At 41.3% G+C, this 72,089-nt stretch overlaps 3 protein-coding genes across 4 annotated transcripts; 1 reads left to right on the top strand and 2 right to left on the bottom strand.

Moving 5' to 3' along the window:
* Window positions 1-20,865: 20,865 nt before the first annotated feature.
* niban1a (niban apoptosis regulator 1a) lies at window positions 20,866-43,080 on the bottom strand. The gene is made up of 14 exons (XM_044044629.1): window positions 42,910-43,080; window positions 31,813-31,943; window positions 31,011-31,139; window positions 30,688-30,802; window positions 30,433-30,597; window positions 29,770-29,885; window positions 27,176-27,280; window positions 26,923-27,085; window positions 26,453-26,637; window positions 26,229-26,375; window positions 25,861-25,971; window positions 25,155-25,262; window positions 23,743-23,854; window positions 20,866-23,668 (listed from the first exon to the last, which is right to left on the bottom strand). Exons 1-14 carry the CDS (start codon window positions 42,962-42,964, stop codon window positions 22,437-22,439), a joined length of 2,874 nt encoding a protein of 957 aa, XP_043900564.1. The 5' UTR covers window positions 42,965-43,080; the 3' UTR covers window positions 20,866-22,436.
* Window positions 43,081-43,279: 199 nt separating this feature from the next.
* trmt1l (tRNA methyltransferase 1-like) lies at window positions 43,280-64,120 on the bottom strand. 2 transcript variants are annotated; one of them, XM_044044169.1, is made up of 16 exons: window positions 64,054-64,120; window positions 62,628-62,735; window positions 61,456-61,518; window positions 60,448-60,561; window positions 60,015-60,079; window positions 53,339-53,495; window positions 52,249-52,369; window positions 51,321-51,400; window positions 50,098-50,350; window positions 47,999-48,211; window positions 47,714-47,904; window positions 46,703-46,769; window positions 45,663-45,826; window positions 45,506-45,568; window positions 44,994-45,120; window positions 43,280-43,763 (listed from the first exon to the last, which is right to left on the bottom strand). In XM_044044169.1, exons 1-16 carry the CDS (start codon window positions 64,112-64,114, stop codon window positions 43,571-43,573), a joined length of 2,040 nt encoding a protein of 679 aa, XP_043900104.1. In that variant the 5' UTR covers window positions 64,115-64,120; the 3' UTR covers window positions 43,280-43,570. The 2 variants fall into 2 exon arrangements, with proteins under 2 accessions (XP_043900104.1, XP_043900105.1); XM_044044170.1 differs by having other exon boundaries at window positions 60,448-60,558.
* Window positions 64,121-67,515: 3,395 nt separating this feature from the next.
* Window positions 67,516-70,978, top strand: LOC122780832 (interferon-induced protein with tetratricopeptide repeats 1-like). Its single transcript, XM_044044171.1, has 2 exons — window positions 67,516-67,611; window positions 69,147-70,978. Exons 1-2 carry the CDS (start codon window positions 67,607-67,609, stop codon window positions 70,483-70,485), a joined length of 1,344 nt encoding a protein of 447 aa, XP_043900106.1. The 5' UTR covers window positions 67,516-67,606; the 3' UTR covers window positions 70,486-70,978.
* The last annotated feature ends 1,111 nt before the right edge of the window (window positions 70,979-72,089 follow it).

The following is a 72,089-nucleotide window of genomic DNA, read 5'->3' as shown; positions in this document are numbered from 1 at the left end:
CCGTGCGCTGAAGTGCCATTAATCATCTGCTCCTGCTGCCAAACTGTTCCTCCTTTCAACTCACACACACACTCTGCATGAGGACTGGGCTCTTATCTCCAAAGAGAGTCAACAGGGAGCCGGACTGTCAGACACCACTCTCCCCATCCAGCCCTGACCCCGTGTCACGACCCCCAGAGATAAGATGAAAGTGGACAGCAAGGCTTCACCTGTCATCATCACTGACCACTCCATCCATCCAAGCACCACCTGGATGAGAGGATTCTTCCCTCTCAGCTGCCTGCTCATCTTCCTTTCATTCCAAATGTGCATATAATCACTTTGTGCGTCCCTGACCTGACCCTGACCACACAGGACTTCAAAATGACCACAAGAAATGGCCACTTTTTAGTGTCTGATGCGACACCAAAATCACAATCTTCAGTAACTAACAACAATGATATCAGACCAAAAAACAATCATCAATTCATTTCTTTTGTTGTACACAACCCATATTTTGTACTGTTGCAATAACCACCTAGCCATGGCAGCCATTTAAAATCATAATGCTTCAATTCGTTCACAAATATTCTGTTCCTGTAATGAAATAATAGCCAAGTATAATAATGAGTTTAAGTATGCACAAATGTAGTAATGTAAAAATGCACTGACTTTTCTTAAATTAACTTTTTTTTAATGTAGAGTTAGTGTAATTAGTGCTGTCAAGAGATTAAAATAATTGAGGGATGAATTAATTATGATCGGTATTTGATCTAATCAATTTCTTTTTTAATCTCGCCTAAAAATTACTTAGAAAAGCCCTCAACTTGAGGTATTTCATTAAATTTAAATTCATTATTACATTATTGTGGCAGTTCAAAAGATTGATATATAACAAAAAAGTGGCTTCATAAAGTCATTTGTTTGTGTTTGTTAGAGCCCATGTCACAAACATTAAAACCACATTTCATAAAAAGCCCCTCACATACAGAAACAGTAAAGCTAGAGATTAAAACTGAGATTAACGTGATTAATAAAACAGAACGCGCTAAACATGACTGTAATTAATTCATCAATCCCAATTAATGCGATCATTTGACACCCCTAAATGTTCTACTTAGGGTATTTGGATTGTATCATTGATGTGTCCAGGGTGGGATTGGCACAGCACCCTCGTGACCCCCCGTGTGGAGGATAAAGCGTTAGAAGATGGACGGACGATCAGTGATGTTGAAAAGTATCTGTTGTATCAATGTTATTACTTATTATCGTATCAGCTGTAAATTAGGACACAGATTTATTTACAGGCACCAGCTGCTGGAGGACATTATTTGTGATCTCATGAAAAGTGACAAACACAGTTGTTAGAATAACGTGCCGTGCTGGCTTTGACCTTAAATATCAGTGACATGCTGTTTTGCACTACATTAGACTCCCGTTGGGTCAACACTGTTATCCACAATGCAGTATGAATGTTCAAATGTATTTTATCGTTTTCATTTCATCCTCAGGAACACCAAACTTCCTCCAGACTGTTTGTTTTTTACAGAAGAAAATGACTCGTCACAGAAGTTGTGATTGTGAGTCATTTTTACTAGTTTCTAAACTTTTTGCAGACATTATGGATCATAAAAAAGTAAAGCAACAACACTGTGCAACACAATGCAGCACTGTGGACTGTTGTTACACTGCAAAATCAAATTAGGGGGGGTGGGCAAGTCTTTAAAGGCCTTTTTTGTCTTGTTATGTGGTGTGTGATGTCTGTGCAGACCCAACCCAGCTTGCTTATTTACCCAGAAAATGCAATAACAATGGAGCAACACTGTCCATAAGCCCAGCACAGACGCCTCTTAATGTGTGCGGGGGTAATTTTACAATGGTTAAGCGGTTTTAAATCGGGCTGGGGTGTAATTGGAGTGTAGCTCTCCCACTAACTGCCCCTGAACAGTCTAGTTAATTCTTAACAACTCCCCCCCTCACCCTTTTTTCATCCTCTATGCTGCACCAACCCTGCAAGTGTTTTGAACATTTAATGGCATCTCTCTCTTCAGCCATAAAGGATCCTCCAAGTTCCTACTCGCAGTGTGTGTGTGTGTGTGTGTGTGTGTTTTCACTTGCATGTTAAAGGTATGGGTTGAGGTAAAGGACTCCTAATGAGAAGCACATGTTCTGGTCAGTGGCTGGCTGTGCTGGAAGGGCCAGAGCAGCGAGCAGTGTAGCTTTGACTTATTAAAAGCAGTAAAATTGATGCTTCCTCCTGTTTTCCCAATTAAAGCTTTCGAAGCCATCTCTGCTTGACCCCCTCTCCCTCCTGTGATTCCAGGGGTTCACTGAGCACATCTGGATGTAATAGTCAGTCGATAAGCCCCGCCCCCACACACACACACACGGCCGGTGACCAAACACAGCTGGGACCAGCTTTAACTGGACCAGAGTCAGGGTTTTGTGGCTGGTGGGCATGACAGGAGGTCTGTCGTTGGTTTTGGTCCAGCAAAAAATATCTCTTAACACTTCTCTTAATGAAAAGTCCCGCGGGTCAAACTCTATTAATTTTCCCTGACTGGCTCCTCCCACACACCTCCAGCTCTAGACAGAGGTCAAACTCATAAAGGTCCTGGGCTCAGTGACAGTCTAACACTCTATCTCCTTCATGCTGCTGCACACACTTGATAACGCTCTGATAAAGTCTCTGATAAACACTTGATAAAGTCTCATGACTCAGTCAGTTCACCAAATGTACTCATATATACACAGTAGGTCCAATGTACACTGCGAAAAAAAAGATTTTCAACAAAGTAAAATCAACTTAATTTCTAGAAAATAAAGTTTTTTTATCTTGGCAAACACTAACAAAAAAATCTAATAAAAATTCATAAAAAATGTCCTTCATTATTAAGATATCGCAGCTTCATTTAAGCTTAAATTACCAGTAACATGCAAAAACAATTTGCATGAAATCCCAACTGTTCCTGTTTTATGTGTTCTCTACTTTTTTTTATTTATCTTGTTTTTACTCTGTGGCACTTTGAGATTTGTTGTTCGAATGTAAAGTGCAATACAAATAAAATCTATTATTATTATTACTGGTTGTATTATTAATAATGAGTTAAATACAGAAGTCAAATTCACACAATTCAAAGATATCATTTCAGCTAAATCAAGACAGAATTTTTTGCTTTTGACAAGTACAGTGTTCTTACATTTTGGCCAGTTTTAGTTTGTCTTAAGGAGCATCATGGTCTGAAAGTGGCTGCAGATTTACAAGCTAGTTTTAAATATACTACCCAAGCAAAAGTGCTTTTCCCATTGGCCGACTGTTTTGCTTAAAACAAGAAAATTGAAATGATTGTATTAGCAGAAATTGTAAAGGTCACGCATACGTATATTGTGAGTGTTTAAACACTTAAAGATAAAATGGTTTTCATAGACTTAGAATTCATTCGCGGGAAGGGTCTTGCTTTACAGAGGTTGCTATCTGCAAATTTTCAAGGACATGTCAGTATGTGGACTCAAAAACACAACCTGTGTGAGCTTAAGTCCAACCCTCTCTTTACATTATATACCCTGCCCTCTCTTTACATTATATACCCTGCCCTCTCTTTACATTAAACCAAATCAGAGCTTAGAAAATGCGACTCCAGTGGGATGATCATGCCGCTTTTGTCTGCCACATGCCAAACTGAGGTTTTCAGCTTGTTCCGCAGCTCCCAGGTGATTAAAAAAAGCCTGAAGCTTACAGAAATGAACTGAAATGTGTCCTTGCACAAACAATATACCTTCTGGATAATCAACAGGCCTTGCTGGGACTGTCACTGGGAACAGTGGATTAGGTCCAGTGTGTAACATTTAGGAAAGTTGATTGGCAGAAACTAAATATCCTTGTTTTGACAGGAAGTTGTCACACTTTGCACATGTGCAGAACAAATCAGGTGTTCGGTTCAAATCAGGTAGTGAAAATAGCAATGATTCCACAGAGAGGAGCTGTATGCAGGGAGCAAACAAGAGAACTGTCCTGTCATTGGTCAAATCCTCTTTTGACGACACATATTTAGTTGTGAGGCTGCTTACAGAGCCCGCCCAGAGGAGGAGCACAGTGTCCTCCTCTCTCTCTGATCACAGGATTAATATAATGCTGAACAGTTATTAGAAAGTTATAGAGCAGGAATGCGTGAGAGACTGCGGATTCGGCACCAAATGCCAATTCACCCTCCGATGGGAAGTGCCGTTTAAAAAAGAGCATTTAGCCTATTAATATGTTCAAAAAACACAGCTCTCCTAGATGTGGTCACTGGCATCCCACGTAGCATTACAGCACAGCCAGTCATTCATGCGTCGACTTCCCTCCTCCTCCTCTGTTTACGTTGCAGCTGACGAGGGCCAGAGACAGCTGAGCATGTGCATTCTGTACCACATCAGCATGGACGACAGATTCAAGTCCATGTTTGCTGACACAGACTGCATACCACAGGTAAGGCTGGCTAATGTTCACCGCCAGCAGACCAAGGCAGACACGTTAGCATCAGCAGCTAACGGCATCCGGGAATGAATGCATGAGAAACAGAGCGAGAGAGAGGGGGACGCTCACCACATCTGGACTCGAAGAGAGGACGGCGTCTCGGCCGTCTCCCCTTGCTACCACGACAACTGTTTTCTTTCCACTGACTTCTTTTCCCCGTTTCATTTAAGCTCATATTAAAACAGTAGTGCATCATTTCTTAAGTATAAACAAACGTCTGTTACATTCAAACGATTAAATCTGTCAACTCCACACAACTCTCTCTCTGTGTTTCTCGGTGAAGTAGATCTCATGTCGCCCGGTGGCACGCAGGAAGTGATTTGTGTTAAGACAGACGGAGGCAACAACAACAACATTGAGCTAGTGAAGTGTGACGATTGCAAGCAGGTTGGAGTCTGAAAACACAAATAAACACCCATGAAAAGATGAAGTGAATTCTACTGTTCAAAAAAGCCCAGTCATACATGTTCCTGCTGTATACACTGTATACACACTTGCTTAATGTTGCATCAGTTCTGTCAGGAAGACAGAATCAACAACAAATATTACCAAAGACGCATCATCAGCACAGAAACAGAAAGTCCGGCTTCAGGATCATGAACGAGAAAGTTGCTCTCGGTGCACAGCTGAAACTCAAACCGCCCTGCTCAGATTTCCCTTCAACTTTCACTCGTAGCATTTTTGTGCGCAGTTGTGTTGAGCTCCCTCTTGATTGAGCTGACCCGGTCACTCGCTCCTCTCATCATCAGCGATTAGCTACATGTACATTGTGTTTGCTTGTTGAGATTGGGTGTCAATTCTGGCCAGATGTGGTGAGAAGAGTGGGCTGTTTGTTTGGGAGGGTCATGTCAGCAGCACATCTGAACCCTCGGGTTCCCCGTGGCAGAAGCAACGCTCTGGCTAGCAGCGTGACCAGGATGTGACCTCTGACCCTGCCCCGCGGCTCTCATCCACCGCCCTTTCTCTAATCTTGCAAGGAAGAACTTCTGGCTAAGTTAAATATGAAGCGACACATATTTTCCCTTCTTTCCACAGTAAACCAGCACTTTCCATTATAAAAACTAGCACTGAATGATTATGGGAAAATATCGACGGCGAGTTTTATGACAGATATTGCCACTGCGATTGTTTTTCTTTTCCCATTTATCCCTGCTGGCAGCCATGTTTTCTGTGAGAGCTGTTTGGCCGTCAGTACCTCATACAAACCTTAACAAAAACAAGCTGAAACACTTTAATAGAGGATTCAATTGACTAAAATGAGAGGGGACACTAGTGTGTATTCCCTGTCTCGGTGACTCTCTTTTCGGGCACAGTCCACACGGAAACGGAATGAAAACATAAATTATCTCCCTGTTTTGTTATTTTGAAATGTTTTCCATGAACACAGAAGAAACTCCACAAAACGAGTCTTCAGACTGTAGTGCACATGCCAGGCCTGTATGTGGCACTATAGCGCTGTTACAAAACTACACCAAAACCTGAGAGGAAGACTGTGAGCATGCACATACAGCGTTATGCACTATCCGCTGACTTTTTATATGAATATGTATGCAATTACAATGTATACAATCACAGAAACAGAGACAGAATGAAGACTAAGGAAAGAATCAAACAAGCACAAGAGAGAGGTGGGACTATGACATCATCATTTTCCCAAAGTAGCGTATTGGTTGTCGACACCAAAACACAGTTTCCGTGTGGATAAAATTCCGATAAGATGAAAAAACTGAAGCAGAGTTCTCGTCTGAAAGCGTTCTCTAACCCCTGTTTGTAAAAAATGCTCTTGCACCTATTTTGCCTTTTTAAGACTTTTCTTTTATCAGTTTCCCAGGCCAGTGACTGACCCCGCCCCTTTCCCCTTTGGTTTTTAATGGGGTCACTGTTTGGTGTTGGAACTGGGACTTCCAGAGCATGGATGTCAGGAGTGAAGAAGAAGTGGTTGCAGAGGTGGAGGTGTGGGCGGGGGGTGGAGGTGAATGTGTCACTCTGACTGCAGTGTGCACGGCACTGCGTCTCTGACGGGGCCTCCGGTGGCTGTCTGCGGTAAATAAGCAGAGGCAGGTGCCAGAGAGTCTAGACGGGGCTGATTTGGGGTCCAGGGCCCCTGGTATGTGATACCTAACCCAGGCCCAGCCAAGCCTTTCTCTCTCTCTCTCTGTCCCTCTGATTCTTTCCTCCTCTTAAGGAAGTAGTGCACCTCTGCCTCTATCCCCTGCCACCACTACCCCCATCTCAAAGCTTTTCCTGTTTAATGTTAAATCAGCACAGAGGAGACAGACCAACAGATGGTGTGTGTGTGTGTGTGTGTTTATGGGGTGGGAGGGTGTTTTGCAGGTTGATGCTTTGCCTTCTATTTTCTCTTTTTTAATTTGGAAAACTCCTTTTAGAACAATTTCTCTTTTAGATCAGAATATATAACAGTGCATTATCCTAAAGAAAGGGCTGCGCCGTCTGATACACGTTATGTATCTTCAAGTTCTTTTCATGAGTATACTGAGTAGTTCAGAGTAGATATTCCCCATCACATTTAAACATCTTTCAAATCACAATTGTAACTGCAGTGTTCCTTTAAGCTGCAGAGTGTAAAAGTCAATGTAAGTTTTGTTGTTGATGTTATTGATCTTCATTAACAGAGATGATGTCACTTTATTTGTATGCTGAAAACAGGAGCATGTAGGAGTATACAGCAGCAGTGCAGGGACGGGTGGGGATGTGGAGCATTTACCCAGTCAAACTTCTGCACAGGCAGTTTTTCTTAGAAGTAGAACTCACTTATTTTTGTTTTTTATGTTTTTAATAAGACTCCAACCTGTTTGCAGTCGACTCACTTTACTAACTCAATGTTGACAAAACAAATCACTTCCATTTCTTGTTTTGTTTTCTTTTATCTGGCTGACCTGTTATATCGGCTTTCGGCTTCTCCCTTTTATAAAGAAAATATTAAAATCAGGAATAAAAAAACAAAACAAGTCACTTCCTGTGTGCAGCAGTGGAATGTTGTCAATATCGACACACTGCTGAGAAACACACTGGACATCATCGCTGTGAGTGTCTCCATACTATGTTGCTTAAATAGTGAGATGTCTGTCTTGTAGTAGATATGAGGGTGATGTTTGTGCTACATTCTGATGTCTCCTCCTTTTCACAGTGAGCATACTTACAAAAACATTGTCACTCTAATGACATATGACCTAGGTTTTGTGGCATTCGCTTTTATCGCCTCTTCTGTTGCTATTCTTTTTCCCCCCATCTTCAGCTCTGGTGAACCAGTCGTTGGAATTACTGCCAAAAACACCATATTTAAAGTAGCCTGGTACGTAGCGTGTTGCATTGTGAATGTACATGGATATTCATCTATAAGTTAAAGGTCCAACACTACAGAAGTGGTTTACTGAAAGGGTCCCAGTTAGTCATCACAGCTGAGCATGCACATTGGCCCTAAAGAAAAGCAACAGTGACAGCTAATACCAGCTAATAATGCCTATTCCAACCAGACATGTAACATCATGTGTGCATCAAGTTACTCATGAGCCCAGGAGGAGAAGAACTAGCCCTGAGACCGGAAACCAGGAAACAATGCACTCAAAGAAACACTGCTAGAGATGTATTTTCAGTGTTTAATGAAATATACTGTTTATTTTTAGAATCGATTAATCTGTCGATTATTTTCTCGATTAATCAAGCATTATTTTTGTCCATAAAATGTAGTTAAAATGATGAAAAATGTCGATCAGTGTGTAACAAACCTGGAAATCATGATGTTCTCAAACGTCTTTTCAGTTTTAAAGATTTTTTTTGTCAAATGAAGCAAAGAAAACAGAACATATTCACATTTAAAAATCAGAAAGCTTGTATTGTTAGATATAATGCAATATGCAGATTTGATGCCAAGTATTGATTGGTTTATTACTAAATCTAGGAATAGTGTCCATATATATACACACAACATATGCTAAAATAATTCACATCTTAAAACAAGACTAGCATATAATAAAAGAAATTAATAATTTCTGAAAAATATAAAAATAGATTTATGGAACAGGGGGTCTGTTTTTCCAAGTTAATATTACCGTTTTGAATAAGTCTGGTTCACACTTTTAAAAATCTAAATTTCTTATTTAAATACCATCACACAAGAGATTCAAAAAAATGAGCGCTATTCTCTTACAGTTCATTCTCATTCCATTCAAACATTTACGGCTTGACTCACGTTTCAACACAGTGCACTCAGTCAATACAGTCAAAGGCCTTCACCTCACGCTGATCTGACTCGAGTCATTAACTAACCAATGAATTGCTGTATCTGCCCGTGTGACTGACAGGTGTGGTCAGCTCACAGTCACACTGTGATCGCTGCCAGACCTCAGATCTGCGTAATTTGTTGTAATTTATAGTCGAGCAGAGTGGCGGGGGCAAAGGAAGTGTTTCATTGAAATTATCAGTGAGACCTATTAAACTGTGAACCACATGAAAGGCCGCCAGTGAGCTCTGGAGTGCGTCAGCAGCTGGACAGCCGAGGTGAGAGAGAAAGCAGAGCTGCAAACACACACACACACACACACACACACACACACACACACACTGCAATGTACACCTCCATAACTGTGCAGTCCTGAAATGTCAGCCTTTGATCACTGTGGCCCGCTCATGTACAAACACACGCAAACACAATTGAGGAGCTTTATAGCTGCTTCAGACGCACACAGGCCTACTTCACTGTGAGGATATTAGCATGGCCACATTTCCAGTGGAATATAATATTTACTTCCTCACCTCACTGCGATGAGCTCACCGTGTCATGAGCTCAGCTGCTAGTAACTGATTAGTCATATTGAACTCATTTTGGAGCCTAATTGCAAAGTCAAATGCTGATTCAGGATGCCAGCTGCTGTTTGTCCGATTTAAAGCAGCCTTTTACAATACATGTAAACATCCTAGTCCGACTAAAACTGCACTCAATTGAATCAAAGTCGGATTAATGGTGTGTTCCATTTGTAATCACAACTCCGAATTTACAAATTCAAGGGGCTTTCCTCTTGAAACTTGGATTTCTCTAGTCTACATGCCGATGTGTTCCTGGGCAAGACACTTAACCTCACGTTGCTCCGGTTTGAAAGATGAATGACAGCACATAGATGTGCTGTATGAAATTGTGCGTGAACGGCAAAACTGTAGTGTAAAGCAGCTTTGAGTGGGCATCAATACTAGAAAGGTGCTGTATTTATACAAACCATTATCATTTCTAATTCAGAAACGTGCCCTGCGTATCCTAAATAAAAAAAAAAAGCACTTCTGTCTTGTTTGTTAGGCCCGAGCCCGACATTACATTCTGATTGACAGCTTTTTTTAAAAGCCCGAACTCATTTAAAGGTCGACATTACTCAAAGAATGAGCCATTTATACATTTACATAGGACATTTGGAAGTTGGAACAAAGAAATATAATAAGTCCTCTGTTAACATGGTAACATCTCAGCACTCTAAATAGGCCTAGGAGGAGAGGGGGCGGGGTTTGACTCCGGAGAGCTCCGGGTCTCCACTCTCCTAATCTGGCCAGAGGAATGTTGCCCTCTTGTGGAGGTCCTGTATTATCACTTTATGCACGAGCCAGTCTTTGGGCCGTTTAGAGTCCAGGGTTCACGCTGTGCTTCACAGAACGGCTTCGGTAAAGTCTATCCAAAAGCCCCGTGTGTCCGGGGCCTCCTCTGCATCCACTTTCGCATCTTTCTTGCGCTAATCGAAACGCGTCACCTGACTGCACAAGCCGGAGCCCGTGTAAATTAAAAGAAATTAAGCCTGAAACCGGCAAAGATCTTCAGCTCTACTGTGGAAATGTTGGTTGTGGGTGTAAAAAAAGTGTTGAACAGCAATAAGTATCAACAACTAGCCCACAACTGTTGTTTTGGTCTGTCACGTAAGTCTACCAGACATGGCATATCGCCACCTAGTGTAGTGGAGGCAGGTAGACTTTATTCAATACATGTATTTTCCACTAATGCTTGTATCCTGGGACAAGGACAGTAAACCAACTAAATGGTTTGACTGTTCATGGAAACACACTACACGCTACACTCCAGTCAGGAAAAGGCAATAGAGGGTAGAGGTGTCTGTGTGATGATGGTCAATAGGCCTGTTTGAGTCCAGGGCCTTGGGTGGTTGTCAGAGTCCATGGGTCTCTGCTTTGCATCTGAATGATTAATCTCTCAGGCCAGGGCGTCTCAGGCCTCAAAGGCCACCTTTATCACGCCCCCCTCCAGCCCCTGTGGTGAAAAGAAAACACAGCGTTGTGCAGCAGCAGCTGATGCGGCATGGCCTGCAGTGAAGAGGATGGAGACGAAACACAGCCATGCACTCATGTACCTGCACACACAGTTCCCTTCTCTTTCTTTCTGTTTGATTTTACTGTTCTCTCTTTCTGCCATGAAACTTACTGGGGCAACGGTGGCTCGGTGGTAGAGCAAGTCGTGAGTGGATGGGTGTGAATGGGTGAATGGCAAAAACTTTGCCGTTACAGAAGCACTGGTGTTATTCCACTTCAATCTGAATTCTCACGAGGTTTAAGAGTTGTTGCAGGAACAGCATTATTCTGCATAATCTGATCATTCCTATTCATACATGTAGAGGTCCGGTAGCTGATGTCAAGGTAACGCAATTCCGGCATGAAACTAAGCTGTTCACCTCTTATGTGGACATGTGTCCACATAAATGCTGGACACCTGTAAATCAGCCAATATGTCTGACCACTCGTCTCTTTGTCTGCTGTTTTCATCATTAAAGTGAAGATGGTGGACAGATGCTGTGCCAGAACTGTCGGAGACAGGCTAACGGGCTAACGGGAGAGCATTTTACTGGATCCCCACAGATCCAGAGAGACAGCAGAGGTGAATTACTGCTATGAAAGTTGCTCACAGCGAGCAGAGGAAGACAGAGTGACAGTAACCCCAGTGGTACGGCGAGTCGTCTTTCAACCTGAAAGTTGCACGTTCGATTCCCGGCCCTGCTAATCTACATGGTGACGTGTCCTTGGGCATGACGCTTGTCAGCAGCATGTGAATGGGTATGAAAAACGTGTGATAGATGTGCTGTATGCATGTGCGAGTGGTCAGGACACTGCAGATCTGGAATAATGTCCTTTCCGGCTGTTTCCAAACTCGTAAAAAGCTTTAGAAAGTAAGTTTTGCGATATATCAGTCGATCTCTGTGGATTTAAAGTGTGCAGTGAACTCAATGACAGGTCTGAATCCAGCACGAGCCCCAGTAAAGGTGTCTTCTAGAAAAAAAACGGACTATAACAACACAACGCAGCATCACCCCTTCAAGTGGGGACTGTGATGGTTGGGGCTGGATGTCCTTGTCTACACACACACACACACACACACACACACAGGGTTAGTGTGTCCTTCGTGTCACAGTGGAAAGACTAAACTGTAAGAATGTTTCCCTTCAACTTCAACTGTCTTGATGACTTACTGTTGTTCTGCATCACTTTTCACTGATCCGTGTTAATGAACCAGGCCAAGTGTGTGACATGACTCCACGTTCAACAACAATAATCCAGCTTTGAGAACAAACTCCTCCTGCTGTCTCTGTCTTCATGTCTCTCTCTTGTGTCTCATTCCTCTGCTGCTCCAATATATCAACTCCATAACTCCCAGTATGACCTTCCACACCGAAACATTTAACTGAAGCCAGGGAATTAAAAATCAGTCAATGTTATCATTAAAATAAACGGTGATTTTCTTTTGTTTCCGTTTTTTTAGTCTCAGTATCAAGCGGCAGCTGATTCCTTACACTGTGAAGAGATGATAAATAGGTGGGGAAATAAAGAGCTAATATTTATTATCAAAACTCTGTGTCACTGGATTCTTTTTTCTATCTACTGCACACCGCACCAGCAAGAATGTTTAGCTTGGCTGCTGTTGAGAGGCTGACCGTGATGGACTTAATGTATGACACAGTCAGTCCAAAGAGAGGAAAGCAGCTTGGAAAGAACCAGAGAGAGAGATCCTGATCTTCACTGTTTTTCTCTCACTTTCTTTCACTTTGTAAGCGATACCTTTTTAAATACACTGCCAGCGCCCGAGGAACTGGCGTCTGTGAGGCTGTTTTAATTTGCCGGCTGTCCTCTGACTGATCCACGTTAACATAATAACCAAAAGCAGCTCCGACGCTTATTTGAGACTGTGTGTGAAACATGGTGTGAATGAGGCCTCTTAAAATAGACTTGATGCTGTACGTCACTTTACAATAAGGTACACAAACAAAGTTAAGTAACCATTAAGTAATCAATACCTATTGATTAACTAATCTTTAATTCAAAGTAATTAATGATTATTTAGTATATACATTTGATTTTAATCTTGTGCTGAATACAAGAACACAATTTATTTTAACTAAATAAATAAAAAATGTCATTAGTGTTGCTTTAAAACCTCAGTTATTGTGTGTGCAAGAGTCCAACTAAAAGGTAGAGTTTGCAGGATTTATTTGGATGCTCAACAATTCCATTAATAACCTTTCAGCATAATGTAATGACACATGCCATTTACATCAGAGCGTGGAAGTTGGAACTGGGAGTATTGTCACTCAGCGCATTCCTTTTTTAGAATTAGGGAAAAAAACAGGGACACTGATGTATCTCGGGATAGCCACTGTTAGCAATACCAGTAGATGGCAATGCTCTACATTGTATTTTGCACACACAAACCGTGTAGCAACATGTCTTGGATTAAAAATGAAACAGTATTATGTGTATGACTGACTTACTGTGAAACAAATACAGGAGAAGTGCTACTAACAGTAAAAGCAGCACTGTTTTTATGCCATCTTGGAATCCCATGTAAAGGTAAAGTTGCTCCTAGTTTCCGAGTTGGAAATCTGACTTCGGGGGACTTTGGAAATTCAGAGTTACGACGACAAAGAGCATGCACCACAAATGTAGTGATCTGAGAGACAGACAGACTGACATTATGCGAGTGGAGGATTGTGAACCTGAGTGCACCAACAGGAGAATCAATGAGCGCTTTGAGAGGCTGTCAGAGGAAGTGACAGTTCGCCAGAACGTGAAGCAGAGCAAAAGTAAAGGAGGAGAAAGCAAAGCTGTCACAATCAGGTGAGACATGCAGACACTCAGACAAGGAGGGGCTGCAGAGGCGAGACCAGGTTCTTTGGCCGGTGTGTTGCATAGCTGTAACCTGAGCAGTGACAGCAGGCAGAGATCAAAGCAGGGCTTGGACAAGGCCCTGGAAGATGCAGGCACAGGGGGATGAAGGGTCACCCTGAAAGAGGAAAAAGTCCTGATTCCTTTTCCTGTTCCCTGCCGAGGAATGTTCTCTGCGGTATGGGACGCAGCTCCTTTGGGACTAAACTGGCATTTGTAGGAACACTGGGCCCCCTTGTCTTAATGACCTGAGTACCTCCTTGTTTCTTCAGTGTGTCACAACTTACACTGACACACATGAAATGAATAATTAGCGTGTTTCCATAATGAGAAATGTCACGGCTGACCATCATTTCTGGTCGTCAGAGCTGTTACCTGGTGACGTCCAGAGAAAACTGAGCAGGAACGTGGACAGAAACCTACCAGGAAGCTTCTTATTCCTTCTCCGGACAAAATCAGATTCATCTACAAAGAACACAGCGACACCCGAGGTTCTAGGGCCAGGGTGTGTAGCGGCCTCTGTAACGCCGGAGGTTTGGTCGTGGTGCCAGAAGTACTAAGAACTAAGTATAGGATTCGATGAGGACGTGATCAAAGAGCAAGTTAATAAGATTATGTTTCTGACCAGATATAGTATGTGATGACAGCTTTCAGTACTTTTAGTTTGGTTTTCTCTACGTAGAAAAGAAGATTACGGAGATTGCGAGCCAAAAGTGTCTCAGCATTTCCCAGGAATGACTGAAAGAATTAATAACTCGTCCAGTCCATCCACTCTGCTTCTGAGTCGACATCTGTTTTTCATTGGGTTATATGTTGGCTTTAGTTAAGTGTCATCACTTGTTATTTGAGATCACACCAGTGAAAACCCCAAAAACAACAAAGCTTAAGCAATAAATAAATGACAAAATAAGAAAATACTTAGAATACTAACAATAATAATAATGATGACGATAATAACAATAATAATAATAAACTAACAATTATTTTCTCAAATGATTTGTTGTCTTGTCCATAAAATGTCAGAAAATGACAGAACACAGAACAAAATCTTTTTTTTTGTTATATGGAGCAAAGAAGCCAGAAAATAAGTCACATTTAAGAAGCTAAAAAATTTGTTTGTTTTTATGATTTAATATAACAATCAATTGTCAAAATAGTTGATAATTAATTAATATTTCTGCGACCCTCATGTGGACGATAAAGTGGTAGAGCGTGGATGGAATTAATAATCGAAGAATCGTTGCAGCACTACAAAATGATCATAACTGTCTGAAGTGAATACATATTGTGTCACATTTGACCTAATGATGCTTGAAATATTGAACTTTCATGTCATCCAATAGAAATATTTTTCACTCATAAAAACATCAATATACATGGGGCTTGAGACATGGATGTTCACAGTGACAATAAAATCAGTTTATATCTGTAATATCTTAAGTTGGGCTTTTCCACAAGGAAACTCAAGTTTGTGTTGCTTTGTAAAACAAAGACAGTGTGGATTCTCTTTAGTAAGCCCATTGTTAATCTCTGCTTCTCCCCTCTAACCACCATGTGACCGTGCCAGTCCTGTCTTAATCAAAATCGGAAGTATTATTATTTTAAACTTGCATTTTAAACTCGCCCTGTGCTGATACACAGCACAGATTTCGCACAAATCTAGAAAGTCCATGCTGGGGTGTAACCAGTGGGCCACAGAAATAGGCAGGCGGATGGTGTGACTCAGAGTTCCACTGTTCCTCCAGCCTCCTTTAGCCTGGCTCTCAAATCCCCTCTGACAAGCATAGCGTGCGGAGAGGGAAAAGACATTTCTTTCTGGCCAGAGAGGAGAGTGAGCAGATATTGAGAGTGTATGTGTGTGCAAAACAGGAGGGAGGAGAAGGGGGTGAGGGGGTTAGGGATATGGTACAAACTCTGTAACTGATCGCTGGAAGTGATTTAGCTAAAAACAACACGTCATTATGGCGCTTGCAGGGGTAAAGCAAACAGCTCGTATTTTAGAAGGCCGGCTCAGAGGCCGACGGGCCAGGCAGAAGAACTGCTGCACCACTCCCGATCAGAGAGGAAAAAGACAGGGATGCGTGTGAAGATGGTGGTATGATCCATCAGAGCCCAGTTTATCCATCAACGACTCACGGCGGCAGAGGCCTGTCGCCATGACCTCAAAAACCAGACACAGGATTGAGCGTGAAATCAGACCCCACTGGCCGCATCCACATGTCCATAGTGACTGATTTACATGCTGTAGCTTCAGGCCTTTTATCATCCTCCCTTCAACAGGCCTGGCTTGTGGAGCAGAGGGGCAGCCAGGTCCTCCAGGTCTGGCCGTCAGCCTGTGCTCTCGTCACTTGGCCATGTTTTGACATGTCTCTGGTTTTTATGGCTTGGCTGCTCTGCTGTTTACCCCTGCAGCCATTAGCAGCCTGTAACTCACACTCATTGATGATGTCCAACACCTGCATCAGTGTACATGAATATTACATGAACTTGTTAGGAGCCTATTCTCTCTTCTTTTTTTTTGACCAGCAGTAAAATGACTGAGCGATTGGTCTGAGTCCAGGACTGAGGGGGTTTCCCTGACACATGCCTGGTGTCAGAGCTCCACCTGGTGGTGTGTTGTCATATAGCTGTATGTTTATATAGCTATAGAAAATGACATTTTGACACAGCCTCCACTCTTCTAGTTTCACACCTTCAGACTCAGTGATGACAATGTGTGTTGACTTTCAGTGATAGTCAGCAACTCCTGTGTGCTGTGATGTAAAATCACAGATTTCCTCTGTAGACTTTGGTGTAGGGTGCGAGTGGTTTACAAAGCAACACAAACATCTTAACTCTTGCTATAGAGGCTGTTTAACAGGGAGATAAAATGTTATATCAAGACTTGCAATAGGCATATATTTTAGTTTTTTTGTCGTGTGGCTAATGACAGTTCTTCCAGCTGGCAGCCATGTTTTCAGTGAAAGTGTCAGAAGGTTACATCAGTGTTTCCCACTCTTACTCTATGGAGACTTACTTTTTAAAGTGAAAATCACAATCACAATCGCAAATCACAATATAAATCATGACAAGAGCAAATTTGAGCACAATGTAGCGACTGATTTACAGCCATATCACAATCCAGATATCACATTGAATACTGAATATCATATACCACATTTCAAACAAACCTGCACTATTATCCTTAATCTAGAGGGCATGGATTTGCACTAATACTGATCGTGATGTGATGTGTGACCAGCTGACGGTATGGTTTAGATTATCTCAAAGGAGTTTGGATGGGACTGAGGTGAGAGCTGCGTAAACCAGTCAAGTTGGAAACATCACATTGAAACAGGATATGAAAAAAACCCACAAACTGTTCACACAAAGTTGGAATACCACAATGTTCCTAAATAACCCTGTGTGAACTAAGAGCAACAAAGCCAGCGAAACCTAAAGCAGAACAAAAAAGGCATTGTTTTTGTGGACCCATATATATACATATATATGGGTCCACAAAAACAATGCCTTTTTTGTGTGTGTGTATAAATATATATATATATATATATATACATATATATATATATATGGCATTTTTCAAAATCAGTCATTGGGTCAGTAGAGGGGGTAATGCTCCTCTCTCCTCCCAGTGTGGCCGACTAACGTTACGAGGTCCTGAGGTAAATCCGGAACACGTACGAGTCCAACCAGAGCTCAGACTACAGCCGCAGTCGAGATGGTGAAGGAATCTTATCATCTTATCAACAATCCAATCAACACGTGTAGTTGCAGTTTTTTGGATTTAAGTTTTAAAATTGTTGTAGTTTCAAATATTCACAGATATAAAATGAAAAGTAAGACTTGTAGACATTGAAATCACTCACTCACTCAGCTTCTACCACTTGATCCTTCACATGAGGGCACTTTGCCAATCTTAACTGACGCGAGGTACACCCTGGACAGGTCGCCAGTCCATCACAGGGCCAGATGTTGAAATCTTAAAATACATTTTATTCTGGTAAATTCGTAAATGTTATTTTAACCCTGGAACACTAACACTAATTTCTGTAACACCATCACCCAAAGACATGCCTATGTAAATAACAATAATAATAATTCAAATGTTCTCAGTCACTATTTTCTAAAATACAAAATGTGTGAGGAGGAGGAACTTTCACGTGCTATAATCTGAAACATCTAATAAGATCAACTGAATGTATCTGTAGCGCCCTTAGCCTTTCTGTACGAAAGCACATTAACGACACTCACATTCTTTCTAGGTTCGGGAAGCCGGACACCTTAATCATTCAAATGACCCAAAGTAAGGAAGTGAACGTTGACAATTTATGGGAAAAAAATAAATAAATAACCCGGGTAGATTTTGTGTGTTTTGTGTTCTTATCTATGTCAGAGCGTGAAGTGAGTTGATGGTCTGTTGTTCTCCGGAGTGGATCCCATGGCTGGCCACACCATGCTTCTTCTCCGTCCGCAGTCGATTGATCGTCCTAGCTCGCCACTGAACCTCCCAGGGTTCAGAATCAGAATGCTCTATTCGTTAATCTGGCAAAAAAAAAAAAAACAATCTACACACATAGTGCAGAAAACATATCGTTACTACCATATCTCTATTCACATGACCTTATACTACTTGTACTGCATATATATCTATATCAATATCTTCCATATATGTGTATACCCAGTGGCAGGATATACAGTATAATCGTCTAATCACTGTAAATGACCATGTTTACATTTACCATAGAAATCTTTTTACCATTACACAATTCTCCATCATGAAGTTCCATTTTAATTTAGACTTATTTACCTTTGAAGAGTACGGAAGCGCATTGCATTCATTTGAAAAATTTATTTTTTGGTTTGTTTTCTGAATAATTGTTTTTCCTGTTTTTCTGTCTTCTCGTCCATGTAGCCAGCCTGACTGCATTTCAAATGCATTGTAGGAGCCACATTTATTTATTCGTCTGTCTTTTAGGTTTTGTCAGGTCTCCACTGGTGGCAGTATAGCGCTTTCTTTATACTTACAGGTGTAGGCAATCATGGGGGTATGGTGTGAAGGATCATATGGTTTTTACCGCTCGCTCGCTCACTCACCTCACTCCTTTGTTTTCCAGTAATATCATTTTTTTTTTTACTTTTTGCATAAATCCAGTCATGTTTTGTTGTAACCCTTTGTGTCAATTAAATGGGAACCTCCCCTGAACATGGACAAGCGTATGGACAATTGTTTGTTGAGCGTGTCAAAACCCCTCCCCCACTCCCATGCAGAGTGACTACAGTAGGGCAGGATAGTCGCTATATGCATCATCTTGTATCCGTGGAGCATGGCATATCTTTCCAACTGATTATGGAGAAACATTGCTATGTCTAACAGATTTTAATGGGCTTTCCTTCTGAGCAACTGCAAACTTTTCAGGTGCCTGCGTAAAGTCGACAAACTAATGGTAATACCATCTATGTGACAGGACTATCTCCCAGTGTCTTAAACCCAGATCAAACTCAAACTTGATTAAACTAAACAAGCCGTCCATGTTATAAATCAAATTTTTTTCGCGTTTATTGTTTCAAATATGCTCTAAACTAGTACAAAAAACTGAAAAAAAATACTCTGAAAAACCAACCATGAAAAAAATTACTCTGAAAACAGACCAAAAAATATATTACTCCGAAAAACAGACCAAAAAATAAATGACTCCAAAAAACAGACCAAAAAATTAATTACTCCAACCAAAATTGTTTTTTTTCAAGTGAATGCAATGCGCCTCTGTAGAAGAGCTATATTTATATTTTTAAACAGCTCCTTTTAATCAATATTTATGTTTTAACTATAGCATGTTAACTGTAAATGAACTGTAGTCAATTGTTTTACCAACATAAATGTTTAAATAATCACAGTAAAACAAATCACAACATAACAATCATCCGTTAGAAATTATTTCCATAATTTGGCATTATTTCTATTTTCCTCATTGACTACAGTGGTGGCACGTTGGCTTAGCCACCTACCTTTTAGCATCCACGTAGAATACTACAATACCTACACATGACTAGCGTTAGCATCTCGCTAACATCGCTAGCGTTAGCCTATCGCTCACAGCGCTAACGATTTTCTTAATTTTATTTTACACAATTATAAACACAATACCACAGTGAGTTTAAACATTAAATAGCGCAATAGGTGCAACTCTGACTGGTTTTTAGGAAAGTATTTTCAATAAAGACATTTTCACAACAACACTTTAGCAACAAGCTAATAATTACGCTTAGCCTCCTAACGTGTAGCAACCATGCTTACCGGAGCTCATACAGAAGGTTTGCACGTTGACAGCAGCTTTTTTTATCCAAAAGAAAATACAAAACTCGATCCTCAGTGTGTTAATCTCACTGCATTCATCAGGTCATTACATGTTTCATCAGGGGTGCTCTTTTACGAGCGTGTGTATCAGAGTGACAACGCACTCCGCGACCATGACAATGGGAACTGAGATGATGCGCCACCTTGTGGTGGGCATGATAAACACCACTAAATGACATAGATGGGTCTAGAAATCATGTGGGTCACATGTATGTTTGTGTCTTTTAAAGAAAATTTGCTTTAAATTCAACAGTATCTCCGAGTGTAAAGCCTCAGTGTCCCAGCTGTGAGACAGACGCCGCTCATTAGAATCGGATTAGAAAAAGTGACAGTTGTTTTCTTGTTGAATCTTTGCTCACACACTGAAAACACAGCAGAACACTGTGCAGGAACTCCGCCCTCTGGATCCGTCATTTATCTGTATTTATGTGAAGGCAATTGAAGTTGAAATGTTTTAAGAGCCTTAATTGCATTATCATGAAAAATGCTCTTTAAACATGAACAAATGTGGAATAATCTCATGTTGTTTATTCTTTATCTCGTCCCTGATGCGCCTGCAGCGCTGCCGTGCTGCCAGAATATGAACCGCGTCACCGTGGTGCAATATATCAAACGCGTGGAGGGAATATTGTCGTGTGTTTGGTGTTTAATGTGTCACAGATGCAGCATTCTAATATTCCACTGTGTAGCGCAACTGTGACTGATTAAAAATGATTGTGGGTCATAAATAAATAATCAAATCATCCTGGTCTGTTTGTTTTATTGGCAAATAAAACCACAACTCTTTTTTGTTCTGCTTTCCCAAACTTCAGATTTGAGACTTCACACACACACACAAAAGACTTTGAGACAACAATTGTTTCTAGATGTATATTTTATTAATATTATCTCCATAGTGTTTCCATTAACTAACGTTGGTCTGGTGGACAGTTTGTGGCTATATGCTGCTGAGCTGAAGAGATGAATTGATAATTAATCGATTACTAAATTAATCGACTATTTTGATAACTGAATAATCGGTTTGAAGCTTTTTTCATGATTAAAACAAGATTTCCGATTGTTTAAGCTTCTTAAATGTGAATATTTTCTTAATTTCTTGCTAAATCATTAAAAGTCAATCATTTTGGTTTGTGGACAAAATGAGACATTTGAGAACATCATCATTTCCAGGTTTTTTTAATCGCTTAATCGGGGAAATAATCGACAGATTAATCGATTATGAAAACAATCGTTAGTTGCAGCTCTAATATGCTGCTGAGCCTGTGTAAAGGTGGAAGACATTCGAAGAGCGGCACCGCAGCGGTCAGCCACACGACAGTGGCCGGGTTCCTTCATGACATCTAAGGCACAGACGAGGACTGAAAAGGCACTTCGATACGCTGCTTTTTTCTTCTTGCAGCTACTCAAGAACACAACAAACATCCTTTTAAAGGGATAGTTCAGACAGTTTAGATGACAGTCACTGAACAAAATACTTCTACTAGGTTGAATCTAAGCGTATATTTGCTTCTGTATCTCACGTAAGGCTTTCCAAGCAGAAACTGCTGCTTGGAAACTGCGCAATCTCTTGCACCAATGCCCATGGACAAAATCAGTGTTTGTAGCTCACGGGGACACAGGAGCTGCTGGTCTACTGCAGGAGAAGAGAAGGTGGCAGTAGCCCTTGTTTGGTAAGTCTGTGTCACGTAAGTCAGTTCAATCAAAGGATTTCAAACACCAATGCCACAAAAAACACATTTTAACAACAACGCCGGTGTGACGTGATATCCTGTAAAATTGCTGATTTTCTCTCTGGACGTTGGTGAGGGAGAGCCAACGATTAAAAAAAGTGACACAAACTTCAGCTTCCGGTCAGAAAAGTCTGAACACAACATACTTAACATATCATACACTGAAGCAGGTATAGATTTTGTTGTTTAAGCTGTTTCTCATGGCGAGCATCCATGTCTTTTAACTCACACACAAACATAAGATCAAAGAGAACATCAATCCTCACACGTTCTTCTTAATCACTTTAAAATAGATTTGTATTCTACCAAAGCACAATTAACGTCACAGGAATTCACGGACAATCTTCTGTCATACACTAGTTCAACATTTACAACAGTTTGGTCGTCAAAAGTAATTTACCTGTAAGAATAAACTGTTCTTGTTTGTTTTATACACCTGACAGCTTTTGTGATGATTTAATGATAATGATTTTGTATAAATAATTTGACGTAATTCCATGCATATGTGTGGTGGAAGCATTTATGAGGAAAAGGCGTCTAGATTTAACGCAGATGGGAGATTGTGCGACATGCATCGTGTTCTTGGTTCTCTTTCGCCACAAACTGCTAGAACCTCCTGAATGACTTTGTCCTACATCCTGCTGAAAGACCAATGATCCACATATACTCAAACACAGCTGTGATTGGTCATAATGCTTTATTCTTCCATTGGAATCCCGCTGGGGTATCGCTGCACCAGCTCCTCCACCTCAATCACCTCCACCACCAGGTCACGGATGTCCTTGATGGAGTCTGGTGGCTGGGCTCCAGGGCTGGACGCGGCCTCCTCTGTGACAGCCTCAGGGGACACGGCGGCTGTCACATCTGCTGCCTCTACACCTGCACTCACTGCTGCTTCCATGTCGTCCTGCACATGGACGTCACTGGCAGCCTCCGCCTGGGTCTGAGAAGGCCGCCCGTCGCTCGGATTTGTGTCTTCAGGTGTTCCGTCCGAACTCACGGGCGATTTGCTGATGTCGGCGTCGTCCTGCAGGACATCAGATGTCGTGGAGACTTCATCCTCGCTGCTTTGCGTGGTTCTGATGTTCTCCGTCGACTCGATGTCCGAGGGTGGGGATTCACTGCCCATGGACACACTCAGAGAATTTGGGTCTGAGGCTTCATCCAGTCCCACATCTCCAGGTGTGAGTACTGGTGCTTCACCACCAGAGGGTGCCTCTACCTTGATTCCTGAGTCTCCTTCACTGCTGTCTTCTGAACCAGCTCCCACAGCTGATGTGGGCTCTGTCTCAATGGCAGGACCAGGACTCAGTGCAGGAGCTTCTGTTTTTGCATCCGTCTCTAAAACGTCTACATCCGTGAGGAGATGTGTCACTTCTTCTACAACATCCGTGCTCTGTGTCACAGGTTCGTCAGGCGGCGTCTCAACAGAAACGGCCGCCTCTTGGATCACAGTCTCTGCTGTCACACTGACGTCTGGTGTCTCATTTGAAGAGGCCGCATTTGCTAAAGCTGCCGACTCGGCACCCGCTTCCACCTTCACAGTGTGGAAGACGCCCTCTGCTTCAGGTGCGGCCGTCTCCTGACCGACAGCAACGGTCTGCGCGCGCTCTTTTTGTTCAACTTCACTCACAGGCGTCTTAATCACACTGGTGTCTACGGAGGCGCTGACCTCCACAGATTTAAGACCACTGCTCTCCTTCTCCTTCTGCTCCTCCTCCTGTGGGGAGGAGGATAGATCATTGGCCACAAGCGGAGAAGTGGGCTGGGACTCCACGGAGGTTTTAGAGGGAGAGGAAAGTGCCATGGCGGGGCTTCCTGGTATAGAGGCAGACGGTGACGAGAGACTGGAGCGGCTGGACTGACTAACCGGGTCCCTGCTGTCTGTGAACAAGTTGTATTTCTTCAAGCTCGCCGCTTCCTTCACCACTGCAGAACCGAAAGAAGACAACGTTAATACGTGGTTTGGTCTGTTGTCACATACTGCACGTGTCAGGTTGTACCTTTAGTGACCTCCTTGTCCAGAGTTCGGAGGAGGATGCTCTCAAAAACGTTGTCAACGTGGATGAAGTTGGAGTAGTCGGCGTAGATGAACTGCTCCAGACCCTGGAGCTCCTGCATGGAGAGACGGAGACACATGAGTCAAGATGTGGAGCGTGGAAACTGACTGACTGATACAGTCATGTTATACCTTTTAAATGATGAAGATGTTAACCGCGCTATTTAAATACATAAAAGGCAGCTTTGAGTGATCATCAAGACTAGAAAAGTGTTCTAGAAATAATTCACCATACGAAGAAGAGATAAACAACTTGCTTGATTTGTATCTACATTTTCACAGTCTGTGCATATATATCAGATATAGGATTTCTGGATTATAGGGCGTAGTTACCCTTTAAGAGACGTCAGCAGACGGCTACATAACTGAAAGTGTTAAGCCTTGTTGAAGAGAAGCGAGATAGAAACTAACGACAGAAAGAATCATTTTTTGTGCAGATAAGAGTATGAACACAGAGCAGCTGCAGACACTGTAAAAATAGACCTTCAAGAAAGTTAAAAAAAAAAAGTGTAATTTCTGGGAAAAAGTCAAATTGTACATTTGTTGCCTAAAAAGGAAAAGTTTTTGCACTGGAAGAATAATCTCGTTTTAAGAAAAAACATTTTTATCTTAAGATATTACAGTTTAACTCCAAGCTGAAACACTAGTTTGTGTGAAATCCTAATAAGAGGAACAAGACGTTAATTTAAGGCATGTAAGGTCAACTGCACATCCTCAGTTGGGGTCTACTGTACTGCATGTAGTTTTTCTGTGTTTTAAAACTCATAATACCACCAGTTTCATCTGTTTTGACACAAACAAACAACACGCCTTGAAGACTCACAGCTTCCTGGTCGGCAGTGGAACTTTAAAGGAAACTTCATTTACAAAGATCCTGCCCCTAACTTTGTTGAATAAAACAAAGGTTCTGTCAGTGTTATAGTGTGTCTCTAAATACAGCAAGGCTTTGCATACACACATTACAGAATATCAGTAAGAAGTGTGTAACTGACATTTACCCTTAACTGCCGACTGAGAAGCTGTGAATCTGGACGCAAACGTCCACGGTTGTGATTAACGACTGTCTGTAGAATCCCATCGATCCTCTCGCTGTGACCGTGTTGCACAGCAGTGATCCACATCTGCCGTCCTCTTCACAGTCTTTGGTGATCGAGTTTCAACCTTACTGACTTTTTCCTCGTCGTAGCTCACAACATCGAAGAGAGTACATGCTGCATATGCATATGTGTCTCTGGGTGTGAACGGTGCTTGGCGTCGGCTACTGGAGCACTACTGACAGATGTGTGTGTGTGTGCGTGTGCGTGTGCGTGTGCGTGTGTGTGCGTGTGCGTGTGTGCGTGTGTGTGCGTGTCTTACAGTTTTGCAGGTGGGAGCCAGTCTCTTCTTGATGAAAGGCAGTGTGATAGAAACAAGAGCGTCCTGGAAGATCCTCTTCCTCACCGTGCTGCTGTCATAGTCGTATTGCTGCAGACGCACACAGAACACAAGACGTTACTACACTTCTTCTCGTCGTCTTTCTCGCTTTTCTCGTTGATTGTTGAGTTTCGCCTGCAGGATATTTAAAAACACTGATTTGAGGATTAGGCAAATTGGACACTTGGTTGTTTTTGTAACCCTGTGATGGACTGGTGATGTGTGCACCAGCGTTCTTTTCCTTTCTCTCTCAAATCACTTGATTTACACTAGGCTGAAAGGTTATTATGGAATTATTGATCAATAACGACAACAAATCCTGCCTACTGTAGCTTTAATATCCAAGGTGTGGATGCCATTACGATTTAATCTATTTCAACTACGACAGTAGATAGAGAGAACGTTTGATTTTGACATTTAACCTTTGAAGTAAAAGATTTGATATCTGAAAGAAAGAGACTGTTTGTTTATTATGCTGCAGCCACTGATGGACATTTAATCAAGCATGCTGTTAGTTTATCTGAAGCTTGACGACGTGTTTCAGCTGCTGTAAAGACAGTGGAGACTAAAGGGCAGTGGTTTCTTAGTTTCCGTGACTAACTTCCACTCACTGCTCTCTGTACTGACGATAGCGGCTTTGTAAACCGACCTTGAGCACTCGGTGTTTGGCCTTTTCCAGGGCAGAGCTGGGGTTGTCTGGATTGTCCTGCAGGGCCTTGTGCTGCAGCTGCTCAAACGTGTATGCTGCATTCTGCATCAGCTGAAACACACACACACACACACACACACACACACACACACACACGCAAAGGAAGATGAGAAACTCACAGCTGCCTCAATCTGACTCAGCGTGTTTTCACAACACTCCGTCACTGTGTTGATAACGGAAAACACCAGTGTGTTCTAAATGTTGACTGACAGATAAATGAGTCAGAAAGTCCCTCCACCCACTCAGTCTGAGCACAGACACTGTGTGTGTATGTGTGTGTGTGTGTGTGTGTGTTATCAAATATATACCAGCTGCAGGTCCAGCTGAGCGCTGTGGATGACTCCTGTGATGTTGGAGAAACCGAATCTGTCGTGCAGGTGGTGCAGCTTCTCCTGCAGCGAGCCGATCTTCTGGTAGCAGCTCAGCAGGTTCGGTCTCGTCATGTCCGTGAGAGCCTGTGAGACCAGGAGCAGGGAGGGATTACTCCAAGTCTCCAGTGAAGGGTGAAAAACAAAGAAAGAAAGATAGAAACCTTCTTCAGTTGCTCGTTGTCTCCTCCCACCAGGACGTCCTGACACTTGTCCATCATGCTCTCACTCAGATGTTGTCCCTCCTGAAAACCAGAGCTGATCGGCTCCATCAGCTCCTCCAGAACAGAGGCCAGGTACGGCTGCACTGACTCTGAGCACAGCTTCAGAGCCGACTCGGATACTTTAGCTGCACAGGAAACAAACCAGACATACACAAGTTCACCAAAACACCGCCCTGAAGTGCCACAAGGGGGAGTCTGCAACTTCCCAGTCATTCCATGACCTCACAACCATCTTATTTATGGTTTTGGTTTGTCACATTAGGGAACACATATTCACCATTAACCACATGCTTACTAACATATATAAGTAGCATACTAGTAATTATTAAGCACATATTATCACCTTATTCTTTAGATTTCTCCTAAATAAGTACTCTGACGGCGTCTGCATGGAAACGACAGCGCGTTACCTTGCACTTTCTCCTCCAGCTCCCTTCTGCAGTTGAGGATCTGGTCCATTTCGGAGTGGATCAACACCTCTTGGTTCCGGACTGACATGCGACAGTCTTCCTTCAGCGCCGACAGTCCCTCCAGCAGATGCTCCTGAACCAGGATGTACGCCGCCTCCACCGTCTAAACACAAATGCCACCAAAGCTCTGGTATTTCATTATTTTTACTGCATTTCCTTTCATTTTACTGCAGCAGGTGACTGTTCCACTCACAGCAAACCAAACTCTCTTCCTCTCCGTCTTCTTAGCCTTGAGACGAGGCAGCATGTCTTTCTCCAGCGTGGGAAGCAGCTGCTCCATCACCATGTTGGCCATCACCTGCAGCCCAAACACACACGTACATGATCACATGCTTTTATTACACTATAACTCTGAAGGTTCCCTAAAGGTGGAAACACATTAAACACGTCTACATAATTTAGGCATTAAATGAGTGAGACTGGGGATAATAACCTTTATAACCTCATAAACGGAGTGAATTGCTTTATTTCTCACTTGTTAAAATGAAGTTGTGTAGCTTGTAAAGAGAAGATCTTCTTCACTGGGCGGTTAAAGGGACAATCGTCTCTCTAAATTAGAGCTGAAACAATGAATCGATGAATTAATCGATGACTAATTTCGGTTTGAAGATTTTTTCATGATTAAAACAAGATTTCCGATTGTTTAAGCTTCTTAAATGTGAGTGTTTTCTTCATTTCTTTGCTCTGGAAAACAAAGAAATCATTAAAAGTGAATCATTTTGGTTTTTGGACAAAACAAGACATTTGAGAACGTCATTGTTTCCAGGTTAGACGAACACCGATCAACATTTGTCTGATATTTTATGGACCAAACGATTCATCGAGAAAATAATCGACAGATGAATCGATTATGTAAATAATCGCTAGTTGCAGCTCTACTCTGTAATAATGAAGTAACTAATACACCTTCTCGTCTCAGTTGTCCACATCATAAATGTGTTATTATTGTCACGTTTCCATCATTTCATATCAAAACAAACACTTTTGCTTTGAAATACTACGGTGAATCTATTCTATCATGAATACTGTGTTAAAAATAAATGAAATGCCAGCGTGAGTGAGTGAGTGAGTGAGTGAGTGAGTGAGTGCAGGCACGAGTACGATGCTGCATTTAGAGCACAGGAAATGTCTTTCAAATTAACTTCACAACCCAAACTTCCTTCCACCTCAAGCTTCATTCTGAGTAAACAATGAACCAATATAGCAATACAATGAAGCACTGATGCTGCTGGTGTGCGTGGGAGTGTTCCTGCTCCGCTTTAAACCCAGTGATCAGAAACAGGGAAGGGAAAACTGGAGAAAAGAAGAGAGGGAGCATGACGCCGTGAGGGAGGAAGAGTTCATTTGCAAATGGAGATGAAAGTCAACAGAGGGAGAGGAAGCAAATCAGCTGTGGCTCTGAATCCCACACACAGCGCTCATTATTCCTAATGCAAATACACTGCAGTGTGTAAACAGGAGAGACTTTGGTTTCTGAACACCACCATACATACATACATGTACATATATATATATCTATATATATATATATAGATAGATGTATATATATAGAGATATAGATATATACATATACATATATATCTATATATATGTATATATCTATACATATATATAGATATATATATATACACACATATATATACACACATATATATACACATATATACATATATACTGTAGATATATATCTGTATGTATATATACATCAAACATAGAATAAAACTTGCTTTTTTAGATCAGACAGAAATAAGACTTTGTACAGAACATTTTCCAAAACACTGAAATATTCATTCTTATAATTACAATGCAAATCAATAACAATTAGGGCTGAACGATATATCGTTATCGTATCGATATCTAGATATGAACATTCAAGATATTCATATCGAAAAAGCAACGATATAAACAAAATAGATTTTCCCCCGCGCTCGCCCTGCATGTACAGCTCTGGCAGTCACAATAAACTTCATTTTTACGATTGCCCTTGAATGCACCACTACGGCCAGCCAACCACAAACCTTATTTCATGCTTGGAACGACAGCTGAAGCCAACCAATGACAAACATAGGAGGGCGGGAGGGAGACGGAGACTGAGACACGCACATACACACACACATACACACACACACACGACATACACAGCGGGAAAGAAAAGTGACAGAAGATAATGCGGCCGGTGGCGATTTTGTGCCAAAACATAAATCATCCTCCATTATTTGGAGGTATTTTGGATTTTAAAAAGGATGTCAACCCGAGCGAGGTGTTGTGCAGGTCGTGCTTGGCGAAAATTGCAACGAACCAAGGTAGCACAACAAACATGTTTCACCACCTGAAACAACACCATCGCGTGCTGCACGAAGAGTGTATTACAATGAGAGAAACACCGGGGACTTCTCAGGTATCCCAAAAGAAGCCCAAGTTAAGTGTGTTTACTGATGCGTTCAGTAGTGTTACACCATATGAGTCGACGTCCACCAGACATAAAGGCGTTACAGACGCTATAACATGCCACATTGCAAAAGACATGGTACCCGTGTACACAGTCTCACAGTCAGTTCTCATCAATAAAACACTTTCCATGTGGAAAGTTTCCACATGTTTTTTGTATTATGATGTTTTTATTTTTCTGAAAAATGCTTGCTTTTCACCGAACCCGTAGTCATATCGTATCATATCGATATCGAGATATCTGGCATGAATATCGAGATATGAAATTTTGTCCATATCGTTCAGCCCTAATAACAATCACAGGTGTAATAAAGTAAATGATCCATATGTTGTACGTACTCTGACATCACTTCCTATCAGCATGTCCCAGACCTCGTATTTGCCCTTGTCCTGTCTGTAGAGCTGGACGGCTTTGACGAAAGCTTGGACTTCACACGTCTTCTTCTTCAAGAAGTCTGACACAGAGGGGACGAGACATCATCGAGATCTCAGAGTAATACATTTTTTATTTTGTAATAACGAGATAAAATAACTTGAGGGTTTACAGCTTTCAATTATCATTATGATTGTCTTTAGTTCTTCATCCTCATCTCGTAAAAACTCATTCACGTATCTTATTATAAGGAGATAATGAACGGATATCCCATGATAACGAGTTGATTTCTCCATGATCTTGAGATAAAAGAAAACAAACAAAACACACTGATCGCTGAAGGTGAAGCGATCAGTGTGTGCAACATCTCTGTTAACTGAGAATTTTTATTAAAGTGAAAATATATTTGATAAAAAAGCTTGAAACTGTCGAACAACTGTCATCTCATGTGTGTGATGTGAATGAAACACTTACTTTGCAGCAGATGTAGATAAACTATGTCCTCATTGTCCAAAATAAACTAAACAATAATAATTGTGTGTTGTGTTTGACAACATCCAATAATAAAAGCCAATATTGACTGACACCATCATTGTGCGCCCTTGCTGTACACTGTGCAGCCTCCCTACCTTGGTTCTGGTGTCTGATGCAGTCGGACAGGATGGAGAGGAAGGCCTCCTGTTTGGCCTGCTGTTTGAAACAGAAGTAGGAGTCTCTCCTGTAGGGCAGACGCAAGTAGACGGGAAACTGACCCGGCATCCCAGACAGGGGCGGAGCAAAGTCTTCCTTCACGTCTGAAAACGGGAAAACATAACGACAACTGATGACAAATACAGGTCTCATCTTTTTATGGTATTTATTCATCATGGGAGTATTTCACTCACTGGTGTCATCAGGGAAACACTTGTCCACCATGGCCATGTACTTCTCCTCTGTGGTCAGAACGCTGCCCCCTGTGGGCAGAAGTTTGTGGTGTGGAGGAACTCCTTTGACAAAACACTGAGGGCACAAACAACAAGAGGAGGAGGAAAATGATGATGAAAGGTTTATACAGTATATACACATATATATCTACATATATATGTTTATATATATGTATATATATATCTATATATATGTATATATATATATATATATATATATAGTTATTTAATGGCTTTTTTAGCTGTGTGTATGTGTTGTGCTGCATTTGCGCCGTCACACTCACATCGAGACCCTCGTGACACTCCAGGCAGTAGTTGGCCCTCACCACCACGTAGCGCTCTTTCCACTTCCTGGTGTCGTCAAAGTAAAGGACGGCCTCCTCGTACAGAACCTCACCGTCCTGAGGAGCCTCCTGCTCATCACACACACACACACACACACACACACACACACACAGAGATAATATGCTTTTTATATGCTGCTTTTATAAGATGACAGTTTATTTAATATTTTAACAGACTCACCATCAAACATAATTTCATTTTATGCCTCAGTTTAAAATATAACCCAAATAAAATTGTGGGTTGCCAAATAAATAAATTCAACCCATCTAAGGGTCGTGACCCAATCTCGATGAAGCCGTTATTATCCACTTAAAATGGACTGGTAACAGTAATAAAAGTCAAATCTATAGCAAAGTCTGTTACATTTCAATTTGTATTTGATTCAGGGAACTTTGGTGGATATGCAGAAGGGTTCTTTTATCTCAGAGTTAAATGCATGTCGGCCTCACAAAATAACAGACAACTAGCAGCAGAGAGGTAAATACTGTTTAACTGGCTGGAGAAGGCACGGAGAGACCTTTAATTATATTTAACTTCTATAATTAATGATATTTTGATCAGGCTTTTACGACACTGTGGTTTACAGCAGTAACTATCACAGCTGATCTGTTTCAGGTACTCTGTTGTTCTTTTGTCTGGATGTTTTTAGCACAAGGACAAGGACAAAGACCAGGTTCTGATTATTGATCAGGGACACCTTTCATGAGTGAACTGGTCCGCGTTGTGGAAACAGCCACGTACCCTCTGTTTGAGAAGCTGCGTGATGGTGTCCTTCTGCTGCTCCAGCTCATCTTCTACCTGGGAGAACCTCGCCACAGAGAACTGCTTCATGTAGTACGGACTGAACGCCGTCAGCTCAGCCTCGGCCTGGCCTGCACACACACACACACACACACACAGAGAGCAGTGTCAGTGCCTGTAGAGAGACGGTGAGCAGAGGTCGGGTTTCAGAGCAGCTCTGAGGAGGAGGAGGAGGAGGAGGAGAGTCCACATTTATGTGACTCACTTGAGACCAGGTTGTGCAAGTCGGAAGGAGGGAAGTCAAACGTCAGTCACATGCAGGAAGGAAATGAGGAAACACTAAAAGAGTGCAGACCTCCGCCAAGACTTTGTCACCTGTGTTTTACATTCTGGTCCACTGGATCCAGAAGAACCTTCTTCCCGGTGTAGCCCACTGCAGTCACACATCTTAAGTAAAAGGTGGCCCAAAATAAAACTCCTGAGACCAGAATAATTGTATATCTTGTATTTATACAGACTTTTTTCTGCACGTTCTCATACATCAGTCTACAGAGCACATCTGTGTTTTTATCTCACAGGGTCACAGGAGCGGTTTGTGTCACTGAAGCAACGGCGCGTTCCATCCGTTATCTGAACTTGGATTTCCAACTTGGAGTAAATGCTGCTTCTTTTACCGTTACTAGCATGTCTGTCTTCCACGTAGTACTGTTTTTCATTTGTAATCTTTAATCGTACACGCGTTGGTGCGCTGTTGCTCGCAGTTCCCAGTTCCTATGTCAGTGAAATGCCGCAGAAGTCTGAAAGAGGACTCACTGAGGAAGGCAGCTGTGGATCAACAGCTCCTGCGTCCTGTGATGTCAAAATAACACATGGACTTTGGTGTGGGAGAGTGAGTCTCCAGTTGGAAGATTCAAATATTTGTCAGATATCGTAGAATTCGCACACTTCAGAGGAACTCCAGGGCCTTAACTCTAATCCTAACAAGGGATTTGATCTCAGGGGAGCAACTTAAAAATGTATGAACACATTCTTACTCCACCTACAGACTTCACGTCCACATCTCGCCACTTCCTTGGAAAGAAAACATGGACTGGTAAACAAATCTGTGACTCCTGCATCACACTTGTTTCTGGAGCAATCAGACTCTCCGTCTCTGCTCGGGTCTCCTGGGTGACTCGCACTAGCTGCACAACATCAGCCAGATGCTGTTCACTTCCTGCTCTCGTCAGACCTCCTGGCAGTACATCTGCAGCATTACAGAGACAAGAGAGAATCTCTCAGAGTCTCTCAGACGTGGAGTTAAATCAGGTAAATAAAGTTAAATAAAGCTCAGCAAACAGACACAACACACAACTAAAGCTCAGCTGAAGTCAAAGGCAAACACATGTTCTAATATTTCCCTTTTTTCCTTCTCCCTCTGCACGGTTGACATCACATCACAGTCGGGAAAACTAATCCACTAAATGGATATTTACCCAGCTTTAAATGCTCAATATCCACAAACAATCACAGGTAATTCCTTAAATCTAAGGTTCAGCGCTGTGTCACTGTCTCTCCATCGTGTGTTTGATAGATGATGATGATGATGATGACGACACACGGCCATGAAAACCAGCCTCAGTCATGTTACTATGGAAACAGATCCTTCATCGTGCTGAAGATGTGTTTGGAAAACTAAACAACAAAAAGACCAAGCTGGGTCTTATGGCTCTGTGTGTGAAGCAGAGTCAGTTCTCTTACTAATATCGTGAGACGCTCTCAGAAGAGGTGATAAACAAGTCTCATCCAAAGTCAGAATGGAATCACTGTCAATCCATTGTAAAGGGATATTTGGGTAAATGACCTTATTTATATAGTTCTTTTCCACATGTTGTGATTTTTAGCACTTTTTACAAGTCGTATAAGAACAGCAGGTTTCTTCTTTTAGTTTGATTAGCCATTCAAATGCAAATTAGCCATTCATTTTCTTCACTAACATAAGACGGAGCGTTTTATCTCCCTCTCAGTTCACTTCATGGTGCTCTGAGCTGATTTGAATGACTCTGACTTCAGGTCCCGCCTCTCACCACCCTGCTGCTCTGTATGCAAAAATACCTGCAGTCTTATTTTAGCCTCTTTTCAGGTTCAACGGTGTTTGCAATGACCAAGACACGCCCTGCGACGACCGTGTTTACGAGGTGAAATATGAAGTTGTGCATCAGCAGTAAGTGGTGACCTCTGGAGCAGGAATCAATCTGTCCAGCAACTGAATATCTGACTAAAACATCTTCATCAGGCAAAACCAGATTTCCTTTCTTCTTATTTGAATCTATCTAATATTGTACAGAGATTGTGATTTTACTAAATGTATCCTTTAAAAACGTAAGAACAAGCTAACAACAGTGGTGACAATGTGGACGTTGTCTTTAATCACCAACTTGTTTTTATATAAAATGATGCAAAGAGAATAAAATGATACACAGAGAATAATGTGTCAAGAAAATGCTCTTATCAATAGTTTCCCCTTTTAATAATTAATAATTATTTTAATTTTGAGAATTACTGCTTCTTCTTTGAGCCTGTTTTACAGACATTTACGCTCCAAGCGTGGCAATCCATTCCAGCAGTGTCAGTTTATTGTCATTTCTTTGAGTTTGCTCTAAATTCTAAAGACGTCTACTGATGCTGGCAGCCTAGTTTTGCCCCACAGGCCTGCAGCTGCTGACCACTGCACGATAAAGCGAGACAATTAGACGTATGTGTTTGTGGTGGCAGATAGAAACAGTGCTGACACTGCAGAGGTGAGTTACACCTGTTTCACCCGTTTCACCTGAACAAGAACAGAAGGAGCCGCACCTGTCGACTAATCCATGCTGTGGGTGGGAGAAAAGCGACTGATCCAGCGGTGTGTTTAAAGGATTTCTGCACGTTACTGTGGGAATGTTATCAGCACATTTACACATCCACTGTGTGTGTGATTAACCCTCCAGTTTAGAGCCACGATAACCACAGCCACAAACAACACCAACAACACCAATATCCTTTCACTGGAGATGAGTATCTGGCACTTCACACTTCACGGTAAGGCTACATTAATTAATAGGGATGTCCCAAACGATATTGATAGAGCCCACATGATCACAACAACAGCGCGTGTGTGCTACTGCTATTTCAGAGGTTAAACATTTTTCTTTAACTTCTGAAATCAGAGGCTATGAAGCCGCACAGCGAGCGCAAGCTAGCCGTTAGCACCACGCTAGCTCATCCTGAGGCGAGCTGCTAAAACAACATTATTTCATAAACCAGCGCCACCTGTCGACTTTCAACAGCCTCCGTTTGTTAATTATTCCCCAAAAAAGGGGTGTTTTAAATGTGTCCTGAAGCTCCACACACGGAGCTCAGTACGTCTGCGGGGCCGGTCCCCGGAGGACCAGTCACTCACCATGTGTGGGTTGGGCTAATCCAAAATAGTGAAAACAAGGGGAGTGGTCTCTGAAGACACACTGTTACCTGTGAAACACAGGTGCTCTGAAAACACCCCCATTAGCACTTGGTACTTTCCTCCTGATTAAATTAACCATAGACTGTATGAAATTAACATGGCAAAAAATGTAATATTCTTATGTTGAAGGTTAAAATTGATGTAACCATTGGTTAATAATAAAGGGGTCTGTTTTTCTCATACCTGCTGCTGCTGACTATTGTTCTGTGTTTAAGTAATATCACTTGATCAAGCCTATTCTAACATTTCACACTACAAAATAAGTCATTAAAGTATGTATGATTCGCGCTGATATCGTATTGGATCAATATCGGTATCGCATCAGAAGTGAAAAAGTTGTATCGGGACATCCCTATTAATTAACATTGTCATTATAAGCATTTACTAACAGCCGATCAATGTTTTAACAGTAATTTAGTTATCTATCCATATATCATTCAAGGGCCTATGAAGCTACTGTTATTGTCAGTAATGACTGTTAACAGTTAAAAATGGCATTAAAAGCTTTAAGTAACATTAAGTCCCTTTATTTAGTAAACATTTATTAAAGGTTTCTGTGTCTAGACCGTGCTGGGTGGTATGGACACAAATTTATATTACCAGTGTGTGTCGGTTAACGTGACTGCGTGCAGCCCGGTCAGCTGCAAACATGCTGACGTATGAAGAAAAAGAAATGTTGTTGTTTACTTTCAAACCACTAAACGTTTGAAAAGTGTAAAACTGGCCTCATCAGCCAGCTGCGTGACGGTTAACGCCGCACTGAAGCAGGTGAAAGTTTCAGAGAGTCACAAGAGAACGGCAGGAACACGGGTCTGTTGTTAATTCAAGGTCATCAGCAGACTAACTTCATCAATCAATTCATTATAGATATTATCAGAAAATATAGGCGTGTGGTTTTATAAGGGGGGGGGAGACGGTACGCACATGAAAAAAACATGAAATTACAAATTTAAACGACTAAACAGACTCAACTGTAAACAGAAGTGGCCACCATGTCCTGAACTTTAATATCAGATTAATATCAAAGGGAAGCCATGACTTTGGCACTCTGTTTAGTCCTATTATTTAACCCCAGGGTTCTTTTTATTATTGTTATAAATCACAATGTGCTTCATGACATGGTGAGACATCCTCTGTCCTCACAGACATAAGCAGAGCGGAGCACAGTAAAGAGTTCACTTCAAAAGCCTGGACTCAATCTTTGGAGATTCCCCAAATGGAATGAGCTCATTTTTGTGTGAAGTTATAGGAAACACTGACATGTCAGCTCATGTCCCATGTGTCTCTCACACACACACACGAACAGGCAAACGCGTAACTATACTGTATTTCATGGTTTGAAACCAAACAAAATCATGAGATTTCTCAGGAAAACACAGACGACACAGGACAAGTCACTGCAGAGCAGCAGCAGCAGCAGCAGCAGCAGCAGCAGCGTGTGCGAGCTGCTGGGAATGTGGAGAATGTGGAGATACAGCAGAGAGCGAGGCTGGTTTGCCCCGGCATGTTGACATAATATCACGCCTAACACAAACTCGACACGTCGTCACGCGTCCGTTTTCATGCATTCATCAAAGACTCATCCTCATTAAGACATTTGTTACTTTAGACAACGTCACCTGATATTATAATTTTTATATTTGTATAATTGTTTTTAACGTGTGTGAAATATTATTCGTACAAAAACGTGTCGTTGTGTCATTATTATATCGTAGAATACTGTACATTACTTTTATTCTATACCAGGTCACAGGGGCACGTGTCATGGTCCTCTTACCAAAGAGCGCTACTTTACACGACACGCAGTCTTACTAAAAAACAATCGTTTAATATCGCGTAATATTTTGAAATTAATGCCAGGAAACAATATTCCCGTTTTCTAGAAAATGCATAATGTCAAAATTGTGGTCAGTCAGTTTAAGCATCTTTGAATTCACATAAACTGTCTCGGTCAGTTTTCTCCCTCTCTTGGTCTTGGGCTCCCAATGTAAAGTTATTTATAATAAGAAACTAAGAAGTAAAAAGTGGTAATAACAGCAGTACCTGTAATAGGGTAACCCGAATATAAATATTGAAAAAATATCAATAATAATCGTATGTTGTAATTACTGTTCAAATGTGTATTTTTTTATTTTTAATACACGGGTTAAACCGTGGCGACTCAAGCCCCGCCCTCTTTCCTCTGCCTATCGGACAACCTGAGGAGACGCCTGCCAACAAACCAGCCGAGTTTAGGTCCGAGCAGGTTCACGCTTTATTTACAAAGACATGAGACCGATGAACATCTCGCAGGGGTCCAGTTTCAAAGACTTCATCCAAGAGTTCTTAGCTGCGTGAGCATCACTGACAGAGTCACCACATGTTTCATAGACATGGAAATAACTCTCAAAGTGACTGAAGCTCAGACGAGTCACGCGGTCCAAAACGTTGGCAGACACAACGGAGACAAACTCGTGAGTGAGTGAGTGCTCTCCATCACCACGGACAACACGGATAATTATATTAAACGTGGTCGAGAGACACCCGCGGGCCGCCAGTGTCCATGCATAGAACATATTACAACCACTTTGTATTTGAATTTGGATTGTTTGATCACTGTGAACCTGTCTGTGGAAAATAACACACAGACTAGCTCAGGACCAGACACGTCGTCCAGGATGTTCACCTTTGACCCAATGACTCTAGAATTGTCTAAACCTCACCGTGATATTGAAACTTTGTACTGTTTGTTTTTCCAGTATTGTCATGAACCTTTATTGAGGGAACTGTGTTACCAGGAGTGTAATGGTCTTTCATGCTGATTGAACAAACAGAAGTACTGTATTTACAGTACTTGTCTCCTCAAGACTTAAAGGTGAAACACTGGTTTAGCTGTATATGCACCGTGTCCTGTGGTTCAGGCGAGCTGAGTAAACAACAGGTGGGTTTGCAGCAGAGATTTGAAGCAGCAGCAGCAGCAGCAGCAGCTTCCTCTCTTTGTGGAGAGCTGTGGACTCGGATCCGGAAAAAAAAAAAAAAAGAGGGGGAGAAGTGGCCCAGTTTCTCAGCTCCTCTGAATATCTGTGAGATTGTGTCATGGCAGCTGGAGGCAGAGCAGAGTGGTACAGCAGTGAGAACAAAGAATCCCACACCCACATACAGCAGTTTTTGCCTTGTTGGGGCAGCCCATGTCCAAGAGGGATGGAATTAGATGACTGGAGGGTTGTCGGTTCAAATCCCAGGATGGGTCAAGCAAGGCCTGAGGTGGTCCTGAGCAAGGGCACCCAACGCCCGGGCACAGATAAGTGCTGCCCACCACTCCTGGTATGGCTTGCATGTTTTCACTATCACTATCACGAACTTACGTTGAGGCGTTGCCAACGAAACGACAGGAGAAGCTTTTGTGGAATCCAAGCAGAGGCAGAACATCCACACGTTCACTTGAGTAGAAAACGTTTAGGAAATATCTCCGGAGTATTTCCCAAGTGAATTCTGTAGACATTTGCATTGACACATGGAACCCCTCTGGACTAGCCTTGGTGAACCCAGTCGATGTCGGCCATTTTCCGACTTGATTTCCCTCTGCTGACACCATTTTGACCGAGTGTGCACCAATGAAAGTTTGGTCCGAATGGCCACCACTCATGATGTCACCCATGGCCGTAGTTCATACGCAGCATCAGCAACAGGCTGCGATTGGATGACGCCACCTGCCAATCACACTGGTGTTCAAACATATGTGCTGTAATTTATCTATCGTCAGAAACTTCACAAAACTGACATTGTGTGCTACTGAATAACAGCTCAAACTAGCGATTGAGAACATTAACTTGTCAGAAAAAATGTTTAATGATGTTTTAAATCAAGTGAGATGTCCAAGCTCATCTTACCATAGACTTCCATTCAAATTAACTTCTTTTGGCAGAGTCAGCAGAGTCGCCCTCTGGTGGCTATTCAATATATTATAATTTCTGGTTGATTTCTGAGGGCACAGGAAGAATCCGTCCATTCTTTTTATATACACAATGTATGGTTTTGAACATCTGGTCCAGCCTGTAGAGTAACAGAGCAGATGCCTCATGTCTGCCTAGTTCATAAAATATGTGCACACATGAATCACCACCTCACCAGATGTAGACAATGTCTGACTCAAGGTTTCTCTTCAGAGTCAGACAAATATCATCACAATTGTCATAAACAATATTCCTGTGGTTTGTAACATATTATTATTTGTTTTCTACCAATCCCTATTTCATAATCCCAGAGAGCCAAACGACCTCTCACAATGTCTGCTGGATTGTTTTTGGAAACAAATATCCACTGAGGATCCATGAAGCTCATAACACACATATTGTGTCATCATATTTCAGCATTTGGCCTACATTCAATGTCAGGAACTGGAAAACAAAATAAGAAACTGCCAAAACTCTAGAAAAATGTGAGCAGGAACCAGAGATTTTTTTTATTTATTTATCCAATGATTCATCAGTTCTGCTGTTCCTGTGGCTTTTTAGAATCAAACCAATCAATGACACGACGCACCCATTCATTTTCTACCACTGTGTCCTCCTCATGATGGTTGAAGGGGGTGGAGCCAATCCCAGCTGACATAGGGCAAAGGCGGGGTTCACCCACGCACACACGGGAAGAGCATGTATACTCTGCACAGGAAGGACCCAGATCCAAACTTGCTTGCTTGTAAGGCAACAATGCTAGCCATTGCACCACTATGTGGCCATCCATGACACCATGATAACCAAATAGGTCGGTGTCAAACAACAACACCCAAGGTTTGATTCCCTGCAGTGATCTTTCTATTTTAATTCCTGTTGGTCCTTTCTACACGGTCTAAAATGTCAGAAAATTGTGTATTATATTTATATATATATATATATATGTATATATATATATATATATATATATATATATATATATATATATATATATATATATATATATATATATATATATATATATATTATATTGAGATTGGCTTTCCCCCAAAAAGAGATATTGCCACATGTTAAAATGTATAGTCATAGAGAAGCAAAGTCCCATTTAAAGGTCCAGTGTGTCACAATTAGGGGGGTTTATTGGTAGAAATTGAATATATGACCCATTAGTATGTTTGTATGAGTGCATAATTGCTTTAGAATAGATTGTTTTTGTTTTTTCAGTCTTAGACAAATATTTATACAGTACTTGGTTACTTGGGTTATCTTGCGTTTCAGACACTTCTGAATTAGTTTCACCTTTGAAAACCAGAGACTGTGTTGATTTTGATATGGATCCTACGGTCAGCACAAGAAGACCAAGGATCAAGGAAGTTCGACTATAACACAGGCTCACGGAGCAAACCACTGACAGAGACATAAAAAAGGGACAAATGATGTCATTCAGAAAAACTGCTTCACAGACACCACCAAAACTGGACTGTTGTCAGTTTATGAGTCATCGAACATCTCTTCAACCCAACCCAGTGACCTAACTACCACCAAATTCTCCAATACATACACCCACCCCACCTTCTGCCCTGCACACACACACACACACACTCCACAGAGAGAGAGAGAGAGAGCACAAAGTTAGAGGAATGTTTCTTTTCACCATGACAAACAAGTGCGTGTTGTCACTGAAAATCACTGGCAATACAAGCCTAAGAGTTATCTCTGAAAAAGGCAGCCAGGAAAACGTGTTCTTCAGTCTGCAGAATGAGGCTGAATCCAAATAATCCCAACATTTACATCCCAAGTCCTTCTGTAACCTTGGCCTTGTGAAGTTTTCCCATTGAGGTCAAGGAGACATATGAAGGAAGGGAGAATCCATAAGGACTTAGGAAAAGACAACTGTGGCAAAATCAACTGCACTTTACACTAGACTATATCAAATCTGCTGTGATTAAGAGAAGCGAGTGTATATTGAATGAGTTTCCTGTTGACCTTTTATGTCACAGCACAGAACAACGCGATGGCCGGTGAGATGGATCGTACCACGGTCGCTCTACATGACTCTGGTGGTTGCGGTGTTGTCTGAAGACAGACCCACGGCGGCTGCATGACTTCCAGCAACAGTACTGCGGTCTACACCTCGTCTGGTTTTGGTTCTGGTTCAAAGACCGGGGTGGACAGTTTACATTTACATGCCGGAGTTATCGGACTATGAATCGCATTATCCAGGTATGTTAGTCTGATTAAGACTAGCTCCATTTTAGTCGGATTAACATGTATACGTGACATTAAAAAAAAAGAAGAATTCTTGTCCTAGTCTGACTAAACTCTGACTTGTGAGTCAGGTTCCTCCAACTAGTCCAATTCCTTTAGGAAGGTTATTTTATTTGGGTTAAAATATTTTTCTAAAAACCATGAACGCTCGCCTGTGAGTGCACCTGTCTGTACAGAGCTACGCCCCGTCTCATTTAAAGACCTAGGGAGATGCACCTTTTGTCCTCGCTACACACACACACACACTGATCCAACTATGGACACACCCAGCAGCAGAGGAGACAAAAGACTGGAAGGGAAAACACTGTGTGTCCCTTCTCACTTTCCTTACCCTTCCCTGCAGGACAGGACAGGCAGGAGTGACCTGTTCAGTCTCTCTCACACTCACACACACACACACACAGATTTTAACCTTAACCAGGTACCGCCTCACCCAAACCTTAACCTAACTACACTTTCCATTCATCGATCCACATCCACTCATGCCCCCACAGGGTCTTTGGGGCAATTGAATACCAGGCCAAAAGATCATATCCCCATCTGGCTGTTTTTTTTAATGAACTAACCTTTTCTATTTAAATCGAAACGAGTCAGTTATGTACAAAAATAGCACATTTAAGAGCTAGTGTGTCTTAAAGCTTGATGCTTTGATGCAGTCCATGTTTTGTTTTGTTTTCCAGAATAAAAAGGCACTGAAGAAAAGCAAAAGACACAAATAGGACAAGCAAAAAAAGGCCTATCTCGGTCAAACCAGGGTCCAAACCTGTGGACACTTCACCACCGTGTGACCCCCACATCTTAGCCGTGAACTTAACCTTAACACTGAACCTAATCCAAGCAGGTGTTAACCTCTGAATAGCCCTTTAAAAGCGAGGAGCAGACACAATATCCTGACAGAGAGACAGAGAGAGACACAGAGAGAGAGAGAGACACACAGAGACACAGAGAGAGAGTCCATGTGTATGGCATGGATTTAAGTTTAGTGGAACTGGAATGTTTTTTTTCCTTCTTTTTCCTGTGGAAAGATACAAGAAAACCTGCCTCACAGGTTTGTGAGCAGCGGCGCAGAGACGTTCTGGTGTCTAATGAAACTGGTTGACCGGGTTGTTTCCACAAAAACACAGTTCACATAGAAACAGAGACTCAAAGTGAGGGGATGAGACACCTGAGTTTCTGAGCTGCTGAACGAAGACGCGGTTACATGTGACCGAACAGACACGAAGCTGTGTAACAGCACGGAGGAGCACAAGTGCTGCAAGTTCACCAAGTTTTCTGTGATTAGAGGGAAACGCAGGCAGAGAGACAGCGGCAGTGAGACAGCGGCAGAGAGACAGCGGCAGTGAGACAGCAGCAGCGGCGGCGGTAACGCGGTGCGTCCTCGCCGCCTCGCTCCACAAAACACTGTCCCCTCTTTACCTTTGATATAGTTGGACTTGTTGTCATCCAGCAGACTGGACGCGGAGACCCCCATGGCGCTGCTGCTGAGAGTGGATCCACAGGTAGAGCTCAGTCCTCAGGTACAAACACCGTCACCACATCGATGAGACGCGGCTACACCCGAGGGAAGAGGAGGAGGAGGAGGAGACACGCCCTCCTCCTCTGACGATTACTCACAAAAGCCAACTCACCCCTCACACGTGCAGAGGCGTTTCAAAGAAGTTTGGGGGCCCTATTGAGCAATAGATCTTCAACTTTTTACAAGGAAACAAAATTATCTCTGGAATATATCATATTTTTTATCTTAAAAAGTTCTTAGCTGAGAAAAAAACACAAACGGCAAATTCAGTCCTTGCACAAGAAATCTTTATTGTTTTCAAGGCATAACAAACAAAAATAATACAACTGCTATAAAAAAGACTTGTACCACATTTATTTTTTAAAGAAATCTGAAATAAATAGACATGGCGGACAAAGTAAGCTTGGTTCAGTTCGTAATTGAGCTCGAATAAAAAATGAAAGTGACTCTGAGACGGCACACGAACACAGACATGAAGCAGATATCAGTGCAGTTAGAACGCTGCTTGTGTTTTAGCAGAGACTGAGAACACAAGAGTCTCTGACGCTGCTGGTGTGTTTCTCATGCCGTTTTGTCCGTGCTCACGTTTATCTGAGCGGCGGTGACGGCGGTGGTGTTCGGGGGCACGCTGTACTTGGTGAGGACAGATTTAAACTGCTCCAACTTTGCGTCCGTTCGCACCCCCGTGGGGTCGAAGTGAGTGCGACCCACCCTGAAGCCGGCCTCTGTCAGGTACTGAAGGAACTTATTCAGCCTGTCCAGACACAAAAAACAAAGAATGAAAATCACATGTTCTGTATGAGCATGTTTGGTTTCACACATTGACCGTAGTTCTCTAGAACCACGACTCTCCAACTGTGGTATGGTACACAATCTTACTCTGATGCAAAGGTGTCCACCAGTGACACTTGGTCCGAGACTTGAAATTCTGCACTTTTTAGACTCACTCGTCAGGGACGGGACCTCATTCCCAGAATGTAAACAGTGTCCGCCATCTTTGCTAACAGTTATGCTAACAGGACCATGTGTCACTGGTGGACACGTAACAAAGAAAAGAAGGAAGATATTTCTCGATTTCTCAGGTGAATCCACTTCCACTGAGTCCACTTCAGCACTTTGGTCCACTGTGGTTTCTTTAACGTGTTTAACAAATAAAGTTGGATTGGATTGGAAGCACAATGTTTCAAAAATACTTGCCCTATTCTAGTAAAACAAAGCTAAATGCTAATCAGTGAAGTGGAAGGTTACTAGCGGAGCCATGAATCGAACCCATAAGACACTTAACCCTACGTTGCTTCTTAAGGCTGTATGTGAATGGCAAAAACTGTAGTGTAAAGCACATATAAATAAAGACCGTTTATCATAAATGCTTTTTATTATAAACTTTATGTCAATGAGGGAATATCTGAGAAATACTTGCTAAATATTAGGGAAGGCCTGTCCAATACCTATACCGATATCAACCTCCATTTTCTCCCGCTCCCAAAATCAGTCCGACACGGTCCCTTTACAGCTTGTAAACAATGACGTTAGCAACACTTCACATACTCCGCTAACATGCTGTTGCTGCTTTTTATTCACATTTTTACAGTCAGTGATTTTGACTAGTATTATATAAGCTCATCCCCACTATGCATAATTAGGCACGTGAGTATTTAGAGCTTAGTGTCATTTTTATGCATATTTTCCAACTCCAAGCTATATGAACTTGAATGCTAACTGGATTTAAACATGATCAGGTGATGTGTATTTCTGTAATGAGGGAGGGTGTGGCCTAAAGTGATCGACACCCTATATCATTTACCTCAGACAAAGTGGGGGGAAAAGATTTAAGATGATTTCATGCAGGATAATGCTCCATCACATGCATCCAAGTACTGACAGAATGATGACATGGCTCCTTCCTCACGTGAACTAAACCCTTTTGAGAACTCATGAGTCCTTCTTAAACGTGATATTTACAGTGAGGGAAGAGTAAACTTACTTTGGCATGTTCCTGCCCCGGATGCTGTGGCGATGGATGCTGTAATAGAACGGTGGGTGTTCCAGAGACACGTCAGACTTGAGTTTCTTCAGCACGTTCCCAGAATCCTCTCCAGTCTTCCTCTTCCCTGCAGAGAATTTCATGTTTACCTTTATTTCAAGTTACTACAGTTTAAAGAAGACAGTGATGCAGGCCCCACCATGTCCAAGCAGCTGTAGATATTATTAAGTGACCCTAAAATAAGATTTTTCTTGTGCCCCCCCGCCCACTGACAGCCATGTTTTGTTTGTTTGTTTTCCTAAAGATGGGGACACACTGCAAGACTATTGGCCTGATTCTACCCACAATTCACAGCTGGGCAGAGTCTGCTCCAGTCAGCACAAGCTGTGCGACAGTTAGCATGACTAGTTGGCACAGTTAAAAAAAACCATAACTACCACTTCAAGGCTTTGTGTCAATCTGTATAAATCCAGACAGAATTACAGGGATTTACAGCTGACTCACTCACTCACCTGACTGATCGGGAGCCGACTCCTCCCCACTCTGTGAGGTCTTAATGACAACTCCACACTCCACTGCAGAGGAAACACAATATCCTATAAATATGTGTTTCAGCTAAAATCACACACCGACACACACACACACACACGTGTGGGGTTTTTGCTTTACCCTGGTTGGTGAGAGCAGCTGGCCCGTGCACTAAAGCCTTGAGCGTGGTGCACTCGGACTCACAGATGAGAGTTTTGATGAGAGGCTGGATGTCATCCATGCTGTGCTGCACTGCTGCCAACAGCATCCTCCTCAGGAAGCCGGTGTTAAACAGAGAACCAGACCTGGACATGCACACCAACACAACTCAAACTGTCTGGACATACACGTGTGTCACTCACTTTAACAGAATTCTTTAAAAAAAAGAAACATTTGGTGAAATGAAATGTGCATTTTCTTTAGTCTTTTGTGCATTTTCCATCCACACGAACATATAATATAAAAGAGACATTAACATAAAGTGTTCCTGACTCACATCTTTTCTGACATTGTTCACATAGCAACTAACTCTGGAAAGGCTTCAGCAGATTCATCATTATCTACAGAGACTTTGTCAAGTATTACTATTATGATAATAATAACTGCTTCTTGCAGTAAGTGGAGGAAAAGCTTTACAGTAAGACTGGATATTTTAAGTCTATATCTCATTATATGAGATATATTGGGATATAAAGCTGAACACAAGTTATTTCTCTGGACTTGTTAAGTTTTCTTTGAAGATGTTTGTCACTCTACTTTTATTGTTTATGATCTGTGTTACTGTATTAGATCCTTTGGTGTTACATGAAGGGATATTTTCGTGTTAGAAACCATGACATTACATTGATTATAAACATGGTCAAATTCTGCTAGAACACAAATAATTAGACTTAAAATGAAGTCATTACGTTTTTAAAAACATAATTATGTCAATTCCATGTATTTTTAATCAACATTAATATTTAAATTAAGATATGTAGTGTATTTCACTAAATGTATACAGTATAATACATTTAAATCCAGGAAAAGTCATCACAGATACCATATCAAAATATGATGATGACAAAATCTAGATATACAGTTGTATGGATTTACTGAACCGTACTGACACTCCTCCACCTCTGCATTCACACACGTGATTGTTTATTGATGTCGTGTTGAGTGACACTGATGCTGTTTACCACATTGGTCCCAGCTCCACTGCTGTCTTCCCAGGCAGACTTCCATGACAGTTACAGGGGAGTGTGTCTGGAAGAAACACAATCAGGACATGAATAATGAATGAATGAATGAATGAGTTTTTATTTCGGTTTACATTTCTCAACGTCAATGACTGAAAAATAATTAGGCTGAAGCTCAAGGCTTATTTTAGCCTAACCTGTAAATTCGGAAAGTTGAAAAGCAACAAACAAATCCAACTATTTATTTCTAAGACAGACTGGACGGCTTTTGTAGAGATGCTATATCTGTAGGTGTTCAAAGAGACTCCTGTGATCAGTGTGTTACTGATGCTACAGCTTCTAAAGACTCACAGTTGCCTCCCAGACTCACAACACACAGTCTGATGTAGGTCACAGGACTGTGTGTGGGAAAATGGCTCCACAGAAAATCTTAAATAAAACTGGTTTCATTGACATCCATCAGGACAGGATCTACAAAAAAAGTCCCTTGGTTGCTGATTTTAAATTAATATACCAAACATCACTTTGTGCAACACTAATAATATATTAGGTGTTACAGACATGGCCGTCGATTAGTTGCTGCTTAATGCACAACATTTGCTCTCGTCATGATTTATATTGGTATTTAGGTCACAACAGATTAGAAAGTCTAACCCATGCTGACGTGTCCTTGGTCAAGTAACATAGATGTGTTGTATCAATGAATGAATGAATGAATGAATGAATGAATGAATGAATGAATGAATGAATGAATGAATGAATGAATGATGAAAACAAAGTGGTCATCATCAGAGTAGAATGTGGTTTCTGTGATCTGAATCTGAGCATTTAAACCTGAACATGGATCTGCATGTGACTGGACTACTGAGGACCAGTGTTAATACCAATGACCCTTCTCCACTAAGGTCCAGGCTCACCCCGCTCTTCTGTGTCGGACTACGCTAGTGGAAACACAACTGGAGGGTCATGAAAAGGTCATGACGCTCTAACAAAGCTTGGTCAAGGACTCACCATCCACCATGATGCTGTGCTTCAGAAAGACCCTCTCCTCGCACCACTGACAGTGGACCAGTTTTTGTAACTTCTTGGTGGACTCGTCCGCCTGCGTGGGACCCCTGAGGACTCTCACCACCACCAGCACAAAATGCTCCAGTGCAACAGCCAGCAGCACCTCGATGCCTTTATTTGTGCGAGCCGCTGCTCTGCACCACGCACACAAATCAGGATTAACTTTTTTCATCGCTATCTGCATCACAACTCGGGTGTGAAATAATAAATAAATAAATAAAAGCTTACCTGGCAACTGCAGTGACCACCATGCGTGCAGCCAGCTCCCGGTAATACTCGGTACGCACAATGCTGCAGCCGTAGTGGCGCAGTGTGACGTTGGGATACTTGGCGTACAGAGAGCTGGTGTCTGTGGACGTCACGGAGACGATGCCCAGATTGCGGACATTTCTGAAGGCGGCGTCCAGGTAGTTCACCGTCGCCCCGAACGGATCCAAGTGACTGAAAGATTCAACATATACAGCGACTCAGAGACGGGTTTCTCTAATGTTGCAAAAAACAAAACAAGGAAAAGCCTTGAAAACATCTGTAATACAGGTACAAGTAATACAGGTTTTAAATGAAAACAAGGAGAATTGTAATTGTCATGTCTATGATTTTTAAATCACCCCATTTACTACATCTTTTTTTAGCTATTATTGTTTTCCTGGTGCTTCCTCATCAGCTTTCTCTCAGTTGTATTCATTAAGGTGCGTGAATGTATCCGGGAGGGTAAATGTGTGACTGGGGCGAGTGGCGGTGTTGTTAAGTAAAGCAGCGAAAAGTGCGACATAAATAAAGATCCACCATGATGATGAAAACAAAGGAAATGTTTGACTTATAATGTGTTAAATGACAATACAATGACAGATAAATAAGTAAGTAGATGTAGGAGGTAGTGGCACACAGTCAGAGCAAAGTGAACCTGCAGGCATGCGCTCACTGAAGACATGGCCGTCATCAGGGACACAAAGTCAAACAGAACGCAAGTCTGCAATCGTCCACCGCTGCCTCCATCAATGAAGTTCAAATCATCTATTCTGTGACGTTTGAAATTCTGTGTTAAAACACACAGAATACGTTACATTTCTGTGATTTATACGTTCCTATTCTTCATAAATGTGATGTTTTTGTAAACTGCTGAACCGGTTTCTGTACATGAGTGAGCAGTTAACAAAACTTCAGTTTTCAGTCAGATAAATAAAGTTTTTTAAGGTATCGTGGACTTAAGTCGGCCTAGATTTTATGTGTTGCTGCTGGCCACCATGTTTCCAGTCAGAGCAGCTCTCCAGCTGGTTCTCAGCTGAGGGTTCACAGCTAATCCAGTTAATACGACACTTGTTTACCATAATCATAGCGTCACTCAAATGAGCCAATGAAAAATCGATTGTTTACTGCAAGAGAGATTTGGGAATGAGAAGACACGGCTTGCTCGAAAGTAGGGAAAGTTGGTACAAAAAAAACATGCTGCATTTCCAGCAAATTTACGCAGGGGAAAAACTTTCACTCCAAACCCAAACTTTCCCAGAAGGATTACCAGGAACCATAGAGGGGCGGGGCTGTGTGCTGAAGACCGCTGAAACATTTTGTTTCCGTGTATCATTCGTTCTTTTCATATTCAATTGAGATTCCAAAATCCAAAAATGGAAAAACGGTCTGTTATTTCCTTATTCGTTTATGAATCTGATACCAAAAAAAACAAATAACTTTTTTGTACATTTTGTGAACCGGACGTTATTGTCTTCTTCATGTGTTGCACTTGGAAGTTTAACGTTACCATACTGAGGATCAATCAAGGAGAGTTTCATCTTGACTGTAAAGGAAGACGAGTCACGGGAAAGTACAACAAATGTCCCGTTATTTGTTTTTGGTATCAGATTCATAAACGAAGAAGGAAATGACAAACGATTTTCGATTTTGGAATCTCAATTGAATATAAAAAGAACGAATGATACACGGACTCCGTGTTGTCAACTTGGCGACTTTGTCGAGAGTGTTCAGCACCTCGAGCGACTCTTTTTAAAAAAACAAAAACGACTGGAGACTAATTTTGGAGACACTGCATGTATCGTTCTTCAGGTCTTTGCACAACAGACGGGACCAAAGTGTCTCCCATGCTCATCAAGTGTGATGTCCCGTTTTCTTTTACTTTACTTTTACTTCTTTTCCTCTACAGGACTGCAGACAGTCATTTGTTTTCCATGAGGCATGCTACTTTGAAAACTGAAAATGAATAGTGTTGAAATGATAAGGAAATGTGATTTGATAGAGATAATGATGCATTTTAGACATGATGATGTCATTGTATACCCCTGACCTAAAAGAACAAGTCGACAAATCTCACTCACATGTAGTCAAAAGGTCGTAGGTGCAGGATGACATTAGCGTCCATCTTGGCGACCTCGACCGTAGCGACGGGCGTCCCGTCGACGTCACTCAAGCCCCCGTCGGCCGCCCGCAGGCCCCGCGAGCCTCCGTCCACTCGGATGCGATTGAGCTCGCAGTTCTCTCTGATCATCTTCACGCACGTCTCGTTGATGTCCGTTATGGTTACTTTGACGGCGCTGCGGAGGTGTTTGGCCCACTGGAGCCCTGTAATCCCTGCGAGACCATGGAGACAAACATGTGCATTTTATTTTGGGGCTCATCATTAATATCCGTGTGTGGAGTTTTAAATGCCTCACTAGGAATTAGGGCTGGGAGAATATGAGATTTTTGTAATTAGATTGTAATGCAAAGCACTCACAGTTAATGTCCATCATCGTGTCAATTGTGAATGGGGAAAAATGTGTTTTTGGGGGGGTTTTCAAAATAAAAGTGGGAGGTATTGAGGTCTACTTACAAACATTAGTGAGAACTGTCATTTCTGAGGTAACTATGCACCAAAGAATTATTGAAAAAGTATCTAACATTTTGCAAACTAGTAGTAACTGAAATTCCTATTTTCAAATAGATATTTCCTTATTTTAGATTTTAGACGTTTTGTTGGAAAGATTGATAATTTAAGAAAAAATTGGCAGTATTTGGAAAGTCTGAAAGTGGTCATTTTGAATGGAACTATAATTTCACTCACCATATCACAGTAATAACCCCACTCTCTTTATATTTATATCTGAACATGTACCGTGCAGACTGTGGGTCTATGAGAGGCAGAAAATGAGAACATTTTTAATCATCGTCTGTCGTTCAGGGCATCAGAAGAATGACTATAAAGAGACTGTTGATGCTCAGAATGAGCTATAATAAGCTTGACATTAGTGTTTTTTTTATTAAAAATTGTGTGTGATGAACTGTGTAGTGTTGCTCTGCAGAGGCTGAAAAGAAAGGACACAGAGCTAAATCTAAAAGCAGCATAAATTTGAGTTTCCATTCTACCCTCCTTTAATATCTCACGTAATGACTTGAAACACAAAGAGCCACAAGGGGGAGCCTGAATCTTTACCAGTCATTCCAGGACCTCAGGATTTAAAATGAACTGTCCTACACACGTTTCATTTCTACCTTTCAGGAGAAATGTCCTGTGGTGCTAGAATTCTCCTTTTGTGGTAAAAGAACATCTCGGGTGTCTCACCTGTGCCTCCAAAAGCATCCAGACACTCAAGTGGGTTCCTCTCTTCAGCCAGAACCGCCAGTGAACAAAACACCAGTTGCCTGAAAGACACACACACACACACACACAGACATTTTGTTCAAATCCAATTAGAATTCAAAATTTAGTATTAATACAGTATGTCTCCATTCCCACTACAGAACCTTTTACCAGAGTTGGAGATCATGTTTCTTTCATACCCACGGTGCAGTTTAGTTTGACGTTAATTTGCTTTTCTTTTTTGACAAACATCCACGTGGCTGATTTCGGGGCCATCACTCACTCTAAAACGGTGGATTGTGCATTCGCAGTAAACTACCGGCTAACAGTTGCATGACACTCACAGATAATTACAGTGCGTGTCCTATAATTACCTCACCCCTAGAGAGCTGGAGAGGGTAATCCACTCCACAATTCTCTAAATGGTTTTTAAATCCTTAAATGGGCTGGAACCTCAACATCTGGCTGAAGTGCTGCACCTACACAGCCCCTGAAACAAAGCTGAAGACCAGAGGTGTCCGAGCCTTTGTAGTGGCAGCACCTCGGCGCTGGACCGCCCTGTCCTGGCACATTTGAAATCATCTTTAAAAACCTACTTTTACTCCACCGCGTTTCACACAGGCTCATCCGTTATGTGTTTATCTTTAGGCTTTATTGTTTTTATTTTGGTACTTGACATCATTGTGTCCAGCACTCGGTTGTTTTCAAATGTGCTCTATAAATAAACTTTTAGAGTTGAGTGACTGTCTTATTTTACAGCATTATGTCATATAATACTGAGCTTTAGCAGTAACTTTATAAAAATGAATTTAAAACACAACATACAGTATTGTATTGTAGTGAAAACGATCCCAGTAAAATCCTGTGATTTATGACATTCATTACAGTGACACTGAAAGCCAGCGCTGACCTGTTGGACTTCATCTTGCGGTTGAAGTAGGTGTCACTCTTCTGGAAGCCAGTTTGGTTTGGGAGGAGCTGGACGTTAGTATCAAGTTCTTTCATGATTTCACACGCCTGACCAGAAGGAGCTGCAGACGCACAAACACCACACAACAGAGTGTTGCTTTATGTAATTAAACCCTCGCCACGACCCATTCATACGGAAACAGAACGTTCTCTATACGATGTCTCGTTTCGAGGTACGTATGTAACGCTGTTAAAAAAATCACTGATTGACTCAAGACTAAAGAACAGACCAAAACATCTCCAAACACAAGAACATACAAGGGATTCAGGCTTAATTTCTATTATTTTGCACAGGCTTGTGATAATAAGTGATAATACAGGACCTCCACAAGAGGGCAACATTCCTCTGGCCGTACATGCTCATGCCCGCACTCTTCTGCAGATGAGGAGAGTCGAGACTAGAGCTGTACCGATTAATCGTCGAATCGATTATTAATCGATTACTAAATTAATCGACAACTATTTTGATAATCGATGAATCGGCTTGAAGCTTTTTTCATGATTAAAACAAGATTTCCGATTGTTTAAGCTTCTTAAATGTGAATATTTTCTTAATTTCCTTGCTCTGGATAACAAAGAAATCATTAAAAGTGAATCATTGGTTTGTGGACAAAACAAGACATTTGATAACATCATAATTTGCAAAAAAAATTCTCGATTAATTGAGAAAATAACCGTATAATTGATCAATAAATTGATTATGAAAATAATCGTTAGTTGCAGCTCTAGTTGAGACCCAGAGCTCTCCAGAGTCAAACCCCGCCCCCCTCTCCTCCTAGGCCTATTTAGAGTGCTGAGATGAGGACTTATTTTATTTCTTTGTTCCAACTTCCAAGAGTCCTATGTAAATGTATAAATGACTCATTCTTAACGAAAGGCAAAAACACTGTGTGTGTGCGCACATTTGAATGAAGTCGAGCTGTTAAAAAAAGCTGTCAATCAAAATGTACCCGTCAGGGGTCGGGCTGAATAACAATAATTTGTGTTTTTCTAATATCATGTAAACATACAGAGTCCGTGAGATAACCTACCCGGCTCTTCAAATGGTATTTCAGAGCTGCTGGAGTAACTGGCCTCGGTCTCTCCCTTGTTGACGTGGCGTTTGAGGTGGCTGACCATGTCTGTCTTACGGGCGATGGTGACAGAGCACACCACACAGTGGTAGTGGGCCACGTGTCTTCCTGACGTCTACAAGTGGATTATACCAAACACACACAGTGTGACAGGAACGCAAATGTTTTAATATTACTTTCACTTTTCACTTTAAATGTATCCATGAGTTCCTACTTCATTTGTCCATGATTATACAATTATTCTCCGGGCTCTGAAATTCAAAGGTCAGGAGGCTACACACATATTTTGTGAAGCCACGGAGACCTTGACCTTTGACCCTGGGCCATTAAAATGTAAGCATGTTGTTATGGGAATTATGCACCTCATGTAATACATGAAGACAAATGCCAATGCAACCGTTTGATGTGACCTGAGACCACTCACTCTTTGTATTGTTAATGTAACTGTTGGATGCGACTTTTGGCCAGTGACCATATGCATTGTTTTAGGAACTGTTTGAAGTAACTTGTGAATAGAGACAATGGGTCTGTGACTGAGGGCAAGGTGATAACAAACCCACAGAGGCGGGGGTCTGCACCTTATGGCAGGGTGATAGCTGACCCATTGAGACAGATAAATACCTTGCGATTCCTACAAGACAGGGAGTCTTCACTTTGTAACTGGCCTGTGTGTGTTGCTTTGTGAATGCTCCTCTTGTACAAGATTAACCCCTTGTTTGGACACTGAGCTGACTCCGATCTCCTTCCTATGGATCTCAATTCTTTTGACAACTTGGCGCCCAACGTGGGGCCCCAATACCTGTAACTCTCTTCACATCAGCGGACCTGAAGACCTTGCAAGGCGGGGGTAAGAAAAATAAATCCTCCTAAAAGTCCTCCACCTCAGGGCTCTTAAAGCTCCGTTTGGTCAGGGAGGCCAGGTTCCGTGAAGAGTGGGACAGTGACGGGGCCAACCAAGGAGGGGAGACGGATCAGCCAGACAAACATTGAGTCAGGGACTCAAATCTTCAAAAGGGTAAGAAATAACCATTTCTAAATTTAAAAACAAATTCGGCTCAAAAGTAACAACAGTTAGTTGAATATGCGGTGCCAGTAACGAAAGAAGCTGTAAGTCATGGTATTCTTCTACTGAAGTGAAAAAACCGGTACAGAAACGGATCGATCCTAGCTCATTTAAAATAGATAAAAAGCAAGTCAGGGACTTGGGGGAGCAGAACTCTCTTAGATTTAAAAGCAAGTCAGGGACTTGGGGGAGCAGAACTCTCTTATATTTAAAAGCAAGTCAGGGACTTGGGGGAGCAGGACTCTCTTAGATTTAGGGCAGGGACCTAAAATTATTACTGTCTTTGGAAGGACAAGGTTTAAACTAATCCCTCAGGGCTGAGAAAACAACAGGCGTCAGGGTCCGGGACCCAAGCAAGTCAGGGACTTGGGGGAGCAGAACTCTCTTAGACAAACCGGTAAAATATATAGATCAAATTTCCGCTAATAAGTAACAACAGTTAGTTGAATATGCGGTGCCAGTAACGAAAGAAGCTGTAAGTCATGGTATTCTTCTACTGAAGTGAAAATGTAGCATAAAATTGGAAAACTTAGGATACAAACTTTTTTAAAGTCGACATATATATGTTGTGTGTTAAATGTTGTCTTGTGTTGTTTTGTGTTTTGTGATGTTTTAATGTGTGCGCCATGGCTTTGTGTTGTTTTATGTGCCTGGTAGCATAGGCTCAGGCTGCAGAGTGTTGGTCCTTTTCAGTGACAATCAAAATACCAAATTTTATTTGGGATTTGTTCCTGATAGTGGATGCATTGTTAAAAACAAGAATAGATAAATAAATAAATAGAAATTTAGAGTCTGGACAGAAATTATATGTAGAATATTTGGAAAGAAAAAGAAAAAACAGGCAAACACTGATAATCCAGATTAAAAGTTGGGAAAATATATAAAATAAAATAATAATAATAATAATAATAATAATAATAGTAATAATAATAATAAAAAGGAACTTTAAAATAAAAGTACGAATAAAATTGAAGGTAATTTTTATATCAAAATGGGAAATGGTAATAGTTGTTATAAATGTTGTTGTGAACCTGACGAGGTTCAATATGAAGGTGATGCAAAACGAATGGGCCAAAAGGCACTAGATAATGTAAAATATATAAAAAGATGGGAAAATAAATATGGATTTAGAGGAAAATTACAGGTAGAAGAATGTAAAAAACTGGTAGAAAAGATAGAAGTAAAGTCAAAGGGAAGTAAGAAGAGGCAGAAGAAAGAAGGGTACACACAGGCAAAGGCATGGTTAGATGAGGCAGAAGCAAGAAAAAGAGGAATGCAGAAGCAGAAAGAAAAGGAAGTGAGACGTAAAAAAGAAATTGATAAAAGAGAGGATGAAGAAAGGAAAAGACAGGAGAAAGAGGAAAGAGAAAATGAAAAAAAAAGTAATAAACTTTATCCTGTTTTGTACTCCAACCGAGATAAACAGGAGGATGATGATTATGTGCCTCTGGGTCCCCATCTCAACCCTCCCCCGTACGTCAACCCTCAACTGCCGCCGCCTCCTGCACAGGACTCCGCTTCGGCCCTTCACCCTCCTCTCTCTGCTCCTACCCTCTCCGCTCCAACACAGACAGAAAAAACCATAGAAGATTCAAAAACAACACGATCTGGTAAGTGGTATAATTCTTATGACCCTCCTAACATGCCAATACTCTCTCCTCCAAAGAAGTCAGTGATTTTAAATGTAGAAGGAGAAGAAATGTATCCAATGATAGAAATGCCCAACCCGAGAGCTGGGGATGGACAGGATGCAACAATTAGAGTATATAGAGCGTGGACAGAGGGTGACGTGAAAGACGCAGCATGTGGCATTCCGCACCCTAAGGAAAATACAGGAGATTTTAAAGAACAAATTCTGAGGTTATGTAACAGTTTCCAACTGAACACCTTAGAGGCAGAAAGAGTACTCAGATGCATCGTTAAGCAAGATTGGTGTTTGGTTAAGGGAACATGGGACCCATTCTGCAACACTGTCATCATACCATATGGGGACACTCAATGGACTATCCGAGTTGATGCTTTGATTCAGAGAATAATAACTCATTTTCAGGGAAGAGCAGACTATAGCAAAATAGCACGGTGTGTACAGAATATAGATGAAGGTGTGTTAATTTACCTAGAAAGATTAAAAATAGTGTTCGCAGCAAACAGTGGTATGCAACAGGACATTGCTGACAATGGTCCCTATAATATGCAGTTAAAAAATGCATTCCTGAATGGAATGAAACCCGAGATCTCACAGTTTGTTAAGAAGCACTTAATAGGTGTTGGGACAGCTGGGATACTCACTACAACCGATCATGCAGTACATGCGGAAAACGTACTGAGAGAAAAGAAAGCCAAGAGAGGTGGAACAAGGAACGTAAGTGAAGTATTTGTCATAAATAGTGATGACGATGAAACCTATGCTAATACATTTACTGATGTACATTTCCGAGGCAATGTTAACCATGGAGGCTGGAGGGGGAGAGGCAGAGGAGCGGAGCGGGGAGGACCAAGATTTGGAGATGAGAGCTGCTACAACTGTGGCAAATTTGGACATTGGGCTCGAGACTGTCCCGCCCTAAAGGGCAGGGGACACAGAGGCTGGTGGGGAGGAGGAGGAGGAGGAGGAGGAGGGGGACCCAGACGGTTGATGATTCATCGGCTACTAGTCAATAAACCAGGTCATGCACTCACACACACACATACATACCAGGACACAGAAGATGAGGAGGAAGAAGAAGTATGTTAACTAGAAAACACTGAAGTATTTTTGAGTATGGACCAAAAGCCATAGTCACCCTGTTGGTTAAAAAAATCGTAAAACTTGTTTTCTAAACGATACTGAAGCATGCAGAATAATAATTGAAGAAGATGAAGGCGGTAGTAAATTGCCACTTCAACACTGTAATGGTATGAAGGTGAGATCTGAGACACTAATCTAAGACAAAAAGAATTTGTTTAAATTTGTTACAATATTGAGTCATGGGATTACCCATGTCTCAACAGGAGGGATGGTATCCACGATAGACTAGACTACATGGATGTTAAAACCACTAAAATGTGTTTGTGCCTCATGATTAATGTATTCTAAGCACAATGCTCAAGGCAGACTACATCAAAAACCAGATCCAGCACCCACAGGAGGGCCAATCAATCCAGGAGATTGGGTGTTGGTGAAGTGGGCAGCTTCACGCTGGGAAGGCTCCTATCAACTACTACTGTCGACACCTACAGCAGTACACATAGCTGAAAGACAGACAATGGATCACACACTTCAAAAGAGCACAAATGCCAGTCAGATAAGTAGAAGCATTCACCATGCCAGAATTAAAACTGTGTTTATAACTGTTTCATGTATGACCACAATTGCATTCCTTATTTTAAATATAGTGACATAAGGCCAGGTATGATAAAATGAGGAATAGATCAATAGGAACAATCTAGATGGGACACTAGGAGAGGTGCAGTGACAATCCGTGTACTATTGTCACAATTAAGTGAGTTTAAGTTAGATTTAGTTTCCGGGGCAGCCTAGAGCTGTGGCCGTCACAGGGGGCCTTGTGAGATCCAAACCTTGGAAAATAAAGTTTTGGGGGGTTGAAAAAGACTGCCTCGTTTGGTATCAAGAGCGAGAATCCTCCCTGTGTCCTGAGGGAAACAAGAGATGTGTAAAATATGTGTAAAAAAACTCAAGGAGTGTTATAAAGAGAAATGCACCAGCAGGATGGTTTGATCACTCCTGGCTTGATGGGGAACTGTTAATAAAAATGTGGATTGATAAAAATGTGTATTATAAACAACAGAGATTTTTGACTTCACTAAGGAAGCAATTGGAAGCATGCATCAAGAGTTAGATAAGACTAGTTTAATGGCATGGCAGAATAGGATGGCTTGAGACATGATGTTGCTGAAAAGGGAGGAATACTGTATAATGTAGAATGTTTGGAGATATGTGTTGTACATTTATTCCTAATACAGCACCTGATGGCAGCATCTAAGGCAATGAATGGATTAATCACCCTATATGTAGAAGGACTGTTACAGAGACTCAGGACACCGCTTTGAAAAACAAAACAAAAAACAACTATGCTGCATGAAAGAGTCCCAACCACTGATGACCACCGAGAGGACGACAAGAATGCAGCACCAGAAATGTTCGACTGATTTGACAAATGATGATCTATATGGATACATGTTAGATGAAGATAACACCATGGTTTAAAGGATAATTGCTGTTTACTCTATTGATTATGATGGTACGACAGGAAATCTAGAAGTTGTAGTGTTCTGAATTGGTCACCATTGAATTCATTTTGGGGTAACAATATAATCAAAATGTTTTTGAATGTATGCTTTTATGCCTTAATCAAATGGAGTACCTGCGTGTGGTTGCCGGGGCAGCGGGACCGTGAGAGAGTTTCTCTATCTAGAAGGAAAATTGATAATTGGAATGTTTTGAACTGCTCGATAGGTTTTTCGCTCTCACACTCTACAACATTTGTTATAATTATGCTTAAGCATAAACAGGAGGGATATGTTATGGGAATTATGCACCTCATGTAATACATGAAGACAAATGCTCAATGCAACCGTTGATGTGACCTGAGACCACTCACTCTTTGCATTGTTAATGTAACTGTTGGATGCGACTTTTGGCCAGTGACCATATGCATTGTTTTAGGAACTGTTTGAAGTAACTTGTGAATAGAGACAATGGGTCTGTGACTGAGGGCAAGGTGATAACAAACCCACAGAGGCGGGGGTCTGCACCTTATGGCAGGGTGATAGCTGACCCATTGAGACAGATAAATACCTTGCGATTCCTACAAGACAGGGAGTCTTCACTTTGTAACTGGCCTGTGTGTGTTGCTTTGTGAATGCTCCTCTTGTACAAGATTAAACCCTTGTTTGGACACTGAGCTGACTCCGATCTCCTTCCTATGGATCTCAATTCTTTTGACACATGTCATCCGTGAACACGTCCTTTAAGCTCCACCCCGATATCTGAGCTCCTCACCTCTCTCAAAGGCTGAGCACAACCGCCTCTCTCTCCGTTTCATTGTTTTTGTCTTTTCCTATGTCCCTGTTGTCTGATGCCCAGTTAAGCTTTCTGAACCTGAATCTTCACCACAACAGACCAGTACAGTGTTTTTATAAAGAAAAATGATGGCTAAAAAAAGAAAAGAGAGAAACATTTCCTGCATGCCTGTCACTAACCATTTTGAAGATGTTTAGTGTGAATGAATGATTCAGATATGAGGAACTCAGCATCAATCCACTCCTGAAAGTGTGTGGTTTCCACGTCTGAATGAAATTTGGCACGGTGGTCAGTAACACATTCTGCCGTGAAGTGACAGAAGAGTCAGAAGAGATATTTTTCATCTCTTTACGCGGTCTTCGACAATACCTCTACCTGGACATGAGGAGGATTTCCATCAAATAAAACAATAACACTTTCAGAAACAAATAACTGACTCTTGAGCAAGAAGTGACCAGAGTGTGTGTGTGTGTGTGTGTGTGTGTGCACGTTAGCTCAAAGATACAGCAGTAATGTGACCTGCAGGTGGTCTGGTTTTAATCACTCACCTGATCTCCACTGAGGCCAGGCTTCAGGTTTCTGCAGGGCAGGTGACAGATACACATCCTCTGACCTGTTAAACAACAACAACAACAACAACTCTGCTGTTTGAATGACAGTAGATCTCACCTTCATACAAAATGTATGTATGTATATATATATATATATATATATATATATATATATATATATATATATATATATATATATATATATATACGATATCCAAAACTAACACTATATCTTGTCTCATGTCACAGTATGATATAAATATAATATCCATATACTGTCTAGCCCTTTCCTTTTTTTATAGGTTTATTATTAATCAAGTCCGACTATCCACAAACACAACACAACGAAACCTAATGCTCTGATGATGACATCAGTGATTCTACATAAGGTGGCGTTACACTGGGAGAGAAGTGAGTGTGTGCGCTTCACCTTCAAACTCTACATAGACCTTCCAGTGGAGGTTCTGCAGGTGTCGACGGAGTTTGTGGCTATAACAGGCTTTAAACTTCTCCTCTGGACACAGAGGACACGACTTTCGTCCTGCTGAGGAAGCACAACACACAATGATTAAAGACATGTTAGAACACCTCATTTTGCTTTTGATTCTTAAAAATGTGATATTTAAGAAGCCATTTAGGAAATCACACTTCACCATTTGCAGTTACATTTACAATAACTGCAAACCGCTACATAATAATACCAGACCAGTATTATTACCATCATCCGCCAGAATTTAATGCCATCGCTTATGATTTTTTCAGCATCAACAATGACCTCATGTTCCAATATCTAAAATCATGAACTTGCATGTATTGGAATAACATAACCTAAATAACCTGAAAGTTTCCAGTTAATTCCCATAAAGTCCCCTTAATTCCCAAAATTTTGCAACACTATCTGCTATCCAGAATTTATTTATTCTGCTTTTGTGTTATTTCCATGGTTCATTCACCTTTTCCAAGGTCAAACTGAGGTTATTTTTTGCAGCGCCTCGCAGCTTTGGTAGATGAATATTGACTTTACATTAACATTAAAAGATCACATAAAAAGAGATGGACTCTTGCTATAAACACAGTCACTGTCACGTGCACAATCTATTTCTTTACCTAATAATTAATTGTTCAGCCAATAAGCTGTTTTTGTGAAAGAAATACAGTCAGTATTTCAAGCATTTTAAGCATATAATCCAAAATTCAAGCACTTTTCAAACCTTGAAAACAAAATCCAAGCCTTTTCAATGACTTCAAGCACCCACACAAAACCTGTCTTTAAGGTGCTTTATGATTAAAAATTCTCATGAACTTGCATTTAACTCTTTATACTTATTTCTATACTCCACTGCAAGTTGTCGATAACAAGCTAGGACCGTTAGTTCAATATTGTCAATAGAAAAAAAAGGAGACTATTGTTTAATATTTACCAAAGAATCACTCTTACCTCCATTGAGGTCAACCAGCACCTCCAGTCCTTCCAGTTTGGTTTGAATGGAGACGTGTCTCTCTGTAAGGACAATACAGCGTTTGATTTTCATGGGGGCCTAATGATGACATTTTTACTGCCTTTCAACTTCCTTAAAAAAAACCAAAATATGTCATTATTTCAAATATTGACATTCAAGGAGACGGAACTCTCATCAACAATACAAACTTAATTCTTATCTCACTAAGGCCTTATCGCTGCCTGCATCGCTGACACCCAAACACAGAGGAACTGATTACATACTTACAATCCACTCTCGAGAACCAGGAGCCCCAAATCTACACCTCAGCCCAGGTTTAATGATGTCACTCAGGCTGTCAGACGATCAGAGCGCAAGTGGAAGAAGGACAAGCTGCAGGTGTCTTTTGATGGGCTTATGACAGTTTGATGCGATGACTTCGGTGAATGAAAACATCGCAGACTGTATTCTACTTGGCACAATCAATGCTCTCCTAAATGTTCCCCAGTCTACTGGTCTACTGGTTTGTGGCGCCAACCAGGGCTCTCGTCTCTCCTCCCTCAATATCTGTCCCCTGCTCTGCTGTCTTTACATCATAACATGTTTTTGCCCCCCACCGGTTACATTACATTACATTACATTACATTACATGTCATTTAGCAGACGCTTTTATCCAAAGCGACTTACAAAAGTGCATTTAAACATTTGGGTACAAATAAGAGCCAGAAGTAAGTAAGAGCTTCAAGTGGATCAAACTATGAAGTGCTAGTCATAAGTGCGATGTACAATTTTTTTTTTTTGTCGTCTTAGTCGAGGTAGAGTCGGAAGAAATGTGTTTTTAGTCGGCGGCGGAAGATGTGGAGGCTTTCTGCTGTCCGGATGTCGATGGGGAGATCGTTCCACCATTTGGGAGCGAGGACAGTGAACAGTCTCGAGTTCTGCGAGTGCCTCTGCGATCCTCTCAGTGAGGTTATGTGTGTTGTGCTCTGTTTTTTTTTAAATGTTGGCTTCATTACTGTACAGCACTTTGGTCAACAATGTTGTTTTTAAATGTGCTTTGTGAATAAATTGAATTGGATTATAATGCTAGGTCTGGTTGCAGTGCATCATTGTGTTATTAAATCAGAGAAAACAAAGAAGGACACAAGATGAACAGCTTCTATTTGATTACCGGCAGTTGTGGTGGAGGGTTTGGTATCGTTATCGGCAGCAGCTTCATTCTCGGCTGCTTTGTCTGCAGCTTGGTCACCAGCTGAAGGCACATCTCCACCATCGCATCCTTCAGAGACACAGAGGTACAGTAGGTAAACAACATATTAGCATGTGTAAAAGGTGTTTCAGGACAAAAGGACCCAACGTTGTGGGCATGGTCTGAATTGAAGTGGACCACAATTTGGTATGGTTTACATCTTTTGGATAGTTCAGACATTGGGGCATTTACAAGACGTTATATAGAGGTTACACAAGAAGAAGTGACAAAAAGTCACACAATTAATATGTGGGTCAAGAGACAATATTCCTGAGTTCAAACGCATTCCAGTTGAGAAGTGGGGGGAAAAAACACGGGAGCAAACGTACATCCGAGGTTACTAATCTAGTCGAGTTTCCAAGTTAGAAATCCTAGTTCAGGGGACATTGCTCGGAAACTCTGAATCTTGTTACAAATAGAGCGCAGACATAGTTCAAGGTTTTCTTTTTAAGTGAGATTGTATGAGGGACTGATGTTGACTGTACTATAAATGGATTTTAATCTCTTTACAAAAGGCTCGCCTAATAAAATCTATACCTCTAGGATCTTGGATGAACAACAGCATGAAATGATTTCTTCTACAACAACAGTCACAGCACACAGGAGTTGTTGCTCCACCACTGCCCAAACCAGTGAGTTCAAATGTTTTAGCTCGTATTTTACATGAATGACCTGAACATTTGTGATAATTTGGTAGAGTTTCGTTGACTCAAACTTATCAAACGAGGCAGCAGCAGTAGAACAGCTGTGATTTGAAGAGTGAGCAGTTTCCGGTAGAGAAATAAAGCAATAAACGAACATGCTTCGTAAACTTAAACAGATTTTAATGTGTGGCTGTTGATATCGAGCAATATCCCCATGTTGATAGAATAGAAAAATAGAGAGTATTTCACACACGCTTGCATACGTTCTAGAATAACTGCTTGTCCGTCTTTTTTCTACAACAGCTGCTCTTGAAGCGTCGACATGTTTCGTGTGTAAACAGAGCAGCTCTACGGTCCTGCGGCGCAGCTCCGTGATGAGACCGCGTCTTCCTCAAGTGTGGAACAACGCAGACGTAAGGCCCCGACAAAGCTCATAACGAAGAGACTTGCACTCGTGCGGGTGAAAGAACATAGCAGACAGTCAGCCAATGTTCGTCTCTGGCCCTTTGTCTCAGTTTGTTTTTGTCTATTTGGGTCCTACGGCGGAGCTCCGCGGTGAGGCCCTCGTTTAGTTCAGCAGTTATTAACTCACATTATCCGTGAATGTATCGCGCAGCGTTGCTGGCGACCAACCTGCAGCTAATTAAATTAGATTAAAGTCACGGAATTCACGTTAATGTGAGTAACTAGAGCTGTTTACTCACGTTTCTTATCTACGTCCTCCTGGTGTAGCTGGGTAGTGTCCACCTCCTTGAGCTCCGCCATTTTTAACTACGCTACGGCAACAAACGAGAGTCAGGATCGTTTTCACTCGAGCTGGGCGAAGGCCCGCCCCTTCCCTGGTTCTCATTGGATAAGACTTAAACTCGACGGGCGTGAGCCAATCAGAGACCGTAGTTCAGGAATACAAATACTACGCAACAAACGCAGGGTATTTTGTTTCGTACATGATATACGTAAACTGCGCAGATTTTTCTTCTTTTTTTTCATCTTTTATTTGCGATTTCTCAAATATACAATTAGAACGTTGTCATGGTACAATCATACTGAATGAAAAAATGTTTTTTTTTTATACAAGGCAATCGCTTTCATATACCTATTTTTATGTATGAAGAATGTACTGAGGATAATGTGTTGGACCTTTCTTTGGTAAATCAAACAAAACATTTTCTCAAAATAAATTATACATTTAGATGATATCCAATCATATACATCTCCCCAGAAAGCATTAACCCTTGATGTTCAGTTGTTTCAATATGTTCAGCGTAAAAAAAGAAGCAATTGTTGTGGTTTAAATTAAATTAAATTGACATTTAAAAGGAGGATAAATATCATTCAGCATTTTAAAGTGAATGTCCTTCACCTTTGGTGCTATAGTTTCTTGACAAAAGACTGTCAGATTAGAATATTAGGTAATTTTAGACTGCATTGGATGTTGTGACTGTTCACCAAGAGGGAGGAGAGATTTGGGATTACATTGTTTTGAAATAAATGATAAGACATTGTAATTACAGACTGAGGGAATGCTTTGATGCTACCTCCTTTCATTTCAATTAATGTAGGACAAAAAACGTCAAGAGGTCAAATATTTCCAGTGTTATGCGAGAGATGCATCGCAGACCTAATTCCTTCTCTAAGCAAATTTCATAACAAATAGATTTCTTTCTAAACAACACACACTGTATCTGCAATTCCATAACGGCGTGTCAAAAGTTATGTTTGCAATTTTCCAATTTTGTAAGACTGGAAGGCAGATCATTTGATGGCGAGCTTACTTATGTCATAATCACGCTTAAGGGGGAAGTTAATTCATCCTAATGTTATAAAGATGTAGTTTGGGATGTGACATCAAATGTTGTTTCCATTCCTCAAGAAGGATCTTAACCCATTTATTTTAATAGTGTCACTGATAAATTCTACACTGTGACTTCCTCTTCCAAATGTAATTAAAGTTGGCCTGCCTTATAGACTTAATTGCATTGCAAAATTCCAATAATAGAAATTTCTCTTTGAGACCAAAAATGTAAATATGGTTTACATTTACCTAAGGTATAGTCCAAATGTTCAGATTATCTTCAGCGATGTGTATGCCCAAGTATTTAACAGATGATTTAACAGGAAAATTGTGGATTTCTATGGGACGTGACCCCGCCTATCGCCCTATGTCAGCTGAGATTGGCACAGCACCCCCTGCGACCCTCCGGTGGAGGATAAAGCGGTAGATGATGGATGGATGGAAGTACATGGAAGTACATGCATCAATAATAATGTAATAATTCAAAGGACGTTTTGGCCCTTGTAATGTACTGACTTGACCCTTTACAGATATTTCGACAGGTTGAAAGGACTGAGTGAGCTATAACCTGTCAATTATTCAATGAAATAGATTTTACTGGAAATGGATCACAACTTTTGTTTTGTGTTTCTGTTACAAGAAAACAAGAGTTAGGGCATGTCATAGATAATATACTCTTGACTGAGTCAGCTAACTGGGGGCTCCTCCTCCAACTGCTCACACACACAGCTGTTGTGACAGGACTTTGCCCTGATATGTCTTATGTTTATTCTTGGATGCAATAAATAAAATAAGTCTAACTCACATTACATTTTTCCATAAATACAGTACATACATGTTTTTGTTTCTAAAATATCCCAGCCAGCCATGTGTCCATGGCTTGTTTGGGTCAATGTTGGGCCGGCCTTCAAAGCTTCCGGCTCGCCAACAGGTGCTGTCTGTAGCTCACCTCAGACTCAACTGAGTTTTGCAGGTTGTCCGGTGAAAGTCGGGGTACACCTTGGACAGATGTTCGTATGTGAAAATAAAGGGTTCTTTGCAAATAGCATTGTCATAAACAGCAAGACACATAACTCCACATTGCTCCTGACGGCTGTGCCGATAGCATGTGAATGGGTATAAACGATCCATCCATCCATCTGTGCTGTGCCAATCTCAGCTGACGTAGGGTGATAGGCGGGGTCACACCCTGGACAGTTTGCCAATCCATCGTAGCGCCACACACAGAGACAACCAACCATCCACTCTCACTTATACGGTCAATTTAGAGTGACTAATTCACCTAATCCCCATGTTGTGTGAGGAAGCCAGAGAATGTGGAGAAAACCCACGCACACACGAGAAGAACATGCAGAAAGGCCCTTGTTCTTGGAAAGTGTGGTGTGAATGGCAAAAACTGTAGTGTAAAGCAGCTTTGAGTGGTCATCCAGACTAGAAAAGCCTTATATAAATACAGACCATTTACCATTTCACCCTGTCACATGTCTATCAAAATGTCCAAATTGATTTTGAGCTGTCTTTCATCTTCATTGCTCAACTCAATTTCAATGATTTAAACACGGTCACCTTCATCATCTCTTTTACCAGGAAACAAAACTAACTAAATGCTGACGCAGGCTTTTTATATGCACGGAGGAATGTGAGCCCATTACTCTTATCTTAGTGTTATGATACACACTGATACGCACATTTTAAATTTAAACAGGCGTGTCGGATGTCCCCTGACTTCCGTCTGAATAAATATGATTTGTGGCCATTGGGACAGTTTTCACATTTCTATATATAACTGGTATTTGTGTGGAAGTGTGAAGTGATGAGTGTTTTTCCAGAAATGATTATTAGAAAGAGAATATTATTTATATTACAGCAGTTACCAGCACAATCAAACAGAATTGTAGCATCTATCCCATTTGTAGACGGAACACCCCTGAAGTCAGATTTCCAGCCATGAAACTATAAGTGTACTTTTAGTATTAATAGCACTTGTGTCGTATTTGTTTCACAGTAAATCAGACGTACACACAATAAACATGTTTACATGTTATACACAGTTTTGCATGTGTAAATACCACGGCTGGTATTGCTAACAATAGCTAGGCTGAGATACAGTACGTTTGTGTCCATGTTCATATTACTTTTCTTTAATCTGCAAATATGACATGATTCAAATGGAAGTCGATCATGACTTTCGTTTTGTGTTTCTGTTCGAAGCAAACCAGAGTTTCGATGACTAATTTATGGTCATGACTAATGCTCACGTCTGTCATGACGGGACTTTGCTCTGTGGACATTACATGTCATATCTTTTTATTGTAGGCAGCTTTGATACGCTCCCCTTTAAAAGCATGGTCCCTTTTTATTCAACAGCATGCCGTCATTTACAGAACAGGTGCTACTGACTTTATACCAGCGATCTCAAACCAGCATCTACAGCAACATCCAGAGGAGAAAACCCGCGAAGCATGAGGTGAGTTCATGCAAAACCGAGCACCACAATTTATTCATTTACAATATTATAGTAAATAAGTGTGTGACGTTTAGGCTTTATTGGTAGAAATGAACTATACTATGTATGTTGTGTATATTTAGCATGCTGCAGCAAGTGCTTATAGAGTAAATGTAGTTTGGTTGTTGTAGCCTAAGAATAATACTAAGTTGCATTTACGAAGTTCTTAGTACGTATCTTGGGCTAGCTATTCTAGCCACTCTTAGCAATACCGGTCAATAACGACACTCAATATGGGATTTACATGTTTATGGTTAAAATTTAAACACTACCATGTCCACAACTAGCTATTTATGCTAAAAGCATCAGTGTTTATATGGTGGCAGCGATCTTTCGCTGGAAGGAAGTGGTTCGTTTTATGTCAAGACAGATGGCGACAACAGCAACTGGGCGCGAGTAAAGCCAGACGACTGCAACAAACACAAAGAAGTGTCCATGAAAAGTCTCAGAAGTGAATTCTACTTGCCGTGTTCGCCATCGTTGGGTGCATTTTGTCCAAAATAAAAAGAATGTAATGAAGAGAGGAACTTTCAAGTTACTCCAGCACATTTAAAAGCGGCCAGGGTTGACAGTGTTAAAGGCATAGCAACAAGATATAAAACATATAAGCAAAACAGTGACTTAGTAAAATAATAAGATGGTAAATGCTAAATGACATGACATGTAATGGTAAAAATCGAGGTAGAAGTGTCTGGGTTGACTATTCTCATCCTGAAGTGAAGGCCAAGGAGAAGAGGTGGGTCTATAAAAGTGATTTAAAATGTTCGATGGTGGGGGCAGTTTTAATTTCCATGGGTAAATAATTTCAGTTTGAGGGCAGCTACAGAAAAAGGCTCAAGGTTTTAGTCGGGTTTTTGTGTGAAGAAGGAGTTCAGAGAGGTAAGATGGTGCCAAACCATTGAGAGCTTTAAAAACCACCAATAAAAGTTTTCGATCAATCCTAAAATGAATAGGAAGCCAGTGGAGGGAGCACAGCACAGGTGTGATGTGGTCTATTTGCTTTATTCCTGTCAAAAGATGAGCAAACCTTGTCCACGAGCTCAATTTTAGCATAAATGTGGTGTGATTGCACCCAGGCTGGAGATATTTGCTGCCTGCAGTAGATTGGTAAATGACAAACACAGAGAGAGTGGTGTTGAACTGACAGACTTAATTAGGACTGGGATAACTCATTTTACACTGGTTATTTATATTTAAAAAGTTACGCACTCAAGTTTTACATCTACTCAAACATAATCTATTAAAAGAAAGAACTAATGAGCTTAAACATTTTTGTCCTTTTACCTATATTATGTTATACATTTCACATTTTACATTTTATGTTTATATTATTTTCTTGTATTGCTGCTATGTCGAAACAATTTCCCCTTGGGGATGAATAAAGTATTTCTATTCTATTAACAGTCATTATCTGATGGATAAATGGTTTCCTTAGTTCTTACTTAACTTACTTAACAAGCCTTACTTAAATGAATTTCATTTTTCCTCTCCATCAGTGCTGCTCACCGTGAAACAAGCCTGGAAACCAAACTGGCTGCGCTGCAGTGCCACTTCACCTGGGATCTACAAACCAATGACAACGAACTTGCTCGTATCCGGGACGGGCTGCTGGATATCGGCACTGACGAGAGAAACCAATGGCTGGGTCACATTTACAATCTGCTGGGTTACATCCACTTCCTCCTGAAATGCCCTGATGATGCCAGGAAATACTTCACGAGGGCTGCGGAGGCCTTTTGCCACACAAGGGGAGCAGATGAGGGTCCCTGGCTGCTGGTGAACTATGCTAATGTGGCTTGGCTGCATTACCACAACGGAGACGAAGCAAAGAGTCAGGAATGGTTGTCAAAGGCTAATGCACTGTTAGAAGAATACCAATCTTCATCGCAGAACAACTTACACGCAGAGATCTATGCTGAGAAAGGCTGGGCTCTGCTCAAGTACAGAAGCAAGATAGAAAGGTCGCTGGCTTCAGATTACCTCCAAAAAGCCAGCGAGATGCAGCCGGACATGGTGGAGTGGTATGTCAGCTTTGTGTCAGCCAGTCTTAATTATCCAGAGACCTGTCCAGACATGTTAGAGAAAATGAAAAACGCCAAGAGACAGGATCCAGAGAACCTGTTCCTCGCTGCTCAGTACCTCATGGTGCGGGCCAGGAATGGAGAACAAGTTCTAGATAAAGTACGCAAATTGGCCACCAAGATTATGAGAAATCCTGTCAGCAGTTATAGTGGGTTAAAGACAATACTTACCATTTACCAAATCTATGACTCTGTGGATGAGGCAATTGCTTTGGCAGAGGAGGCTCTGAGAAACCATCCAGGTGTCCGTTATTTAAAACGATGTGCTGCACTGTGTTATAAATGGAAGGTGATTTCACCAAACAGTCACCCAATGTCAAACCAAGAAATAAAAAGAGCGATCGACCTCCACAAAGACGTGATTTCTCTCTACCCAGATTCTTCATTTGTAAAGAAAATGGACCTTGCAACCATATATACAAAGTCAGCTCACTGCTCAGATAAGGCTGGGGAGATTTTCCAGGAGCTGTTAGAAAGTCGCCTGGAACCTCCAGAAAAACAAGTTCTGTTCAACATCTATGCAAAACATGTGTTCTTCCATCTGAAAGACAGAAACAAGTCATTGCACTACCACATAAAGGCAGTAGAGATACCAGAAGAGTCATTATTTCGAAGGCACAGCATTCGAGAGCTGCACAAAGCCATGAACAGAGACAACAACCATCCCATGCGTGGTGAAATAGAAGAGTGTCTGAACAAGCTGCAGATACACTTTGATCCACTGGATCCAGAAGAACTTTCTGGATCTGTATAGAACTTTACCTGCTCATAGATATTACCATCACTAAAAATTCAGATTGATCAAGAACTGTAGACATTCCAATTTAATTCATGTGTGAAATACATATACATTCCACCTTGAGTTCAGCTGTTTAATACAGAGCAGGTTTCAAGGGTCTGAGCGATGATTTAAGTCAACATATCTTTCATATTTTTATATTTTATATTTTTAACCTGTAATATTGTATATTTGATCTGTATATTGTGTTACTATGATCTAACTTAGTAACACATTCAATGAGATTCTCTTTTTAAAATCTTTTCAGTGTCTACCATTGTTCCGTATATTGTTGATTGTGATGTGTAATCAAACATGAAATGTGTGTTTTTGAAGTAACCTTGAGCTTTTTGATGATGATTATTTTTTTTAGACAAAGACTTTACGTGTTTCCAAAATTGTACTCCATTAGTTAGTTGAGAAAAAAAAAGTTTTGAATATTGGGTAAAATGTATTGTAAAACCTAGCAACTGCAATAAAATAACATTTTCAAAAGAAGTGAATTATGTTTGTTTGTTAAAGTTGGAGCTGTTTTTGTTGTGCGTCTTGTATTCACACATTTGCACCACCTTCCTTTTGCCTTATTATATGAACGTGAAACAGTGTTTACTGTCGTGGTCGTGTGTGTGTGTGTGTGTGTGGTTGGTTGCGTTGGTGTGTGGCGCCATGTCACAGTCACTTGATTTGGTTTTCATGCACAGAAACGTCGCACATGTATTTGCGTAGCGAGCAGGAGGTGAGCGTCAGAGACATGTCTTCCTGCTAAAAGGGAGTTTTTTCTCCCCACTCATGCCGAGTGTTTGCTGGGTGCATGTTGATAATGTCACGTTGAGACTTCCTGATGCATGGTCACGCAGGCGCCGCCACTTCCTCATTACTGTACACATGTGTGGATATTTTGACTTTATTTTTGTATCCGCCAAGATCTTTGCTCTGTGTTCTGTCCTCTTTCACAAACCACGCACGTCATCGTGACCACAGTAGGTCGTGTGTTGCTCACAGTGAGAAGATTAAATGTGTGGGCCTGACACACCCTGATAAAACCTACTTAACTTCATGTTTTTAGGCACTTGCACGCTGCTTGATCTTCAGTAAATGAATGATTACTGACTTTTATGGGACAGGTGAATATTAGGGATGAGCCGATACGATGCTGAGAAAGACTGAGTTAGTTTGAAGCTATTCTGCCCGTGACTGTGTGAACGTGAGAGTGAATGGTTGTTCATCTCTGTGTTGTTGAATCCTTATTTACCTCTTTACTGTTTATACTACCAGATATATCAGAACCAGCTCTGCTCAATCTCGTTTTCTGTCTTTGACAACAAATGGTAACAAAACACAGGACTATAAATGTCGTCATTCTCCTTTTAGTGTGTTTGTGTAAAAGCCATCAATGATACAATTATCTTCCATAATAATATAATGGATTATTAAAACAAAATGTTGAACTCAGCCACTGGGGGCGACAACAAAGTGGTCTCCTGGTGCCAGTGGTCCCAAGAAAAACAATCCTGGACCAGTCAAGGCCCACATGAACAATGGCCTCCACCAGTGGTGCTGCTGTTGGTCAAAGACAAAGA

Source organism: Solea senegalensis, linkage group LG14 (genome assembly GCF_019176455.1).
Source record: "Solea senegalensis isolate Sse05_10M linkage group LG14, IFAPA_SoseM_1, whole genome shotgun sequence".
In the NCBI taxonomy this organism is placed as follows: domain Eukaryota; kingdom Metazoa; phylum Chordata; class Actinopteri; order Pleuronectiformes; family Soleidae; genus Solea; species Solea senegalensis.
Note: the sequence above shows the minus strand (reverse complement) of the source record. Positions and strands in the feature narration are given on the sequence as shown.

Coding starts and splice junctions, on each gene's coding strand:
- niban1a (XM_044044629.1), bottom strand. CDS start 42,964: ATGGGGGTCTCCGCGTCCAGTCTGCTGGATGACAACAAGTCCAACTAT. Junction 30,598..30,687: donor GTGTTTCCCTGATGACACCA/GTGAGTGAAATA, acceptor TCCCGTTTTCAG/ACGTGAAGGAAGACTTTGCT. Junction 27,281..29,769: donor TGATAGGAAGTGATGTCAGA/GTACGTACAACA, acceptor TTTGGGCTGCAG/GTGATGGCCAACATGGTGAT.
- trmt1l (XM_044044169.1), bottom strand. CDS start 64,114: ATGGCGGAGCTCAAGGAGGTGGACACTACCCAGCTACACCAGGAGGAC. Junction 61,519..62,627: donor ACCCTCCACCACAACTGCCG/GTAATCAAATAG, acceptor TTGTCCTTACAG/AGAGACACGTCTCCATTCAA. Junction 45,569..45,662: donor AGCTGCTCTCACCAACCAGG/GTAAAGCAAAAA, acceptor TTTCCTCTGCAG/TGGAGTGTGGAGTTGTCATT.